The 72,089-nt window shown below is 39.7% G+C and overlaps 2 protein-coding genes, 1 long non-coding RNA gene and 1 other non-coding gene across 8 annotated transcripts in view; 2 read left to right on the top strand and 2 right to left on the bottom strand.

Moving 5' to 3' along the window:
• The window catches only part of Cpd (carboxypeptidase D), a 90,124-nt gene extending 89,226 nt beyond the window's left edge, over window positions 1–898 (bottom strand). The window contains exon 1 of the mRNA XM_005327869.4: window positions 71–898. Within this exon, the coding sequence (XP_005327926.2) occupies window positions 71–807 (737 nt within the window). The 5' untranslated portion in view covers window positions 808–898. The remainder of the gene's footprint in view (window positions 1–70) is intronic.
• A 16,066-nt stretch (window positions 899–16,964) lies between these two features.
• On the top strand, window positions 16,965–17,036 carry Trnat-agu (transfer RNA threonine (anticodon AGU)). Its single transcript has one exon. It is a non-coding gene; the product is annotated as a tRNA-Thr (tRNA).
• An 11,196-nt stretch (window positions 17,037–28,232) lies between these two features.
• Window positions 28,233–42,811, bottom strand: LOC144376131 (uncharacterized). 5 transcript variants are annotated; one of them, XR_013436236.1, is made up of 5 exons: window positions 42,548–42,811; window positions 39,124–39,300; window positions 37,309–37,451; window positions 31,944–32,078; window positions 28,233–30,446 (listed from the first exon to the last, which is right to left on the bottom strand). It is a non-coding gene; the product is annotated as an uncharacterized LOC144376131 (long non-coding RNA). The 5 variants fall into 5 exon arrangements; XR_013436235.1 differs by lacking the exon at window positions 28,233–30,446 and adding an exon at window positions 32,501–32,562 and having other exon boundaries at window positions 31,441–32,078; XR_013436233.1 differs by lacking the exons at window positions 28,233–30,446; window positions 31,944–32,078 and adding exons at window positions 32,872–33,094; window positions 40,986–41,220.
• A 5,274-nt stretch (window positions 42,812–48,085) lies between these two features.
• On the top strand, window positions 48,086–62,314 carry Tmigd1 (transmembrane and immunoglobulin domain containing 1). Its single transcript, XM_005327868.4, has 6 exons — window positions 48,086–48,243; window positions 50,662–50,943; window positions 55,465–55,743; window positions 60,477–60,580; window positions 61,633–61,673; window positions 62,197–62,314. The coding sequence occupies exons 1-6, from the start codon at window positions 48,162–48,164 to the stop codon at window positions 62,198–62,200; spliced, it is 792 nt and encodes a 263-aa protein (XP_005327925.1). The 5' UTR covers window positions 48,086–48,161; the 3' UTR covers window positions 62,201–62,314.
• The last annotated feature ends 9,775 nt before the right edge of the window (window positions 62,315–72,089 follow it).

The following is a 72,089-nucleotide window of genomic DNA, read 5'->3' as shown; positions in this document are numbered from 1 at the left end:
GGGTATCGGAACCAGCCTCTTGCCCTTGAAGGCTCACGTGGATGCGGAAGAGAGGCCGGACAACACTCACTTGTTCCTGCGGATCCAGTCCATGAGGGCGCGGACCTCTGGCACTTCGTCCAGGGCTGGGGGCTCGCCGCTACTGAACTGGTCCGGGAAGCTGCGGTTGAGGTCACGGCCACGGCTGTTGTCGCGGCCGCTGACCCCCCGCGGGCCGCCCTCACTGAGGCCACAGTCACCCTCGCGGGCGCGCTCGAAGCCGTCGGGGTTGAGGCTGGGCAGCACATACACGTCGGTGGTATTGAGCAGGCTGACGATGCGCGGGTCCCCGCGGCTGTAGCCAGATGCCAGCTCGCGGGCCAGGTAGACCAGCACCTGGCGCGACACGGTCTCGTCGCCGTGCATGTTGCCTACGAGCTTCACCTGCGGCCGGCCGCGCAGGAGCGGCCCCTCAGCGTCCGGTCCCGCATCGTCGTCCGCGAGCAGCGGCCCCAGGCCGGCGGTGAGGCGCAGCACCCACAGCTGTCGGCCCTCCACTGAACGACCGATGCTGAAGAGGCGAGCCAGACCTGGGGGACCCGCGGCCGCCGCCTCCTTCAACGCCTTGCCCAGCTCCTCTTCGTGGTAGTAGCGGTCGAACTGGCCCTCGGCCGCCTCGGCGCCCGCACTCGTCGTCGTCGTCGCCTCCGCCTTCTTGATGTGTGCCCCCCGGGCCGGGCTCCTCAACAACAGCAGCAACACCAGGCACAGCGGCAGATGGAGGATCCCCAGCCGCCAGGGTGGCCGCGCTTCCCAGCCGCTCGCCATCTTCCAGCAGCGCCGCTAACCCCGGCTCCGCTCCCGCGGCTCCGCACTCCGGGCGGCCGGGGCCCGCCGGATCCCCTCCGCACCTAGCAACCCCATCCCGCCCTCCGCTCACGGCCAATCGCTGACGGGGATGCTGCTGCGTCACGTCAGAGGGCGGGGTTATCCTTAAAGCGACCGATTCCCTCTGGGCGTGCCTTTCCTCCTCCTGCAGTCCCGAAGGAGTTTGGTCCCTTGCTTCCTTCCCTAAGGTTTTTCTCCCTCTCTTCCCAGCCTCCCTGCTTCCTTTTCCATTCTTGCTCTGCTTCTTCTCTACTCTGTTTCTTCTTTATGGCTTCTCCCCTTAAATTATCACTCCCTTTTCCTCTTGAATACTCTTACTAACTCCCTTTCCATCTTTGTTGCTGCTTTTCTCAGCTGCGCTTTAACATTTTAACATTTAGAGCTGAGAACCAAAGAATCAAAAGATGCCAAAGAACCAAAAGATTTGAGAAAAAACAATATATTAGAAACAATCGACGTTCAAGGAATCAAAGGATGCCTTAGTCCAATTTCCTTTGCACCCTTACCTCTGGATGCGACCTGCCTTAGCTGCCTGCATGCTTTCAAAGCGAATGGGTCACTTGAAGTAGTAGAAGGCCCACCACTTAACCAGACAGTCCATTCTATTTTTGAGTTGCTATGTAGAAAGATGTTTCTTTAATGTTCAGCGAAAATCTGCTAGGTCGTAAGCCCCATTTGTGTTATTTATTTCTTTGGAGTTACCCCAATTGTTTCACTGCAACTTGCTCCCTCCTTAGACAGATTGTATTTCATAGTTCACCAGCCCACCTCTCTCACCTTCTCTGAGCAAATCAAATGTATATTACTGTGGTCTTGGAATGACATGTTTTTAAGCAGTAGGTTTGACATTTCTGGAAACACTTGCTTGAAAAGTGAAATTCCTAGACTCCTCAATGTTTGGCTAAAGCTGGGAAATAGTGTTTCATCAAAACTAGAGAAAGGGTCTTTAAAACTGGTCTTTAAAGTAGGTTTTAATCACATTAGCTTGAAGAAACACAAAACGTTTTATAAAGTGTGAAATTCTACCCCTCTAACAACATAATTGCAAAAACTGTTGTATTTCTTTCTTTCAGAGCCAGATGTTTCAAGATCTAATCCCTGAACTGTAATTGAACCCTAATATGAGTAGTAGAGTTCATTCATTCATTCATTTCTCAAATATTTATTGAGCAAATACTGTATGCCAAAGCTAGACGCTGGGAAGCAATTCTTTCTTCTGCCAAATCAGAGACTCAATGCAGTTTGTGGTGAGTACCACAGGAACAGGTGAGGGTGAGGGAATCCTCATTCAACTTGAGAAGGAGGAAGGGAAGAAAGAAGCTGTCAGGGAAGATGGAGATTCTGGGCAAAATGATAAACAAGAACAGAAAATTGCAAGGTTTGAGGGCAAATACTGCAGATCAGGATTACTGTGTGAAGGGAATCACAGTTGTAGAGATATCAACACACAAGATCTGGGGGGGGAGGGGCACACTTGATTTGGAGAGTCACAGATGGATTTTAAACTAATTTGGAAAAACCCTTCTGACAGTAACATAGAGAATGGAATGGGAGGCCTGAGACACAGGCTGAGAGACCTGTGAGAAAGATATGATCCAAGAAGAAAGAGGATGGTCGGCTGGCTCTCAAGCAACATGCAGGTGCTACTTGAGATCTAGAATAGGAGAAAGCACAGGCTTAGGTGGAGATGATGAGAATATTCTGCATAAGAGCCAGCAAGTCACTCCAGTCCTGGGAACTCTTCTCCATGCCCTATTTGGTCTAGTCTACCTTATTATGCACAGCAGCTGCAACTCATAAGAAACAAAGCCCCAACTCTATGCAGAGACCACTCCCCCTTGGGAGTGCTTAATCATTACACTGTGCACATTTACAATAATCCAAATCAAAGGAGCCCCCGGGGACATGTTAACCTCTAATCAAGCATTTCCTTTTCTACCATTTTCACTCTCCTTTGAATCCTCTTTCTGCCCCCTCAGTCCTGCAGCCTTACCTAGTAAGGCCAGCTGAAATGTAAATAAACAAGCTTAAGGGCAAGAGAATAATGTGTAACTTGAGCCAGCGCCCTCCCAGGAATCCTCAGGCCTCCCACTAGTATTTGGGGCTTTTTTCCAGGGCTGAGAGCATTCTTAGCAGGTAACGCTGAGCCTGTGGTTGCAAGTGAAAACCCAAAGCTCCAAATCGGGTCACTGCTCACTAGAGGGGAACAGCAGGGCAGGTACAGGGCCCGCATTGTATTTGCCCACAGTTGAATACCTTCATCTGTATCCCAGGAGCCTGGAATCTTGTGACAGGTGTCTCTTTCCTACTCCCCGCCCCCTGGAAAGTCTTGGCTCACACATGAGGGAACTTGGGAAAGGCTTGAAGGTAAAAAGCTTTCTATTCACATAAGTGAAGTGACAATGACCTGGATTTTTTAAAAACAAGACAGAAGCTATTGGATGGCCAACCTGATTCAATAACCACTTTCTTCAAAAGATTCAGAGGTAATTGAGTCACACATAGATCATAAAATTGTAAATGTCTCATTGTCTGGCAGAAACACCCACAGATTCACAAATTTAATTTGCCAAGCATTTTTTGAGCTCCCGAGCTAGTGAAAGGTCTGCCATGCTGGGTACAGGAGGATTGGAAGATGAATGAAGGAGACCTTTCCCTCTTAGTCGTCAGAACCTAATAAGGTCACCCAGAACAGAAGCATAACAGAGGGTAAGATGTATCTGAAGACCAGGGATATGTAATATGCACCATGCTGAACTACACTGGTTGACTCATTTAATCCTCAGAGTAGTCTTATCAGATAGGTAATATCATCATTCCCATTTAGAAAATAAAGAGATTGAGGTTCAATTTCACACAGCTAGCAAGCTCCAAAAGGTCTGACTTCAGAATCCATGTGTTTCACTTTATAATAAAACTGCTTCTCAGTCATGAATTTAAAAACAAAAAACCTGATTTTGGCACAAAAAGGAAAAAGCAATTATGGTAAGAAGTCAGAGAAAACTTCCCCAATATTGTTAGAACATGAGCTTTATTTGACATTCAAATCCTGGATCAATAATTTTCCAGCTGTTTTAACTTGAACAGGTTATTTTGTTTTTATGAGAATGAAGTGAAGTGATATATATGTAATATGTAATACCTGATATATAATAAATCATCACTATCAGTGTATATGTGTGTGGGGGGGTGGGGGGGGTGTATGTGTGTGTGTTGCTAAGGATGGAATCCAGGGCCTCATGCATGCTAGGCTTTCTATCAGGCTAGAGCTCATGGCAAATGTTCTACCACTGAGCTGCACCCCCAGCCCAATTTTTGTTTTTAAATAGTAATAAGAATTCTCAAACTGAAAAAAATAATGGATAAAAGAGCATTCCAGGCAGAGGGACCAGCAAGGATAGAGGCACAGAGGAATGCAGTGAATGGTGGCAAGAATAGAAAACGTGTTGGGAGGAGCAGCAGGCACCAAAACTATAAAGGAAAGATGGTGCCAGATGATGAAAGGACTGGAGCACCATGCCAAGAGGGGTTTGCTTTATTCTACAGCAAATTGAAAATTTTGCAGAGCCATTTGTGAGGAGGAAGGGTACAGATCACATCTTTTTTTTTTTTTTTTTTTTTTTAAAGCAAGAGAATTCCATAGGCTGCCTGGGGCAGACTTAAGAATGGTTACCATGCAGACAAGAACTGATTCTGGCAAATTTAGGATGATTGAAAGATGTTTAGGGGTATGCAACACACACTGTATTTGAGAGATGTTTAGTTTTTTTGGATTAATAAGATTGAGCAATTGCTTGAGTAAGAAGGAAGGAAGAAGTAAAAGATGACTTCACAGGCTTGTAAAGAGGACCAGGAAAGTGACTTTGTCATTATTCAAAACAAGGCCAGCCAGGGAAAAGAAACTAAACAGAAGGGGTTGGGGATATGTGGAGGAAAAAATAGTCATTTTTTTCCCTAAAAGGTTTGGGACCTTTTAGGTTGGAGATGCCTGAATGAAACCCAGAGGTGGAAATATCTAGAAGGCATTTGGAAGTTTATGAAGCCTGTCTCAGGTGAGTTGAACAGGCAAAGAAATATGTAACCATCACAGGTAAAGGCAGGAAGAGAAGCAGAAAGATCCAGCTGACCCCAAATAGTTTCTCTCACAGATGAGAAATTGGAGCACTGGGGAGTCTTCCTTCAGATTTAGGCTTTGCATCTCTTAAGTCAGTTTAAATGTGAGCACATTTATTCATTTATTCAGCACATATGAATTATATTATATTTAGTCAGGCAAAATTCACAGCAGTGAACAAGACAGAAGAAAATTCCTGGGGCTGGGGATAAAGTGGTATGCATGAGGCACTGGGTTCAATTCCCAGCACCACAAAAAGAGAGAGAGAAAAAAAGATTGGGGGGGATTCCTTCCTACAGAGAGTTATGATAGAAGGAAAGTGAATGTTTGAAATAAATTGGGTTTTAAGCAGTGATAAGTACTATAGAGAAAAATAAAGCAGAGAAGGGGATTGGGAGAGTATGATGCAATTTTCAATAGGATAATGGTGAGGGAAGGACTCACAAAGGACAGGACATTCAAGACCTAGGAGATGAGGAACTGAACCCCATGGATAACTAAGAGAAGAAGAAAACCAAGTGGGAAAGCCTTGAGGGAAGAGTGTGCCTGAAGTGTTGAAGGTTGGGAGGAAATGTACTCTCTGTGTCCAGGGAGGCCAGTGGGAATGGGGTACAGGGGGAAAGATGGGAAGTGGTAGAAGATAGATCACAGAGTAAAGGACTGGGGGTAAGAGTTGTTGCAGATCATTTAGGTCTGTAGACCACAGAAATGGACATTGACTTTTGCAGAGATGTGGCCTGATCTTACTAAGTTTTAAAAGTATCACTTTGGCCTCAGTGATGAATGTAGTCTGTGTTCAGAGACCAAGGAACCACATAGGAGGTTGTGCAAAAGTTGAACCAAGAAACAAAACGGCTTGGACCAGAATGATAGTAGAGGTGAAGCTGGTGAGAAGTAGCTGGATTCGAGGCACATTTTGAAAGTAGAACTGACAGAATTTACTGGTGGTTTGAAGGTGAGAGAAATGGAAAAATCAAGGCTAAATTCTGGATTTGACCTAATCAACTAATGGTAAGGAGAAAGGTGCCATCTACTAGATGAGGAAGATTTGGAGAAGAGTAGGTCGTACAAAAATATCAACAGCTCAGTTTTTAGAGAAGTGTATTAGACATCCAAATAGATAGGCAGTTAGACATATAAGTTTGTAGTTCTAGGAGAGATCTGGTTTGAGGATATCAGCTCAAGGGTCCAGGGTGTAATGATTATTAGACCATGAGATGGGATCACCAACAGAGTAAGAAAGTAGGGAAAGTGACAGAAACACATCAGGAAACCAAATCCTGAATCCTTGGGGGGCATTCCATGTATACAGATGGGGAAAAGGAGGAGGAATGAGCAAAAACAACTGAACAGTGGTCAATAAGTGAAGAAAAGAGAGTGTGAGCTTTCAGGAGCCACACCAAGAATGTGTTTCAAGGAGGGAGGGATCAATTGTGTTAAATGCCTCTCAAAGGGAAGTAAGATGAGGACTGAATTGGAGCAACTGTTGGGTTTAATAATGCAGAGATTGCTGATGGACTTTCTGAGAGTAGTTTTGGGGAAATGGTGCAGAGAAAACCTGAATGAAATGGGTTCAGAAGAGAATAGAAGGTGAAGTGGAATTGGTGAAATAATTCTTTTTAGGAGTCTATAAAGAAGAATAGAAAAAATAGAACAAAGTTGGAAAGGGATATAAGGACAAGAGAGAGGTTTTTGTTTTGGTTTGGTTTGGGTTTTGGTTTTTGGTTTTAAGATGGAAGAAATTACAGGTTGTCCATTATTTCCCATAATTAAAATGGGAATGATTAAGTACAGAGAGAAAATTTAGACTCGGAATGTAGTTCAGAGCACTTGCCTAGCATTCATGAGGCCCTAGGTTCCATACCCAGCACCCAAAGGAGTAAATAACTAAAAATGAGAGAAAATTTGATGATGCATCAGAGAGAAGAGGGAATTGCTAGAAACTTGTCTTTGAGAATGATTAATTGAGAAGGGATGAGCCCTTACAGATCAGTGGAGCGATTAATTTTAGGTAGAAGCACAAACATTCAATTGTGGTCACAAATGGAAAGGTAGAACCTATGGGTACAATCAAGTGGGTATGTAATTCTGGAGCAGAAGGCCACACCTGTAATCCCAGCTATTCTGAAGTCTGATGCAGGAGGATGGCAAGTTAGAAGCCAACCTCAGCAACTTGGTGAGACCCTGTCTCAATAGAAAAAATAAAAATTGTAGGGATATAGTTCAGTGGGAGAACACCTCTGAGTTCAGTCCCCAATACTGGAAAAAAAATGGCTGGGGAGGTATTGAGAGCTGATGGATGTTCTCCACTGAGTGCTTTTATTAATCAATTTGGAAACAAGGCCATTGGCAAAGAGTAAGGATGCTGGAATAGGTGTTGGAGGTTTGAGGAAAGAGAAAGTTATGAAATAATCATCTCAAAGAGTGAGAGAAAGAATGAAGAGGAATAAATGTTTTCAGCCATTGATACTTAATAGGACCCAACAGTTTCCTAACATGTCATCCATACCTGAAAGCTAATGGGACATAGAACAGAGGTTTCGTTTTGTTTTGTTTGTTGAAGAGACTGTCTGATATCATGAAAAATATGGTTGTGGTTACGGTCCAATGAATTGGGTTCTTCTAAAGGGATGGGAAGCCTCTGAGATGATGAACATAGAGAAGGGAAAGACTATATCATAATTAAAACCTCCATTTCAATTTTTGGTTGGATCTAACTTAGCATTAAAGCCACAAGTGGCCACTCCCTTGGATCACCTGATCAAGAGGAAATCAAATCCCCAAAAACTTGCAGTCCATGAAACTAGTGATGATGAAGTCATCTCAGAACCCAAAAAGCAACCATCTGGAAGCAAATATGTCAATCACAGTCTAAGTGATACCACCACTGTATTAATGTGTGTTTCTGTGATGTTATCTTACTCAATGCTCACAACAACTCAGAGCTGACAGGGCAGCCTGGAAAAGTTCTAGTTTTAAGCTGCCAGTAACCAGCTCAGGCAAGGATCACAACAAGACACAGAGCAAAGCTGTGATCTTCAGTTCTATTTGCAAAAGCTCTCCAGAGTTCCTGCCATCATACCTTCTATTTTGTTTTTTTTTAAAAAAATTGTTTTTCTGGTGCTAGGGATTAAACTTAGGACCTTGCATATGCTAGATAGTGCTCCACCACTGAACCATACCTCCAGCCCTATTTCACATTTTTGTTAGACCTAGTTTCTAGGGCATAGATATGCTGCTGCCCAATCATGAGGCCAGGGTAGTGATTTAAATCTGTATCTCCAAAAGATTCATTATTAGCCAACACCAAATGGACAACAATTCTAGTCTCATAAGGCAAAGAGTGAGGGAAGCAGGTATCAGATACTTTCAGTATAAGAAAACCTGACTCATTCTAGATTAAATAATACATGGAATTTATTGGCTTATATAACTGAGAAGTCCAAAGGAGAAATCTGGATTCAAGTGTAGCTTTATCCTGTGACTAAACGGTCACCAAGCACATGGTTTCTTTTTGTCCTTGCCTTGCCTTCCACAATGTTCACTTTATTCTGATTCCCCTTGTGATTCCAAGAGGGCTGACAGGAGCTCCCAAAGCCATATGCTTTCTCATTCACATTCAGCAAGAAAACAGAGGATGTCCTTGTCCTAACAAAATTGCCTAGTTTCTCACAGATTGGAGAAGCTTAGGTCATGTGCCTACTCCTGAACCAATAACTATGGCCAGGGAGACAGAATATGCTGATTGGCTAGTCCTAGGACATAAACTCCATTGCTGGGTCCAGGGAGGGAGTCTAATTTCCATAAATTACCTGGATCCACAAATAGAAATCAGAACTGGGTTTGGTGGCTCATAAGCAGGTATCAGATACTTTCAGTGTCAGAAAAGTATCTTTTTTTTTTAGCACTTTGTTTATGCTGTAATCTGTAATCCCAGATTATAGCTACCAGATTTTAGCACTTTGTTTATCTATAATCCCAGTGGCTCTGGAGGCTGAAGCAGGCAGATCGCAGGTTCAAATCCAGCCTCAGCAACTTAGTGAGGCTAGAAGCAACCTAGTGAGAACTTGTCTCAAAATAAAAAATAAAAAGGGCTGGGGATGTGTCTCAGTGGTTAAGCACCCTTGAGTTCAATTCCTGGCATGCACGCGCACACACACACACACACACACACACACACACACACACACAGAGACACGCAAATGGAAGTCAGAGCCTTTGGCAAGGGGGTAGTAGAGAATAGAACCACCAATTGATACCAATCTACCTATCATACAAGCAAAAACAGCAGAATGTTGAGCATGACTTGTCCTGGACTCAGGTTGGTATTAATGTATATGGGACAGAAGGAAGAAGAGGAAATCCCCTAATGCAGTGAATTAAGTGAGAACATGAACAAAGTGTTAATAGCCAACACCTGCATGACACTTTAGAGTTTACAGTATTCTTCTCATGCAGTTTAGCTGACTAAAGGAAAATTTGTCCTTATTCTGGGTTGTTCTGTACCCCCCCTTGTTTTGGGAACACTCCACCTTAGAATCTTGGCAGAAGGCAGAGCCTTCTACCCATTTTACAGGCTGACATAACCAGGGCCTTAACCTGCCAGCACAGGGGCACATGACCTAGGTTTAGCCAAATAGATGAACCCCTAACAGTTGTATTGGGAGCCAGTGATACAAAGAAGCAGAGTTATGGATAATTCTTTCTGACTGGTGGAGTAAAGATGGAAGCAACATATAGTTTCTGGAGCAACAGAGAAAACAGGACACTCAGCTCCCACTGCCAATGCTGTTGGCAGGACAAGCTGCAGCAGCTGGTACTTTGTGACACAGAGTAGTTTCTTAAATTCTGCCACTTGCTTTAGGGCATTGTTCTTATCTGTGTATAATCTCTTATTTTCCAAACTGTCTTGCAAATCTGTGCATTAACCAATGTCCTTTTGAATTCCATTCATTTTATGCTGAATTGATTCCCATGTTATCATAGTTTGGATCTTATAGGTCCCCCTAGGCGTTAAAAGCTTGACCACTAGCCTATGGCACTATTGGGAGTTGATGGAACCTTTAAGAAGTGGGACCTAATGGAAAGAAGTTATGTCATTAGGGACATGCCTTTAGCAGGAATATTAGGATAGTGGTCTTTTCCTCTCTCTCTGCTTCTCAATCACCATGAGCTGAACAGACCTCCTCTGCCACCTGCCCCAGCCATGAAATACTGTGCTGTCATAGGCCCAAAGCAATGAGATCAAGACACTATAGATTGAAAATTCCAAAACCATGAGCCAAAATAATTCTTTCCTCCTTTTAAGTTGATTTACCTCAGGTATTTGTCACAGAGACAAAAAGCTGACTAACACACATGCCAAAGTTTTGTTTCTTCAGTTTCTTCTGCACCCTTAAGCTTTCTTCTGTGAACCTTCCTCTTCTAGCTCAGGTATAATTTGTTCCTCTTTGGTGAGGATCATCTCAGTATGGCAAGAGGAGCTCATGCACATGTTAATCCAACCATGAGCTCTAATCATGGCTATGCATCTTGGGTGCTTTATCCACCTGGATATGTTAAAAAAACCAGAGAATCTACCTCTAAATTCTGAAGTTCAGGGACTTAGAATGTGGCTCAGCAGTAGAGTGCACGCCTAGCACACGTGAGGACCTGGATTCAATCCTCCAGGGCCTCACGTGTGCTAGGTATTTATTCAATAAAATAAATACCTTTATTTTATTTATTTTATGTGGTGCTGAGGTACAACTAAAAAAATAAATATTTAAAAAAATCAATTCTTAAGTTCAGTCTTATTCTTTTTTAAAGCTTATTCTTTTTATGCTTTTTAAAATTATGCAGTATGGGGCCGGGCTTGTGGCTCAGTGGTAGAGCGCTTGCCTAGCATGTGCAAGGTCCTGGGTGCAATCCTTAGCACCACATAAAAATAAATAAATAAAACAAAGGTATTGTGTCCACCTACAACTAAAAAATAAATATTTTTTAAAAATATGCAGTAAAGAGCTGGGGATGTGACTCAGCGGTGGAGCGCTCACCTAGCACGTGTGAGACCCTGGATTCCATCTTCAGCACCATATAAAAATAAATAAGTGAAATAAAGTATTGTGTCCAACTACAACTAAAAAATAAATATTAAAAAAATATGCAGTAAAAATTTAGAACTTTTTTAGGCCACCAACCTTGTGTCCAACACTCACTGTTTGGCAAGGAGACACCTACCAACTCCATCATTGTAACAAAGGAATGGTACCCATTGTGTCTTTAAAGTGACATCACTCAGATGCTTGGTGATTTGTTGGCTAGGCCTACCCTTGGTGGCTTGGGTAATTCTACAGGCGTTTTTTGTTTTGTGTAAGTGGTGCTGGAGATTGAACCCAGGTCTCTGTGCATGCTAGCAAGCACTCTACCCCTGAGCTACCTCCCCTGTCCTCACCAGTATTCTTACCATGAACATCAATATTTGAACTTCTTGATTTGCACAATTTTGTGGGGGTATTCTGGGTCAAGTATATACTGAGCCATTTTCACAGATCAACTAGGTCCGTTTACAAGAAAAGCCAATACCTTTTTTTTGCGAGGTGGCAGTGCTAGGGATTGACCCCCAAGGCCTGCCTGGCAAGTCTCTACTAAGAGTTGCATCCTCAAACATTAACCTTTTAGTAAATATATTTTCAACTAGAATCAGTTTCTATGCCTGCAACTTATTGACATAAAACCCTTTGAGTTCAATATTACCATCCTTATTTTACAAGTGAGAATACAGGCTCAGGGAGATTAAGAAACTAGTGCCTAGAACCACTCTATTTTCTAACTTCAAACTGCATACTTTTTCAGTATGTGCGTTACTTACAGATAAAGAGCAACTGGGACAGGCTCCTTCGTTTCCAAAAACAGTCCTTTCCTCTCCCTTTCTGCCTATTGCCTAAAATGCACTATTAGAGAGGTATTCTTTGGGTCTTCAGGTTTTTTTGTTTTGTTTTTTCAATTAAAAGGCAAACACTCCAGGGATCTTGAGCATGTATCTGCTGAAACCTAGGGAGTAGGTGGGAAAGGAGGAAAGCCTCACCTACCAGAGGACTTGTTTAGCAGGCTGCTTGGGTGCAAAGGCCCAGGAGAATGGAATGAAGCTAGAGTGGACATAGAAAAGGGAGAAATATTGAAAAGGAGGAATCAGGTTGCCAAAGTCAATGGTACCTGTGTGAAGGGCAGAAAGCAGAACTTACCCACTATTTCTAAAGAGGATCTTTGGCTCAGCTTTGCATTCAGAAAAAGAGTGGAACTCTAAGTAGGGGAAACCCCAAGGAAAAATAGATAGCTGGATACTGATGGTTCTCAGCCCTGACTATCATTTATCATAACCCAGGGAGTTTTAAAAATACTAGTGTAGTGGGGAATGTGGAATGGCTGCTTATTGGGTACAGTAGCCCCACCCCCTTGTCCTCAAGGGATGCATTCCAAACCCCCAATATATGCCTGAGACTAGTGTCAGGCTGTATATATACTATATATTTTCCTAGGCATACATATCTATAATAAAGTTTAATACACCTATAATAGAGTTTGATTTCCAAATTAGGCCCAGTAAGAGATTACCATAATAACATAATAATATAGAACAATTATAATAATATGCTATAATAAAGTTATGTGAATGTGGCCTCCCTCTTCCTCTCTCTCTCAAAATATTGGTAAGTTTTCTTCATGAGCAATGATCATAGTTCTCTGCATTTTGAGGTGCAACAGCAAAAAGAACACAATTTTCTTTTTCCTTCCTCACAATGTTATAGATGGAAGCTTAGGGTTTTGTTGTTGTTGTTTTTCATGGGACTAGGGATCAAACCCAGGCCTCACACATACTAGGTAAGTGCTCTACCCTGAGTTAGCCATGATTTCCTAGCTCCCAGAAGATTTTTTTTCTATGCATCAAGCAGCATCAATTTTTGTTTACTTTCCTTGCTAACGGGAGAGCTTATACCTTTTCATTAAAAGGAAGCACTTTAAGGCTTCTTTTTAGCTTATTCAAATTGCCAGAATTCTTACTCTTGTGCTTTGGGAGCCATTATTTTTGTTTTAAATATTTATTTTTTATTTATTTTTTTTTCAGGTGGATGCTATATCTTTATTTTTATGTGGTGCTGAGGATCAAACCTAGTACCTCATGCATGGTAGGCAAGCACTCTACCACTGAGCCACAACCCCAGCCCCATTTGGGGCCTTTATTAAATAAAATAAGGGTCATTTTATCCTAAATATTGAAACTGCAACTATGATTTTGAAAAACTCAGAGAAATACTAAGTGAGGAACGGGAAGGTAGTATATACAGTGTGAATACACTGGACAAAGGGATGATTCAGTGTCAAAGGGATGTGAGATTCCATCACACTACTCTGAATAGTGTACCATTTAAAACCTGTGAATTATTTATTTCTAGAATTTTCCATTTAATATTTTGATATCTTGGTTGACCATGGTAACTGACACCACAGAATGTGAAACCACAGATAAGAGGAGATTACTATACAGTTTCCTTTTACGGTGATAAAACTGTTGTGGAACTAGATAAGCCTCCCACAGGATAAGCACAATACTCTACCACGGAACTATACCCCAACCCTTAAGATGGTTAGTATTATATCGTGTAAATTTTGCCTTGAATCGAAAAACAAAGAAACAAACAAAAATACTTGCTGCCCACAGTATGGACAAAAGAGAGAAAGAGTAATAAAGAGCATAGATGAGGGTAGACATTTTTAGAAATGAAAGGGGATTGGAGGCAGCTCTTGAGAAGCGTGACACTTATGATCTGTAATGGGATCCGTAACTTCCTTCTAGATTGCTCAAGATAACTTCGTGAAGATCTACTGTACTTGACTTTTTAAGACTTCCAGAAATTAGATTTGAGTTTCTTTTGGATGTGTCTCTGTGCTGAGATAAGACTAAATATAGCTTACTTTTGCTTGGACTATATTAATATTTATTTTATAAGTTTGCTAAAGGTTAGACCTAGATTAGAGCAACAGATTCGAATGGGACCAAGTGCTTGCTCTATCACCCAGACAGAGTAAGTAGGCCCAGATCTGAAGACATCTTCCAGTTAAAACTGTAAGAAGTTAGGACTGTGTACTGTTTCCTAAAGGATCTGAAGCACAACCTACACCCTGTAACCGGAGAAGTATTTAGTTACCAGAGATGCAGTGGTAGCCAGTAATTTCAGCCTCCAATTTTGATGAAAATACTTGCCGAGACTGAACTGGCATAAACAAAGCACATTCACACCCAGCCAGCTGGACTCCATCTCAAGAATACAAGCTGAAGTACCAGAAGGTGAGGAGATTGATGCTATTTATGGGAACACTCTGCAGCCATCTCTCTATTACAGGTCTGGATGGAAAATGATGCAAAGGGATTTATAGCCCTAGAGAAAGAAGCTACCAAAATACTGCAAGCCCATGCAAATGTGGACGTTCCCTAGGAGAACCTGAAAGCCAGGGACACAAAATAGGGCAGTGGGTTTGCAAAATGAAAGAAGCAATTGGGAGAAGCAATCACCAACTCATAGACTCAGTAGGAAAGGGAAGCACTCAAAGAAATGAAAGAACAGACAGTGAAGCCAGAGAAAATAGGATGAACAGACAGAACTGGTAGAAATTATAGCAAATGTCTACAGGCATCAGAGCTGATGCTTCAGTCAAGTTCTGGATTGCTTCTTCCCAGCCCTGACCCTCACCCCTTATTTTTGTCTCCTTCCCAGCATTTGGTTTTGCTCTGTGAGGTCTTCCATCCATGTATTAGTTCATCCAACAGATTTTGATTAAGCACAATCTTTATGCCTGACCCAGGACAAACCTCTGGCCATATAGAAGTGAAGAGAACACAACTAAGGCCAGACTAAGAGCCTCAGAGGCTTTAAGCACTAAAAGACTAGGGTGTTGTCTTTTCCAAAGAAAATTCAAAATAATATGTTGTTTTTCCAAGTGATACAAACCCTTACCTATATGCTGAAATTGCTTCTTTCTAAAATTAGGAATTACAAAACTCAGATTTCATTAAAGATGAAATCTTTTCACTCTTGCTGTCTCCCTTCAGGGGTGACTAAGCTATGGACACTGCTTGCCTTTAAAAAGCTCACTGGCAGTGGGGGAGCGGGGGCGGGGACTGGAGGTGTGGCTCAGTGGTAGAGCCCTTGCCTAGTATGCATGAGGCCCTGGGTTCCATTCCCAACACAGGAAAATAATGACTTTGTGGACTTATTCACCATATACTTATACACTTGAATTAGAGGTTACTGAACTGAGTTCAAATACCAATGGAATCCAAAGGGTGAACTTTGAGGATAAGGTACCAACTTGGGGAGAGACTTGGTGGATGGAAGGTCCAGAGAAGAGCTGTATTGGAATGGGCGAAGGCCAAGTTTCTGAGATGGCTTCCACTAGCCAAAAGAATTAAATTTGAAAACAAAGAAATTGAGAGAGTTTGAAAGCTAAAAGCTGAACAATGAAAGAGTTGTTAGAATCAATGATTTTACCGAGTAGAGCTGGATTCCAAAAGTGAGGGTTAAGTAGTCGAACGAGAATACAGAAAGAGGGAAGGTAGAATTTTGGCCCTTGGGCCCAGCAACATGCTGCTTAATGATAGTATTCCCTTCAAAGTTCCTCAGCGAACCTGAGAGGTTCCTCAGCTAACCTAAATAGAATGGGTTCATGGATGGTTTAGGTAAATTTACAGCTGAGAGATGTAAAAGTTAAGTGAGGTTAGATGTGTCTAAGCTATGTCCCCGGCTTGTGGTTGTCAGTGGATTGAAGAATAAGGATTTCAAGACTTTGGGATTTTTGTACAAGTATAAACATTTCTTCAAAATCAGGGAGAGTACATAGACATTGTTTCACCTGCCTCAAAGAGTACTCTACTTCTTTGGGAACTCCCCTTCCCCATTCCAAACATAGTTATGGTAGGGTTGCCCAATCATGGCTTCTTCATTCTTCCACTACAGGGTGAACCTAACCCAGCTGGTCTCCACCCTTAATGCTCTGATTGATTCAGAGATATTCAATTTATGATAATCAGAGTTCCCTAGCTGGAAATGCTGCTCAGGTGGACTGTGGATAGATGTCTTAACTTGCAGGAAAACAGGGCTCTAGTTTAGGGGGAACAACTGAATTGTGAGGACAAAGTCCTTGTGCAGAAAGAAGCAGAGGGGAGAGCTGCAGTGCACAGGAGAGAGATCTGAAGGTGGTTCCAGTCACTCCCTTAGGGCAGCACCACATCTACCCTCCATGGTTTGGTTGCAGGAGGCAACATTCTGCTTTCTACTTTATTTATTTTGTGTTACTTCAATTTCTGTTCAAAGAGTCCTGTCCTAGGAAAGCCATCAAGCAATATTCCCTGAAGAAAATTGACTGGGAGAATTTATAAAAAGTTGTATAGGGGACTGGGGACATAGCTCAGTGGTAGAGCCCTTGCCTTGAATGTGTAAGGCCCTAGGTTCAATCCTCAGCACCCCCCCCCTCAAAATAAAAAGTTGTAAAGTTAAGATCACATACCCAATAGAATGGTTAAAATTCTAAAGACTTTCAGTACTAAATGGTGTGCTGGGCATAGTGGCATCATGGCACATCTGGGATTACCCCAGATGCTTGGGAGGCTGAGGCAGGAAGATGGCAAGTTCAAAGCCAGCAGGCGCTAAGCAACTCAGTGAGACCCTGTATCTAAATAAAATACAAAATAGGGCTGGGAATGTGGCTCAGTGGTTGAGTGCCCCTGAGTTCAATCCCTGGTAATTTGATTAAGTACAATCTTTATGCCTGAGCCAGGACAAATCTCTGTGCATACAAAAGTAAAGAGAACACAACTAAGACCAGACTAAGAGCCTCAGACTATGCTTGTGGTTATCAGTGGACTGAAGAAAAAGAATTTCAAGACATTGGGATTTTTGTACAAGTATAACAATTTCTTCAAAATTTCTGCAAGAATGTTCAGGGGGTTGGGGATGTGGCTCAGTGGTAAAGCATATGTCTAGTATGCAAAAGGCCCTAGGTTCAATCCCCAGCATCCCCAGCCTTTAATGTGGCATCAGCTTCCCCAGCAAGAGCTCTTTATTCCCAAACTGAAAGGAAACCAAATGAGATTGGCGTTTTTAAAATCGTGTATATCATGCCATGGCATAATACTCAGCAATAAAAAAGAAATGACACTGTGGTAGATCCCCAAAACATTATGTTGAATCAAAGAAGCCAGACACAAAGCAGTATGTACACTCTGTTTAATTTCACTCATATGAAGTAGAACAGGCAAAACTAACCCGTGGTGATAAAAATTAGACCAGTGGTTACTTAGGAGAGATGAAAAGGAGACACAAGGAAACTTTCTGGGGTAATACAAATGTTCTGTATTTTAATTAGGGTAGCTGCTACATTGATTAACATATTTGCCAAAACTCATCAAATTACTCACTCAAAATCTGCGCATTTTAGTGAGACCCTGTCTCAAAAAAAGGACTGAGGCTGTTGGTCAGTGATAAAGCGCCCCTGGATTCAATCCCCAATACTGCATTAAAAAAAATAAGAATATTTATATACCTATGTTTACAGCAGCATAATTCACAGTGGTCAAAATGTAGTAGCAGAATAACCAATATGATTCTGCAACATGTACACTCAGAAAAATGAGAAATTATATCCCATCTATGTATGATATATCAAAGTGCATAAATGCATTCTACTGTTATGTATGATTAATTGAAATAAAAAATTTTAAAAGGTGAAAGCCATAAAAGTGTCTATTAACAGATGAATGATTAAACAAAATGTAGTAGATACATATACTGGAATACTATACACCCCTAACTATTTAGCCCTAAAAAGAAAGAACATTCTAAAGTATGCTACAACAGGAATAAACCTTAAAGGACATTAGGGTAAATAAAAGAATCAGGTCACAAACACACACACACACACACACACAAATTATATGTTTCCACTTTTAGGAGCTCCCTGGAATAGTTAAATTCATAGATAGAGTGTAGAATGGAGGAGACCAAGGACTGGGGGGCTGGAAATAGGAAGTTATTTCAAGGGTGCTGCATTTCAAAAAGACAAGAGTTCTAGAGATGGACCGTGGGAAAGGTTGCAAAACAATGTGAATGTACTCAATATCACTGAACTATAAACAAAAGTGTTTGAAGACAATAAATTTTAAGTTATGTATATCCTACCACCATTGAGGTAAAAAAAAAGAATATTGAAAAGAAGTTGCCTATTTCCTGTTTTGCCAAGGAGGGACATGGCAAAACAACAAACCAGCCTCCACCTACTACCACCAGCATTTCATAAATGGAGAGATAATTTTGAAACAAACAAACAAACAATGTAAGAAGGACATACTCTCAGGATAAAACAACAAATAATGACATTTGGACATGTTCTCCCACATCATTCTTACTGTTTTTTATTTTACCACAGTTTAATAATAATTTTTTAAAAAACTTTTTCAATAATCACCAGTTTGGAGATCAGAGTTTGGAATGTCTACAGTACAAAGTAGGTTGATGATACCATCAGGGATAAAAACCCTGAGCCCATTAAAACATTGTTCTGATCCAATATGACATTTCCTGGACCCCAAAAGCATGCTTTCATACAGGTATAGAAGAAAATCATGTAAACATGTCTCACAAACAGCTATTGGGAGACAGAAGCCCAGAGAGGCCTCCCCACCAGAGCAAGAGCAACGTCTGGGAAATACAACATTCTCATCCTGATACATTCAAATAGGGCACTTGTGGCTCATTTGCCCCTATGTTCTCATGTGCGTGCCTTTAATGTGGCATCAGCTTCCCCAGCAAGAGCTCTTGCAACTTCAAGTTCCCAGAAGGCAGGAAGTGAAGCAACCCAAGCTAGATGCAGCCCCAAAGTTGAGTCTGTGTGGTAATGGCAAGGAAACCAGAAAAGGTAACAAGGAGCGTGAGGCTCAGTGCTACAAAGCTTGCTTAGCATGCACAAGAGCCTGGATTCAACTCCCAGCTGGGTAGGGGGAAGAGAGTAAAAAGTAACAAGTATGAAACCATAAGGAAATTCAAAGTTGATTGCAAGCTTCAATCTTTGCTATGGAGTTCCAGAAAATTCCAAGAGTCTGAACTTGCTTTATTATGACTAAGCTTTGTGAGGAACAAGGAGAATGGGCATTGAAATTGGAAATGGTCTAGGAGTTCTCAGGTTCACTTCAAATTCTTTAAGTGGTATTAAAATGCTTTATTAAATTAGCATGACAGGGCTGGGGTTGTGGCTCAGTGGTAGAGTGCTTGCCTGGCATGTGTGAGATACTGGATTCAATTCTCAGCACCACATATTAATAGATAAAATAAAGGTATATTGCCAACCAAAAAAAATTTTTAAAAAGTGACACATTTATAGCATTAGAATGCATATATTTAAAAGAAAAAAGACTGAATACTAATAAATAATACAATTTTTTAAAAATTAACATGACAATGTTCCTTAATGTATATCCAAAATGATGTATTAAAAAGAAGCTACAACTGGGGTTGTAGCTCCGTGGCAAAGCGCTTGTCTATAAGGCATGAGGCACTGGGTTTGATCCTCAGCACCATATAAAAAAAAAATTTTTTTAAAGTATTATGTCCATCCACAACTAAAAAAAAGAGGAAGAATAAGAAGGAGGAGGAAGAGCTGGGCACAGTGGCTTGGGAGACTGAGGCAGTAGGATCACAAGTTCAAAGCCAGCCTCAGCAACTTAGTGGGGCCCTAAGCAAGTTAGCAAGACCTTGTCTCAGATTAAGAGATAAAAGGAACTGGGGTTGTGGCTCAGTGGTTAAGTGGCCCTGGGTTCAATCCCCAATACCGAAAAAAAAAAATGCAGGAGGGCAAGGAATCTGATATGTTTAGACATATTTGAAAGACAGTCAACATGCTTTCAGAAAAATGGCAAATAAGTACAAAATCCTTTTTTCCCCCCAATGTTGAAGATGGAACACAAGGCATTGCACATGTTAGACAATAACTTTACAATTGAGCTATAGTTTCCAACCCACACAAAACTTTTTTATACCTCTCCATGGGGATTCCCCTTTCAATGTGCTCAAGCTTTTTTATCCTATGCCATACTATGTTCCCACAGGGATGCTCTTTTTACCCTTCCTGGGCTCTGACACTGTCCCTTGGTCATCTTCATGCCCGGACACCTTCTTCATCTGGCTCAGACACTGCACTGAGCCACCACCTCACATGAACATCGTCCTTACCCTGAGCCTCCAACTCTTTGTACTGAAGCAATCTTCAACACAGGTACTCTACTCCGATTTTGGTATATGCCCTCTTTGTTCTCCCTAGGTTCTGATACCCTTGCTAGACCTGATAACCATTTGGATGTTCTTCTCAGTTTGCTTGATGACTTTTCTTCCTTGTTCATATATGTGGGTCCTAATTTGTAATATCTCTAATTGTTTTGCCTTAGTCCTAGTTTTTCATGGATTCAAGATAAAATATATTTAATATTAAATAACTTAATATTAAATGATTAAATATATTTCTCCCAATTCCCAGTTTTTTATTCTGGAATAACTTAATTGACTAGACTTCATCATCAGATAACTTTTCAAAAAAGTTACATGTACCTGACATGAGATAAATCTTTGCATGTTTGATAGTGTTCTTTGATTGCCTTTATACATGAGTGGAAATTTAGTTGGGTATAAAATTGTTGACTCACGCTCATTTCTTCTTTGAACTCTGTAAATAATTCTCTATAATCTCTGGCATGGATCATGGCTGTGAATTAAGTTTGAACCCAGTTTTACCTCTTCCTATTACAAGTGACTTGTGGTTTTTGCCTAGAATTCTGTAAGATTATTCACTTAGTTTGTGAAGTTTAATTACTTCATGTAGCTATATCATGTTTTCATGTCTCTGTGTTAATTTTTCCTATAACACAGTGAATCCCTGAAATTTGTAGATTCTACATTTTAGCAAAGAACATCTTTTTCTTTGAATGTGTTTATTCTCTATTTGTTCTGCTTTCTACCTCAGGGATACAATATACATATATTTTAATAAGTATTTTTATATAAAATTATGGTATATTCTTGTTGTGTTTTATTCAGGTGTCATTTCTGTACCTGCAAAATTCTGTAGAGATAAGGGTAATAATTATTATTATAAGTGTGATCCAACTATAAGAATTTTTATGTTCTATCTCAGTTCAGTTCTCAGATACTAAAAACTTTGTAAATGATTTTTATTTGTGTGTATGCATGCGTGTGCTTGAAAATGTGTAGACTGATATAGGAGGCTGAGGAAAACAACATAGTAGCCAATTCCTTTTCAGAGTGCCCATACAATAATCAGAACTTTTTTTTTCTTACAGTGCTAGAGATTGCACCCATGGCCCTGTACATGCTAAGCAAGCACTCGACCAATTAAGCCACATCTTCAGCCCTATGACTAATTTTTAGTGTTTTTTGTTTGCTTGCTTTGACAGTACTGGGAATCAAACCCAGAGCTCCCACATGCCAAGCAAGGAACTTATCACTGAGCTATATCCCCTAGAACTAATATTTATTTATTTATTTACTTATTATTATTATGCTATGGATTTAACTCTGTGGTGCTTTACCACTGAGCTATACCCCCAATCCTTTTTATTTTTTATTTTGAGACAGGGTCTTTACAAGATTCTTAAGGCTTCATAAGTTTTTTCGGAGGTAGGTGGGTACCAGGGATTGAACCCAGGGGTGCTTAACCACTGAGCCACATCCCAGCTCTTTTTATTTATTTTTTTATTTTGAGACAGGGTCTCCCTAAGTTGCTTAGGACCTTACTAAGTTGCTGAAGCTGGCTTTGAACTTTTGATCCTCCTGCCTCAGTCTCTCAAGTCACTGGGATTACAGGAGTGTACCATCATGCCCAGTCCAGGCTTGTTGAGACTAGCCTTGAACTTGCAATCTTCCTGCCTCAGCCTCTGGGGTCACTGGGATTACAGGTGTGTGCCACCACACCCAGCTTTAATGTTTAACTATACAAGGCAAAGATGTAAGTACTTTACAATTGCTGGCTCATTTAATTATCATGATAACTATATAATAAGTGTTATTATACTATTAATAATGAGAAAGGTTAAACTTTAGAAAGGCTCTAAGTTGTATTATTACTAAATGGTAGAGTAGCTTTGGAATCTGAGTTTTTCAAGCCATGTCCACACAACACTGTACTTTCTCTTTCTCATGATGGGGAGTTCTAAGGGTGAAAAAGATGTGTATGCCTCCAAGGGATATTCAAAAGACAAATCTGTTGGTTCCCATGATAACATATTATTATTATTATTTTGTGGTGCTGGGGATTGAACCCAGGGCCTTGTGCATGTGAGGCAAGCACTCTACCAACTGAGCTATATCCCCAGCCCCCTCATATTATCTTTTAAAATATTTTTTAGTTGTAGATAGACACGATACCTTTATTTTATTTTTTGTTTATTTATTTTGTTTTTCTCATTTTTATGTAATATTTTAAATTTATATATGACAGCAGAATGTATTACAATCTTATTACATACATACAGCACAATTTTTCATATCTTTGGTAGTATACATAGTATAGTCACACCAATTTGTGTCTTCATACATGTACTTTGGATAGTAATGATCATCACATTCCACCATCATTAATTACCCCATGCCTGCTTCCTTCCCCTCCAACCTCTCTGCCCTATCTAGAGTTCAGGATGTGGGGGAAAAGGTACATGCATACACTGCTGGTGAGACTGCAAGTTGGTGCAGCTAATATGGAAAGCAGTATGGAGATTTCTTGGAAAATTGGGGATGGAACCACCATTTGACCCATCTGTCCCTCTCTCAATCTATACCCAAAGGATTTAAAAACAGCATACTACAGAAACATAGCCACATCAATGTTTATAGTAGCACAATTCACAATAGCTAAACTGTGGAACCAACCTAGATGCCCTTCAACAGATGAATGGATAAAAAAATGTGACATATATACACAATGGAATATTACTCAGAAATAAAAGAGAATAAAATCATGGCATTTGCAGGTAAATGGATGGAGTTAGAGAAGATAATGCTAAATGAAGTTAGCCAATTCCAAAAAAGCAAATGCCAAATGTTTTCTTTGCTTTTATTTTTATGTGGTGCCAGGGATCGAACCCAGTGCCTCACATATGCTAGGAAAGCACTTTACCACTGAGCCACAACCCCAGCCCAATATTATATTATCTTTACAGTAATATATGTTAGAATTACAAACCATATAGCCTATAAAACTTTATTTTTAAAAAAAAATATTCATTTTTTAGTTGTAGTTGGACACAATGTCTTTATTTAATTTATTTATTTATATGTAGTGCTGAGGAACCCAGGGCCTCTCACGTGCTAGGCGAGCGCTCTACCACTGAGCCACAACCCCCAACACCCAGCTTATAAAACTTTAAAAAGTAATTTTTAGCCACTGATCACCAATTTCTTTTTTCAACCTTAGATCTTTTCACTGAATGTCCCAAAAGGTACTTAAGTACCATATATTTTATTAATGAATAAATTTACTTGTGGTGCTGGGATTGAGCTCAGGAACACTCTATCACTGAGCTGCATTCCTAGCCCTGTTTCAATTTTTTAAATTTTGAGACAGGATCTTGCTAAATTGCCAAGACTAACCTTGAACTTGTGGTCCTCTTGCCTCAGCCTCACAGTGTGCCTGACTTCAAGACATATTTATGTACATTTTACAACATACACATAGGATAAATCATAGGTGCCCATAATGTAGAAATAAATCAATATACTAGGGATTCATGTTCAAGCATTTTTATTAATAAAGTGAGCTTTCAAAAGGGTTTGGAGACCAGTATTTTAGAAAGACAAATCTGAGCCCATGTAGGAATTTTAAAAAAAGAGAGGGCAGAAAGGTGAGAACCTAGGAAGGGTAGTCAGTTACTTCTGCAACACAACCTTCCAGGCCAGTGGTCAAAAGAGGCTGAATTAGGATAGAGAAATCAATTTTGAATGGAAAGGAACAAATTCAAGAGAAAGAATCAACGAGAAGACAAAAGTAGCAAGCCTTGACAACTAATGGTGAATAGAATGCAAGGAGGTATGTGTGTGTATGTATGTTGTGTATGTATATAAACCAACATATATATGCATATACGTATATCTTAACATGAAATTTAAAAGCAATAGAAATAAATTTGTAATTTAAATTTTTATTTGATTTCACAGAGGTCAAAACATTTTTGTTCCCCATATATTTGAATAAATTCCACTGTGTTAAAAAATACACGTATATTTTGGTTTAACAAGCTGTGATGCGGTGATACACAAGTGAGTTTCTAATTTTGGTTTATTTTGAAAATAGGTTTTAGTTGCCATCATAGCTGACAAAGATATTCTTGAAGTTACAAGAACTGAATGTACCAAAAATGCATTACTAAATCCTAATATTCATTTCCGTCTAATAATTATGCAAAGTTTTATTGAAACGCAGCCAATGAATTGAGTGATATTAAAGAATTATTCTTGCAGGCTAACTGAAAAGTATTGTATATGAACATCTGGGATATTAATAGGTTAAATTTTTTTTTACTTGTAGATGAACACAATATGTTTATTTAATTGTTTTTATGTGGTGTTGAGGATGAAACCCAGTGCCTCACACATGCTAGGCAAGCGCTCTACCACTGAGCTACAGCCCCAGCCCAGGTTAAAATATTTTTTCCTAGTTTTTTTAAGCTTTCAGATAAAAGTTCTTCATAAGTAATGATACCGTTATCTCATTTTCTGGAATAAGACCGTTATGGAAACATTTCTAGGGATGCATTTTCAAAATGCTTTCTCAATAAATAGAATTTCTTTGAAAAGCAGTTACTTTTCATTCATTATTGAACTCTGCTATTTCCATAAAGGTACTGACTATATATATTTATTATTTTAAAATCATCAATTTTGTGTTGTTTTGTTTTTGGTGCGTGTGTGTGGTGCTGGGGATTAAATCCAGTGCCTCTGGAATAATAGGTAAGCTCTCTAGCACAGAGCCACATCCCTGGACCAGTAGCATAGTTTCTGAAGTCATTTGTCATAACAGAAAAGGTCAGAAATCTTTAGACACTGGTATTTTTACAAGCCAAAAAATGTGTAGTTCATCTTTTCAGTTGACAGTTCTCTTAAGTCCTTTACCCCCAAATGATCTATGAGGCTGTTGGATACAATTAATTTTTATGGTAGCTTCTCATCTCCTAGCACAGTATATTCTTCTTTCTTTTTTATCTTTTTTGGTGTGGGGTCTTGCATATGCTAAGGATATATTTTCAACCACTGAATTACAAACTCAGCCCCTGATTCTGTTATTTAAAGGTCATTTGTGTGTGTGTGTGTGTGTGTGTGTGTTTTCTTTTTGTTAGTTTGTTTTTATAAAAATATTCTTAATGACAACCTGCAGCACATTTCTGCAATTCCTCTCAGGAGACTTCTCTTACCCTTGATGACAAGTGACTCATGGACAGACAAGGTGACTGCCAGTATCACTCCATAGATGAGAAATCAGTAAAGTTCAATAATTTAAATGTGTGTGTGTGTGTGTGTGTGTGTGTGTGTGTGTGTGTGTGTGTATAAGTTCTAATATATCTTCTGTCGCCCAGGGCTGCATCTTCTGCATATTCAGGGACAAGCACACATTCCACCTTTAGAAATCATTGTCCTAAGCACCTCTATGAACCTCTATGATCCTTTCATTCTCCTGCCAGCAAACCTTTGTTATCTTTATGGCCCATGTCTCCATTGATAAAACCCAAATTCTTTTTATTTTTTATTTTTTTTGATACTAGGAATTGAACCCAAGGAGCACTTAACCACTGAGTTACATTACCAGACTTTTTTATTTTTTATTTTGAGACAGCATCTCTCTGCATTGCCCAGGCTGATTTTCAAACTTGTGATCAATCCTCCTGCCTCAGCCCTCGAAATGGCTGGGATTACAGGAATGCATCACTGCACCAGGCCAAACTCTGTCTTTCTTGATAACACCCCTCTCTCAATTCTCTCCCAAGCACCTCTATGATCCTTTCACTGCCCTGCCAACAAACCTTTGTTATCACCAGGTATGGTGGTGCATGTCTATAATCCCAGCAACCGGGGAGGCTAAGGCAGGAGGATTGCAAGTTTGAGGTCAGCCTCAGCAATTTAGTGAGACTCCGTCTCAAAATAAAAAAATTAAAAAGGGCTGAGGATGTGGCTCAGTAGTTAAGGAGCCCTGGGTTCAATCTCTGGCACCAAATAAATAAATAAACCTTGTTATCTATCCATTTTCCATTTATCCTTTGAAAAAGCCAAACTCTCTTTTTTTTTTTTTTTTTTTAAAGAGAGAGTGAGAGAGGAGAGGAGAGAGAATTTTTTTTTAATATTTATTTTTTAGTTCTCGGCGGACACAACATCTTTGTTGGTATGTGGTATTGAGGATCGAACCCGGGTCGCACGCATGGCAGGCGAGCGCGCTACCGCTTGAGCCACATCCCCAGCCCCCCAAACTCTCTTTTTTGATAACATTCCTTCCCCAGTTCTTTCTGCCTCCTCCCTAGCACTGCCCATCCTTCAGACTTGGGGACTGGCTCTGCTTCTGAGCAGAGGGATCAATCTGTGTGTGTGTGTGTGTGTGTGTGTGTGTGTGTGTGTGTGTGTGTGTGTGTGTGTAAGTTCTAATATATCTTCTGTAGCCCAGGGCTGCATCTTCTGCATATTCAGGGACAAGCACACATTCCAATCTCAGCAATTCACTCTTTGACTTAATTAAGCCAGCCTTTCTGCTGGTTATAGGCTGATCCTAGAATCTTTGCTCCCTGGACAGATTTTCCTGCCTTGTGCCCTCAGTTTCTCAGTGTTTGGGGTTGAGTCCCAGGCTAAATAATAATAAAAGCAAACACATCAACCCTTACTCCTTGCCTAACATTGTTCTGAGTGCTTTATATATATGTTCACTTCTTTGATTCCCATAACTCTGTGAGATAATACTATTTAAATTTTATAGAAGATGAAACTGAAACAGGGGTTAGGTACATAAGTTTCCCAGAGTTACTAACTATAAGTTATGAAGGAAAATAGGTAAATGGGTTTGACTTTTGGTGCTCCAAGTGCAGAGCCTCTCACTCTGGGCTGTACTAGCCTGCTTCATGCCAGCTGGCCATGCCCATTATGGTAGGGGCAGAAAAGCACTTCTAAGCCAAGCAGCTTTCAGCCAACAGCATAGCCAAGTTCAATATGACACAGTGCTGCTCTGGGGGTGGATCAGATACTCAAGTTCAAAGACCCTGGCACTGACTGGGAGCTGAAATATGAAAAAAGACTGGGAGCCATAGGTGGTTTGAAAGCTAGAGGGGAAAACAGAGATTGGTTGATTCCAAAGAAAAAAGACCTGGCAGCCAAGAAATAGGCTGACAGAAAAGATAAATAATAGCTTTTGTGTGTGTGTGTATGTGTGTGGTACTGGGTATTGACCCAAGGAGCCCTCTACCACTGAGCTACATCTCCAACCCTTTTTATTTTTCATTTTGAGACAGGGTCTCGCTAAGTTGCTTAGGTTCTTGTTATGTTGCTGAGGCTGGCTTTGAACCTGAGATCCTCCTACCTCAGCCTCTCAAGTGGCTAGGATTACAGGTTCGTATCACCCTACCCTGCAACATGGATGAATCTTACATATATCATGCTAAGTGGTGAAAGAGGTCAGATACAAAAGACCACATATCATGTGATTTTATTTATTTATGTACCAGAGATTGAACCCAGGTGTGCTTAACCATGGAGACACATCCCTAGCCCTTTTTACTTTTTTATTTTGAGACAGGGTCTCGATGAATTACTTAGGGCCTTGCTAAATTGCTGAGGCTGGCTTTGAACTTTTGATCCTCCTGCCTCAGCCTCCCAAGTCAATGTGATTACATTTTGAATATGATGTTTGGAATAAGCAAATCCAGAAAGGAGATTAGTGATTTCCAGAGGTGAGAAGTCTGGGAGAAAACAGGGAGTGACAGCTAAGGGTTTCTTTTGAGGTAATAAAATGTCTGAAATTAGATAACAGTTGCATAATTCTGTGAATATATTTAAAAACATGGAATTGTACACTTTAACAGGGTAAATTTTATAATAACTACATCTCAATAAACCTGTCTTTAGATTTTTTTAAATCATGAATAATGTAAATATCACAGATCAGAATTGAAAGGAAAGTGACCACAACACTCAGAGCAACCAAGAGATCTTTATTGCAGCAGTGCAACAGAGGTGAAAAGAGAGAAAGAGAAGAGAGAGAGAAAGCGCGCAAGAGAGAAAGCAAGAGAGAGAGTAAGAGAGAGAGTGAGAGAGAAAGAGAGAGAGAGAGAGAGAGAGCAAGAGAGCGAGCAAGAGAGAGGGGCCGGCAGGAGGGAGTTTTATAGCCCAAATCTAATGAGGTCTCTGGGTCTGCAAGCTGCCTTGTTGGCACAAGGGGGGTTAAGTGTTTGGCCTTGAGGTGGGGCGGGGGTTGAGTGTTCGGCCTTGAGTGGGGGCTTGGGTGTTTGGGCTTGAAGCAAATAGGTGATAAAGAACCAGACAGAGGGTAATAGTGGCCAGGTCATCCCGCAGCTAACTTTGTTTGGCATGCCCTGCAGACAGCTTACTCAGCCTGTCCTGCACCTAACAAGAATTAGCATTATAAGGTGAATAGCATACTAATTAAAATAGACTCTATATGTTGTAGGATAAGCATCTGAAAATATTTTTTAACACAAGCACCCAAGGAGTAACAGCACAAATAGTAAAAGGAATAAATGACTGTGCTACATTTGCATCTTACTGAGTGTGAGGGTTAGTTTTTTTGTCACATCCTAACTGAGCTAACAGATGCCCAGATATATGGTAAAACATTATTTGAGAGAATGCTTATGAGGTGCACCTGGAAGACATTAGCACTTGAATCAGGAAACTAAATAAAGAGGACTAGTCCTCACCAGTTCTTACTAATTGGGCATCATCCAATCCTATGAAGGATCAAGTAGAACAAAAAGGTGGAAGAAGGGCAAATTTTCTTTTCTTTTCTCTCTCTCTGCTTGAGCTGAGACATTTATCTTCTCTTGTCCTGAGCACCAGCTGTCCTAGTTCTCAGGTCTTCGACTTAGACAGAATTGTACTAACAGTTTTCCTGCATCTCCAGTTTGCAAATGGCAGATGGTAGCACATCTCAGCCTTCATAACAATGAATTAGTCCCTATAATAAGTTAATAGACAGACAGATAGGGCTGGGACTGTGGCTCAGTGGTAGAGCGCTTGCCTAGAATGTGTGAGGCACTGGGTTCCATCCTCAGCACCACATAAAGATAAATAAAATAAAGGCATTCTGTCCATCTACAACTACAAAAAAAAATTTAAAAAAAGAAGAAAGAAAGACAGGCAGATAGATAGACAGATCCTGTTGGTTCTATTCTCTGGAGAACTCCAGCTGATTTACTGGGCTAGCAATTTGTTCATCCCTATTCCTCAGTATATTAATTTATTACAAGCTTGTTCATATGTTAACATAAAGTCATCCAAGATTTTTAATTTTTTTTTAGTTGTTGGTGAACACAATACCTTTATTTTGTTTATTTTTATTTGGTGCTGAGGATCCCACACAGTGCCTCATGTGTGCTAGGCGAGTACTCTACCACTGAGCTACAACCCCAGCCCCTCATCCAAGATTTTATAGCATTATTTTCAAACAAAACATAGGAACCTCTATAGTGTACAAAAAATATTTTTTTCTAGAAGAAGAGCAAAATTATACTTTCCAAACTGATGAATTTTATTTCTAACAGTAGAGAAAATATGAATACCATAGCAATATCCTTGATATCTCTATTTTTTTTAGCAAAACAAAGCTATAAATCACTCTATTGCTAAATCTATTTGCCAAAGCTGACACAATTTACGCTTGAGGAGAAAGCAAACAAAAGTTCTTTATCTAATAGTCTAGACTCTTGCAAAAATTCAATGGCATACAATGTTAAAAAAAAAACTGGTTTCTTCTATATTCTCACTCAACAATCACAGATTTCTGTGACCAAATTTTGACCCAGTTTTGTTGCAGACACCAGCTGGATGTCTAATTCAATTCCATTCTGATAACTGTCTATCTGGAAAAAGGTCAGATCCCACAGGTTAAGGGCTCAGCTCCCAACTGCCACTCCTCTCCCACTTCAGATGCTAATCACAAGTCCTAGGTTGTTTCACCTGAATTTCTGACCTAGAAGCCATAAATCAGGATTCTCACAGTCCTCTCCTTAGGCTGGATTAGAGAGACTCGCAGAATTTAGGAAAACACTTAGGTTTACTGGTTAATTATAGAGGATATTAGAAAGGATACAAATAAAGCTGGGGGTTTAGGTTGGTGGTAGATCACTTAACTAGTATGCACAAAGCCTTGGGCTCTATCTCCAGCACTGTAAGAAACAAAACAAAATATGATGAGCATCACATTAAGATGTGAGTAGAACAAGGTTTGAGGAACGGATAAAGAGCTTCCATCCTCTCTCCAAGAACCTCCATGTGTTCTGCTACCTGGAAACTCTCCAAACCCTGTCCTTTTAGATTTTTATGTAGTTGTCTTAATCTATTTTTTCCCCTCCTACTAAACCCAGGAGCCCTTTACCATGGAGCTACATCACCAGTCTTTTTAAATGTTTCATTATGAGGCAGGGTGTCTCTAAGAAATGGCACAGACTGGCCTTGAACTTGTGGTCCTCCTGCCTCAGCCTCCCAAGTAACTGGGATTATAAGCATGAGTGACCATGCCTGGTTTATGCAGGATTCTTTACATAATCATGATTGATTACATCATTGGCCATCAATGATCAACTTAACCTTCAGTCTCTCTCCCCTACCTACTTCCTGGATGTCGGGGACCTGGACTAAAAATTCCCAATGCTTTAATTTTGCCTTAGTCCTTTCTGTGACCAATCTTCATCCTCAAGTTATCTCAGGACTGCTAGTCACTAGTCATTCATTAGCATACAAAAGTCACTAAAATTGCTTTGAAGATTCCAAGGATTATAGGAGTTGTGTGCCAGGAAACAGGAAGACCAAATATACATTCCATAATATCACAGAAAGGAAATACTATTAAGTATGCATCCTTGAAGATAGGTCCCTTTACATAGGAAGGAAATGGTTGATATGCTGAACATAAATCTGCCTTTGGTACTGGGCATTGAACCCAGGGAGGCTTAACCACTGAGCCACATCCTCAGCCACATCCTCAGACAAGGTCTCTAAATTATGTATAATTATGAGTTGCTTAGGGCCTCAGTAAGTTGCTGAGGCTGGCTTAGAACTCACAATCCTCCTGCCTCAGCCTCGGGAGCCACTGGGATTACAGGGTGCCCCACTGCATCAGGCTGAATCTGCCTTTGGAATGCGCTCACATATACAAGAGGAAAGGATGCAATGATATTTTATTGTATTCATCATTTTGCAAGCCTGTGCTATAGGAAAAGAGATATTTCATTTACAACAATTATTTTGTGAGTAAAATGCACATTAGAGACAATACTGATGGAATCCTAGCCATATGTTTTTTCATTGTGATGCTGGAGATTGACCCCAGGGTCTTAGCAATGAGACAGAAAAGCAATATCCCATAAAATTAAAAAGTCGGAGGGGAGAATGAGGGCAGATGCACTTCAGGGACCTTAACTCATAGTTTGTTGGCTAGTAAGAGCTTGGTTTGTGTTTTTCCCTACTCACTCACTCACTTAGTCACTCTCAAATTGTCCTCTCAGCTTCAGAAACCAGGACCATCATTAAAGCCAGGAGGTTGCCACGACTCTACTAGGACCAACAACATAAAGGATAAAACTATTGAGTAGTCACCCAAAAAGCAAATTCTCCAGACCCTTAACCTGTTACTCGCACGATCTGTGTTTTCTTCCATTCCCCACCTCTGTGTTCTCTTAACAGCTGCAGCAACTCATCCTCATCCCATGGCAAAGGTGATTGATTACCCAGGGAGAGATGTGATATTTGGCTCGAGACTGGCCACCCTTCCTTCAAGGGTTGAGGTGCTTGCACTGGGCCTGCAAAGAAAATACCTTAGAAGATGTACCCAAAGCCAATTACAATTCCCAGATCCTGGCCCACTCCTGCAATCCTTACAAAGAAATAAACACTAGCAAGTGTCTTTCTTCGGAGACTCAGCCTGATACTCTCAGTTAATGCTGTGTATTCCTTCTGCTCAAGCAAGAGGTCCCAATAAAGAATGGTATTCCCGTTACATCCTGCCTTTATCCGATTCCTCCGATAGAGAACGTAAAGAAGCCACCAAGCCAGTAAGTAATAGCATACCCTAAGCAAGCACTCTACCATTGAGCTACACTACCAGCCCAGGTCCTAGTTTAGCAAAGAAGGGGTTGCTCCAAGAATAAAAGGTTGCACCTGAATGCCAGTCCACACACTGCTTCCTTTACAGAAAGCAATTAGCAAACAACTGTGCCCTGACCTTGAATTGGGGTTGACAGTTGCAAATGTGATCCGAGTACCACCACTGAATGTCTTTTCATCCTGCCATGAGAATAAACAGGCAATGAGAACAAGATTGCTTTCTACAGGGACACCTGTTAGCCATCATGATACTCCCACAATTTTTTTTAAATAAAGAAAGTCATTTATAGTATTTCTTCAATAACACTCTTCATGCCTGTAGAGATAGTTCTCTGTTCTTAAATGGATTATCTCAGCTCTGTGTTTACATTCTGGTATTGCCTGAAACTATTACTTCAGGACTGATGGAGTAACAATTTTATAAACTGAGAATGAGAATAAACTAGTAGCATTTGTGTACTCATTGTTGTATAACAGGCAACGTCCAACTTATTGGCTTAAAACAACAAATCTTTATTGTTTCATGGTTTCTGTGGGCAGGAATGTGAATGCAGGTTAGCTGGGGGACTATGGCTCAGGATGCCTGATGAGGCATCACCCATCAGCTAGGGCTGCATTCATCTCAGGACTTGATGGGATATGGTTTGAAGATGGATTGGTTTCCAAGTCACTCAGGATGCTGTCAGAAGGCCTCGGTCATCTTAGCTGTTGGCTGGAGACATGAGTTCCTTACCATATGGGCCAGGCATCACAAAACACAGCAGCTGGCTTCCCCCAGAGCAAGTGAGTGTGGAGAAAGAGGGTGAGCAAGTTGAGCAGGTCACAGTCTTTTTGTAACCTGATCTCAGAGGTGACATCCTCTGCCCTACTTAATTTGTTAGAAATGAGTCATGAGGTCCAGCCCCCATGCAAGGGAGATTACACAAGGGCATTGTGGGAAATTAAAATATTTCACCCTAAATAGATTTCTTGAGCATATTTCTAATTGGTTATTTAGAGAAACTGTATACACTAGTCCGTATCTGAAGCTGTTCTTTTGTAAAAAGAAATTTACATAAGTGAGCAGCAAGTAGAGGCAAAGGTTTTTCCCTTTGATACTCCCCTCTTCTGCAGAGGAAAGGTATTTTCATAGGAAGGAGAGATTGGGGGTCTGGCACCTGACCCAGACAGAGGTGACCCCAGGTGGCTGTGACCTGGGACTTCCTCCACATCACAAGACAGCCCTTGCTGGCCTGCACTTTCTCCCACCGACCATCAGCTCCCTTCCCCCCAAAGCCTAAGGCCCTATACCTTTGTTAAGTTCTGCATCAGTTCAGCCAACTTGTCTCTCTTTGAGTTTCACATTCTATGTATGGCTCTTGTGTTTAGGCACATAATAAAATTTGTTCTGTTTTGTTGTCTATTGTCAGTTTATTTGATGGAGTAAAATTATCAAATCTTCAGAGAGAAAATAATAAATGTAAAACTTCCTTACAGCATGAATAGCAGGAAGAGGGGATCCCTTGGGGCTATGTCAGAGGCTATCTGCTACAGATTCTACAGATTTCCTTGGTTGTAACTTTGCCTGGAGCAAGATGCCCTGCAATCCACTGGGTCTTGGTCAGTGAAACTTTCTAAGGGTCCTCCATCTGACAGGGCCTGCATTCTAGATGTTCTGAGATTTAAGTGGGCAAAACTTGGCTGGGAGTGTAGCTCAGTGGGGGAGCACATGTTTAATTATGCATGAGGCCCCGGGTTCAAAATAAAAAACAAACAAACAAAATAAAAAACAAGCAATAACAACAAAAAAAAACCCAGTAGGTAGAACTTAACTGGCAATGCAGGGTGTTAAAGATTGGTACAAGGTCTAAGTCAGCTGGATCCTGACTGTAAACTCTGGTGTCCTCAGGTACACACCCATATGGAGTTGGTGGCTTTTCCTCTGCCTCCTTCAAGCCTGTTGTTTTTCCTTCCAAAGGGAGGAACAAAGGTTGCCATACCAGCCCTGGGCTATCTTTGGACTTCATAAGTTTGAGACAGAAAATGAATTTGCTTTTTGTTTTTTTTTTCAATTTTTTTTTGAATTTGCATTTTAAAAAGACATTTGTAGGGTTTTTTGTTTTGTTTTGTTTTTTGGTTACTCCTGAATCAAATCTGAACTAATGATGTGACTTTCTTAGTTCAACTTCAAATCCTAAATTTATGCAATTTAAATCTAGCTGAGCAGCCCCACTCTTGCTACAATGTTTTTCTTGTGGAATGTATTTTTTAAAAATATTTTTTTGGTTATGATGTACCTTTATTTATTCACTTATTTATATGTAGTGCTGAGAATTGAACCCAGTGCCTCACACATAGGAGGCAAACCCTCTACCACTGAGCCACAACCCCAGCCCATTGTGAAAGGTTTGACTCAAAGTGTAGAGCGAAAGTTAAATGTTACCAGGTTCCCACTGGTATGGGTAAGGACCCAGGATATGCACATGGATAACTGTGTCCAGAATATGGGCAATCTGCAAAGAGCTAGATTCCTATTCTGAACCACAGGGATGGACCAGGGCTAGGTCAGAGCAGGAGCTAATCCTTGGGGTTTTAGCACATGGCAGGATTAACAGGAGGCAGTAGATCCCCACTAAGTTCTCCTGCCATCTCCTTGGGTGCTGCCTAAATCCAAAAGCCTGATAGGTTTAAGGCCTATAGGTCAAATGCCTAACTCAGATCCACAGAGCAGTCAGGTACCTTTAAGAACAAAGTAGGAGTGGTCGGGGATGAGGAAGTTCAGATAAAAGACAAACAAAGCTTGTCTACTTCTGGAAGAGAAAGGACAGGAACAAAAAATCTGTATAGGGCACCAACGTGGACAGTGTTTGCGTTGTGTGTGCAATGCCAGCCGGAGGCTCTTGGAAAACAAAGGCCCTGCCTGTTTTCCTTTGGAGGCCTCTGATCCATGGTGTCAGTGACTTTCTTTAGTGTCACCCACACCCAGGCTTATGTCAGGGCTATGCTGCCCCCACTTTCCTTTTCACTGCATGCAGGAGCATTTGGGATCTTTGGAGTCAACCAACAACAGCAATGAAGAACCAGGGTATCTACCAGTTTCTTAGGCTCAAAGTATTTCTGTTGCAAAATGCAAGTCCAGGGTTGTGGAAAGGACTGGAATTCACCTTTAGGAACAGGAGTTTGTCAGAAAAAAAAATGTGAACTATGGATATTGTTTCAAGAGATTCTGACCTATACCTAATGAGGTCTGAGAATTAAACCTAACTAGAGCCTCAATCATGCTAAGCAAACATTCTATCACTGAACCACATCTCCAGCCCTGACATTTAAATAAACTATCGAGGGCTCACTCCATTATCTTTAGTCTGTTCTTCCTTAGGTACATGCTGGCTCAAGAATATCTCTAGTTCAAAAACTCATTTCACCATGCCTACTATTTTTTAAATATAGTTCCTCAAATTAGGTAAAGGGACCCTAGTCCAGAAGTGGTCAGTGTGGGGTGGAGGGTCATGGGTCCTCAAGTCAGGCAAGACCTGCCCTGAAACCAATATTTTCACACTGGAGTCTAAAGATTTACCAGTAGTTATGGAATGAGGAGGGGGAAAAAATGTTGTAATATGCATTACAAAAGGCAGTTGAGAAACTAAAAATATTGAGGACATCTTAATGGAAAGCAGTTGGGGAGATAGGAAATGTGGTTAACATACTAGATCTTCCTAACAGGAGGTTGATTAATAATCAGAAATGAAGGGGGTTGAGGGCATAGCTCAGAGGCCCTAAGTTCAACCTCCAGCACAGGGAGAGAAAAAAAAAAAAAAGAGTTTTCTTTTGTTTCGTTTCAACAAATATTTACCATGTACCAATTACTGTTCTAAGCTTTGGGGATATAGTCACAAAATAAACAAAAGGAAATTACTGCACTTATTATTCTAATAATAAACCTATTGGTTAAAGATAGAGACATCAAAGTGACTACCAGAAGAAACAGTTTAACAGTCTTGAAAGAGTTGCCTGGGGAACAGGTTTAGGAAAGGGGAGACATGGAGAGAAACAACAAGGGGTTGCATCTCCTGGTAAGTTCCACTATGTTATTTGATTTAAATTTTATTTAAGTAATTAACAAAATATTTCACCTTTTACTTGCTATATGGCCTTAAAACAGAGTTCTTAAATTCCCTGGACCTCAGTTCTTTAATCTGGAAATAAAAAATAATAATTTCTGTCCTAGAGGTGTTTTTGTTTGTTTTTGCAATGCTGGGATCAAATGCAGGGCCTTGCATATGCAAGGCAAGCATTATGTCACCAACCTACCCACCCCAGTCTCCTCCAAGACCATTTGTTATAGGACTACTGGGCATGAAGGAGGCACACAAATGTCAGTCCCTTCCCTTGTATCTCTCACATAATTTTTACAGATCAGGGTTTTATTTTGTTTTGTTTTTGTACTGGTGATTGAACTCAGAGGCACTCGGTCACATCCTCGCCCCTATTTTGTATTTTATTTATAAACAGGGTCTCACTGAGTTGCATAGTGCCTCCCTTTTGCTGAGGCTGCTTTGAATTTGCGATCCTCCTGCCTCTGCCTCCAGAGACTCTGTGTGTGTGCCACCACACCCAGCCCTGCTGAGGGTCTTAATGCCGAGACGTGAATGACATCAATTATTGGTCCTGACCTGAGCAAATCACATGATTTTGCCAGTTTCTATCCATCTGATAAAAAAGATGCTCATTTCAAATTTCTCTGTGCAAGAAGAACAGGATGTGCATTGGTTAGAACTCTGGAAAAGCTTTGATCTCTTGAAAGAACACTGGCCAGGGCTAGGGATATAGCTCAGTGGTAGAGTACTTGCCTATCAAGCAAGAAGCCCTGAGTTTGGTCTCTACCACTGTGAAGAAAACAAATCAACCCCTGGCCAGATCTTAACATGGTTTGCATTTGGAAAATACCGTATGGTTGTTGATATGTGCTTCTCCCTTGTGGAAAAATAGGGTCATCTGCTGTCCTGATTGTCTTCTTGCCTCAGAAGTTTTCTCTGTCAGGTATTAATCCCTGCAGCACAGGGGGCCTCGTGATGTAAGGGTGAGAACAACTGTGAATTCAAGAGAGAAATCACTGTCTGGAATCAGGTTGTAATTAGTAGAAAAACACTACAGATGTCAACATGATAGAACAAGGGGGATCCTGAGATCTAAGTTGGCTGGAAAAAGCCAAGTGTGTATGTATGTGTGTATATATATATATATATATATATATATATATATATATATATATGCTCCTGTGTGTGTTCATACAGATACAAATACACAGGAGGAGTGCTCATGGGTTCTGTGGTGTGTGTGGGGGGGGCAGTGTGGTGCAAGTAATGATATAAATATCTTTTTTTTAATATTTATTTTTTAGTTGTAGTTGGACACAATACCTTTATTCTATTCATTTATTTTTATGTGGTGCTGAGGATCGAACCCAGAGTGCGAGGGGAGCACTCTACCGCTAAGCCACAACCCCAGCCCTGATGTAAATATCTTAACAAACAATTCTAAAGGGGACCAACCCTGGCTGTTAGTAGTTGCCAATTTCAATGATGCAAATATTGTCATTCTGGCCAATTTCAAGCTATCAAGAGAAGTCACTGATTGTGGAGCTGGGGAAAGACACACAAAATTAGTTCTCATTTGTGGGTATAAGGCAGTTCCAGCACATGGTTTGTTACAGATTTCCAGAATCACTTTCTATCAAAATGGAAAACCTCCCAGCTGTTTACTGTTGTGTGCTTCTAAACATGTGGATATTGCTTTAGATTTTTATTCTGGAAACCATTCATATCTCCCAAACAGTTTGTTCATCGTGGTAATGAATCAATCCCCTTTTTGCCCACTGCAGTCTGCTAATCTCTAAAATGAAAGTTTTGCAAAAGAGAGAAAGTTTTTTCATGAGGAGGCCAAGCAGGCAGAGACAGGAGAATGGATCTCAAATCTGCCTCCCTGATTTGGGGGTATTTTTTGAGCTGAGGCACGGGAAAGGGTGATTGGGGGTTCACTAAGAGTAGATGAAGCAGGTTAAATTTAGTGGGGTTATTTAGGAACTATGAGCAGGAGCTTTATTGAGGTTTGTATTCGGTTTCAATTCCACCCTGATCAGGTGGATTTATTCCTTTGTAAAGTTCATAGCTCGTCACAACTCAGAGGAACTCTGGAACTGTAATCTTGGTGGTGTGTGTTTGTGTGTTTTTCCAAAATCCACACAATGGTTGGCAAGACCATTTGTTTATTCAGAAAGAAGCCAACAGGATGCTACAGACCTGTCGGTGAACCACCCCTCCCATAAAGATTTGGCAGACTCCTGCTGGCCACAGAAAACTTGGCACTCAAGAGGAGGGAGCTCCCTCATTTCTGGTGCCCCCACAATTCTGGTATTTTGAAGGTTAAGCAGGTGCCAGGTTTTTAGGCACAAATATGAATCTCTTCCTCATTTCACAGGAAACCCTCTCCTGGTCTCCAGGGGGGCTTCCCTTTGAAACTAGTCATCCACTTTTCCTCTCCCCTGAAATCCTGTATCCCAAGGTCAGTCAGGACCTATGGACCTATATAATGTGTGTATACTTTGTGTATGGGTTGGGGTAGGGGAGTTCTTCTAGCAAAAAAATATAAAATAACATTCAATGACTAGGTTCAGGATCTTTAGAAGGGGCCTGTGCTAATGAAGGTCCCTGATGCTTCATTAACTTCCAGTCAGTACACCCACCAAAGCCAGATGATACTTACGAGGAAATTGGAGGTTTTCCTGGTGATCGTAAGTGATGGAATATCCTGTGTTTTTTTTCCTTTCAGATGAGGAAGAAGCATTAAGAATCCTATTCCCACTTGCAAACTCTTGTCTTCAAGACTGATGCTGAAGCCAGGCATGGTGGCACATGCCTGTAATCCCAGTGACTCAGGAGGCTGAGGCAGGAGGATCACAAGTTCAAAACCAGCCTCAGCAACTTAGCAAGGCTCTAAGCAACTCAGTGAGACCCTGTCTCTAAATAAAATACAAAATAGGGCTGGGGATGTGGCTCAGTGGTTGAGTGCCCCTGAGTTCAACCCCCAATACCCTCCCCCTGCCCGCCCCCCCAAAAAAAGACTGATACTGGAGGGCATCATCCACCTTGTTCCGGGGAAGCCATTTTATTCTGTATTGCTCCTGAAATATCCTGACTCCTCCTCACTGCTTGGAATAGAAAAGGCCAGTCAGGCCTAGAACAAGCAGAGACCTGCTTCAAGGAAGTATTTTCTCTAACCCCTAGTTCCAGAAGCTCTGTGGGCGAGAAGGGACCTCTAGTGGTCAGTCCCAAAGCTCACATCACTGTCAACTTCTACCTATTCTATTCTCTTCAAGGTGTCCTAGCCCTTGGACTCTGGGCTGCAGTTCCAAGAAGTGGAGGAAACTGGAGAAATAAAAACCCAACACAGTTTGTAGCTTGCTTGCAATCTAGAGGCAGGGGGCTTTGGGGAAAAGGACACAGGTTTAATACTTGGTTTGCTGTCTTAGATTTTTTTGTCAGTGTGTGTGTGTGTGTGTGTGTGTGTGTGTGTGTGTGTGTCTGTTGCCGGGGATTGAACCCAGGGCCTGGCACATGATAGGCAAGTGCTGTACCAGTGAGATACATTCCCAGCCCCTGTCTTAGTTTTATCATCTTTAGCCAAAGACCTGCTAAGCCTTGGTGTCTTCACCTGTACCGTGGTGATAATCATGGGCACCTTCTAGGTGGATGTGAGGATTAGATTAGAAAGAGCATGTAATAGATACTCAGTAAAATTAGTTCTCTCTTGCAGGGCATGTTCACACATCCCTGTAATCCCAGTGGCTCCAGAGGCTGAGACAGGAGGATCACAAATTCAAAGCCAAACTAGCAAGATCCTGTCTCAAAAAAAAAAAAAAAATTAAAAGTGGTTAAGCATCCCTGGGCTAAATGTGTGGTACCAATAAAATAAAATGAAATAAATTAGTTCTCTTACTTCTCTCTTCAAGTTAAAATTTCATGGAAGGCAAGGAAGGAGGACGAATATAGGATAGATTAGAGGAACTTTTGTTTTTGATTTAGATAGGTTATGGAGGGAAAGATGATGTCTTAGTCTATTCAGAACAGGATGGGAGACCATCCCCTGTGTACACACACACACACACACACACATTTTTGCTTAAAGTTTTAGCAGTTTCCTTGATGTTCTAAGAAACCAAATTAAGGAACTCTGAAATAAGACATTTGGGAAAAAAATGCAGGAGGGTGGCCAATAATTTTGCATCAATTTTGATCTCTGCTCTGCAACTAAAGAGCTATGTCCCTTGGACAAATCCCTTTACCTCCCTACACTTCATCTCCTCACCTGTTATTTTTTTTAAAAAAACAAGGGTTAGGCTGATGTAGAATTGACAGATACATGACAAAATGCTAAGTTAAAATTTGAATTTCAGAGAAACAATCACTTTTAAAATATAATAATGTGCCAAATATTGGCTTTCTCATGAATTCACATATCAGTAGTTGCACAGGACATATTTGTTCTAAAAAATTATTTATTAATTAATAGAGTGTCCTGTGTTTTTCCTTGTTAAATCTTGCAACCATAGACAGGTGGCAACTCACATTTTATATGTGTGTTCAGGGACTCCAACGCAGGGCCTTGCACATGCTAACACATACTTTATCACCGAGCCATACCGCCATCAGCAATTCATGTCTTAATTTAAGGTCTAAGATTTTTGGTGATGAAAGAATCCTAAGATGAGAACAATGGCACATGCCTGTAATCCCAGCGGCTTGGGAGACTGAGGCAGGAAGATTGCAAGTTCAAAGCCAATCTCAGCAACTTAGCGAGGCCCTAAGCAAAATAAAAATTAGCACATCTTAGCAAGCACCAAAAAAAAAAAAACAAGAACAAAACAAAACAAAAACCCTAAAATATTTTTTAAACAATATTTACATAAAGGAAACCATAAAATCCAATGCTTTTGTGTACTGATGCTATGATACAGTGCTTTACTACACAGTTGGGTTGCAGGATTTCTGTGCATTGTAAACATAAACAGCATGGAAAAGGTTAAATAGCTGTATTCAGATTGTAAGATCTAGTCCAGACTTGCTGTGTATATCGCAATGTTAAATGAAAAGAACTCCCCTTTGTATTATAGTCATGCGGTCTTATGTATGATAAATAGCTGAGTAATTTGTAAAATAATAATAATAATAATATATTTTTAAAAGGCTGGGGATGTGATTCAGTGGTTGGTTAAGCATCCTGGGTTCAATTCCTTGTTCACCCCACCCCACCTCCAAAAAAAGAATCCTGATATGTGGTGGTTAGTGGTGGATGACAATGTGGATAGAGGATCATTGATCACTGTTTAGCTGAACTCCTGCGACTATCTTTAAGAAGTTTAGTGGACATTATGTTGGATTCTGGGTCAAAAAAGACAACACACTGGGGGCCCTACATTGGTCCAAAAACCTATCTACGACCTCCAAGTTTCTAGCTTTTCTGTCACTCTAAAACCTTCAATGGCATTGCCAGCAATCTGATCAGACAGCTCTGCTGGACTGCAACCCTTTCGCCATTCACTGAGTTGTTGTCTTTTTTACATCAAAGTTAGTCACAGTGATGTGAAGACCAGGCTGGAAGACCCATGGATGGCCTTGCCCAGTACTCGGCTGCACCACCTGTCAGGCCTCTCCTACATTTTGGCTGCTTGTATCTCTCTTCTACTTTTCACTCCCATGTATTTAGAGGGAAGTGCACCCATGGAGTCTCTATAGGGTGGGCCTGGGCATACATTCCCTTCCTGCAGAAGGGCACCCAGCTTGTACCTCTACTTTTTTTTTTTGCACCTCTACTTTATCCTGCCCAACTTCCTGTTCCTTTCTTCCTTCCTGCCTGCCTCTTAAGTACCTATCATGCATTAGGCACTGTGCTACATACATCCCCTTTTTCACCTTTATCACACCAATCAAACGCCTAGTCCCGTAGCCAGGTGGCTTGTTAAAGGTATGATTCCCAAAACTCATCAAAATGAATCAAGGAAAGGTATCTAGAGACTTCCTCAGGTGATTCTCGTTTTGGAGCTGGGTCCTGAACCCAGAGCCTTGCAAATGCTAAGATCCCACTCTAGCACTAAAATATACCCTCAGCCCCCTGTGATTCTTATACTTACCTGAGTCAGAAAATCATGGCTGCCAGTTCCTAGTCTTCTTTTTCTATTACCTTTCCAAAAATGCCTGGGCCTGTAGAATACGGAGTAGATGAGTCTCTATTTCTGGAATTTTCAAATTTAATGCTGTCCTTCCTTCCCCACCCTCCAGGGCCTAAGCTACTTATGGAAGCTGAGGGGTGTTGAACTCTGTTTTGTTTATTTTTGCGGTGCTAAGGATTAAAACTAGAGCCTTGTGAATACTAGGGAAGCACTCTGCCACTGAGTTACACCCCAGCCCTGAACTTTATTAATATTCAAACCAGCCAAATTACTTGGGCTTAATGGTTAACTACTAGGGTTAGCTAATTATGGAAAAAATAATTTCTCCCTTCTGTCAGCTATAGGAAAGAGGAATGTTCCAGGAATGTATATGACCTTGGACAGTAATATCATTTCTTTGGTTCTCCAAAAGGGGCACCATGCTACCATTTTTCTTATTGGAAATCCTTCCTCAGCATCTGAGGGTACTACTCTATAAGGTACTCCAGGATCATTTTAGTGACTTTCCATTCTAGAATATAAGACCATTGAAGTTCCAGAGTTTCGCTTTCCTCATCTATTTCTCATAGTATTTACTTAATGTTGTGGATAGCAGTGAATACCATTTATCATAGCTTGGTAGGGTTTTTATAATTTTCCACAGATGGCAATAGAGTGACTTAAGAAACCCGTTTCCTAATCTAAAACAAAGCCACCATATTGGTTTTAATGAGACTGGTATCCCCAATACTTAGAATAGTTGGCACATAGTAGATACTCATTAAATATCTGCTAAATACATTTCCCCAACATTTTAATTATAAATAATATCAAACATTCAGAAGAGTTGAAAGACTAGTACAACAAAGATCTAGATACTCCTATCTGGATTCAGTAAATGTTAGTTAACATTTGTTATACTTATTTTGTGTATGCATATGCATTAATTAATTAATTAATTTATTTATTTATAGATGCTAGAGATAGAACCTAGGGCCTTGTGTATGCACAAGGTCTACCACTGAGCTAGATCCCCACTCCCAGTTTTGCTAGGTCATTTCAAAGTCAATTGTACTCATCATGACACTTAACCCCTAAATATTTTAGCAGCCATCTCCTGAGAATTAGGACATTCTCCTAAATAACTTCAATAACATTATTACACCTACAAATACTTAACCATTATATCATCTAATATCCGGTTGTAGAAGTTGTTGTTGATAACCTACCCACACCCCCTTGGCCTACACAGAGGTTACCTGCAAACGATTCTCATATAATAAGTAATTTCCTGTGTCTTTTTCTAGCATTCTTGGTTCTGGCTTGAGAGAGTACACTGTCCCTCAGAGGGCAAGCTGAAGGTGCTGGGGAGTCAACACTCCAAGGCAAGAAAGAAGTTGTTGGATAAATACCCAAGCTCCCTTCCATCGTGAGATGTGTTCTACAGAACGCGTCAAAGGCTCCATATTGAGAATTGCTGACAGCACTAATTTGTTCATTAACACATCCTTTATTAGTTTTCCTCCCTTCTCTATCTTCTTACTTACTTATGCTTCCTGAGATCACTTTAAAATATATTATCTGCACCCAAAGCTTTGTCTCAGGTTCTGCTTTGGAGGAACCAAGAACAAAGACATCTGTCCATGGCCAAATTCATTTTTTTAAAAATATTTTTTAAGTTGTTGATAGTCCTTTATTTATTTATTCATACGTGGTGCAGAGAAAGGAACCCAGTGCCTCACACATGCCAGACAAGTGTGCTACCACTGAGCCCCAGACCCTAGCTTGCCAAATTCATTTTTAAATGACAATAATAAAACACACTGCTCTTGGATCTATAGAGAAGCAAACTCAATACCTGCTTTAATGGGAGCTTGGCCCCAGCCAACAGGAGTTGCTCTCAGTGATAATCCTTACTTGAGCAATGTCATAGTGAGGCTGTGCTTATTTATTATGCCCTACCCGCCTATCATAATAATATTAATAATAATAATAAATAGTTACTACTTAATAAGAGCTTATTGTGAAGCGGTTTTACATGTTCCATTTCATTTACTCCTCACAGTGACTCTGTAGGGAGGGAACTATTATTATCACCATTGTATTGATGAAGCTGAAGCTCATAGAGAAGCTCATAACTTTTTGAAGTCTTACAGCTAGTAAGAATCAGGTCTCTGGTGCGCTTATCTAATGTATTAAAATGTGTGAATAAACATAAATATTCTTCTATTTTTTAATAAATGGAAACAATTGTATTTGGCAGATTATATTTGCATTGGTAATAATATCACAAACATATGTATTTTTATCAGCAAAATAAGTTATCCCCAATTACTAATTCTTAAAAATATAATGTAAGGATTCCCCAATCAGGTGAAAGCCTCAGGAGCTAAAACTATCCTTGGCTTGGCACAGCTTATACATTGTGCCCAGGTTACCCAGGCAAGTAATACTTTTCCAACATTATTTAAGTTCTGTGGAATTTTCCAGTATGTTGTCTGTTGCAAAAGTCAAACCTCTCCTAGGACTTGTCCCATCACAACCCCCAGGCTATCAGATTGTCAAAGCATAGTCATCCCACTTGATTATGAGTTCGGCAAGATGTGCTACAAACTTTTGCACAAGTTCAGGCTTCCTTGAAACAATACACCCGTGTTAGCAATATCCTGCCCCACCTAGAAACCTAGGTACACAGGAGAACTTAGATCTTAAGAAGATGTCTTTTCCAATTACTGTCTTCGCTAAGCATCCATAAAGAGATACAGACTTTGAACTCAACTTATCTAATTTATTTGACCCTACTGTCATAAAATGTTTAAATTCAAGGATTATAAAGGATAGTAACAGGGAAAGAATTCAGGGTTCCGGGGCAGAGGATCAGTCAGGCAAGATAATCAACTTTTCAGTGCTCAGCCGGTAAGTGGTAAGCCTGTCTTGAAGAACAGATAGAGAGACAAGTGAGGGAAATTCATTTTGAAAAACTGGTGTCTTAGTGGAGTTTAAGGAAAGCTATGGTATCAATTCTCCACTTCCGTGGGGGGTGGAGAAGATCTGCCAAGAAGCCCACACTTCCAGGTTTTATTGAGTATTTATAGTGGAGAGTGTTTGAGAAAGCTCTACTAATGACCAAATTCTGAAATCATCACTATTATAACTGTGTGATAGAAATATATTTGACAAAATTTTTAAATTACAAAAGAATCAATATTAGTAATAATCATATATTATTTTAAAAGATTAATACAGACCTGCCAGTCAGAAAGAGATTGCCGGGCAGGGATAAAACTTGTTCCTGTCAGGACAAGCCTGGGACTGGGGAAGATCTATGATACCCAAAGTAGTCCTGGGTACTTTCCAGTTTTTGACAGCTAATGGTCAGGTCAAGGGGGAAAAAGTCTAAATTGCTTAAGTTAATGAAGTAGCCAGGGATTGAAAAGGATTAACAGCAACTTTTAAAGGAAGAGAATATTAATCTAGGCATAAGGGTACTTCAGAATATGGTCTTGGGAGTCCTGGTTTGAATCTTTTTTTTTTTTAAGAGAGAGAGAGAGAGAGAATTTTTTAATATTTATTTTTTAGTTTTTGGCAGACACAACATCTTTGTTGGTATGTGGTGCTGAGGATCGAACCTGGGCCGCACGCATGCCAGGCAAGCACGCTACCGCTTAAGCCACATCCCCAGCCCTGGGCTTGAATCTTCACTTTGACATTTATTATTTTGGGGAATCTTGAAAAAAAATGCATCTTTTCTCTAAACCTTTAGAAACTACCACAAGATGGTGGTGGTTGTGTACTTGATTGTGATTAAGGAATGTATGTGAAATGTTTAGCACAGTGTCCATTGCATGGATGACCTTCCATATGTGTTTTTACTAATAGCAGTACTCTTTCTTTCTTCTTTCCTTCCTTCCTTTCTTTACTTTCTTTCTCTTTCTTTCTTTTTGTGGTGCTGGGGGTTGAACCCTGGGCCTTGCATTTGCTAGTGCTTTACCATTGAGCTACATTCCTAGTATTGTTAGGGCTGTAGCTAAATGGTAAAGTGTAGTAGTACTATTTTTTTTTAAAAAAAAATATTTATTTTTTAGTTGTAGTTGGACATAATACCTTTATTTATTTATTATGTGGTACTGAGGATCAAATCCAGGGCCTCGCATGTGCTAGGCGAGTGCTCTACTGCTGAGCCACAACCCCAGCCCTGTAGTAGTACTATTGAAGTAATGGATACATATATTTTTCCAAGACAGAAAAAGAGAACATTTTAGGGAGAAGAATGCAAGAGCAAATGCACAGAAAAAGGGAAAAAAGGAGACCTTGATTATTTATTAATTTTAGTCCATACTGGGTTAAGAGGGAAAAGTATTTAGAGGGGAGCTGCAAAGACATTAACATCATTTAAAACTATAGGCGCCATTTTTCAATTGAATCCTTTCTGACCATGCACATTCAAGTCCTTAGGATTTGGAATGGTTTTAAGAACTCTCTAGGAAGCTGGGCATGGTTGTGCATGCCTTAAATCCCAGCAGTTCAGGAGGCTGAGGCAGAAGGATGTCAAGTTCAAAGCCAGCCTCAGCAATCTAGTGAGGCCCTGAGCAATTTAAAGAGACCTTGTCTCAAACTTTTTTTTTTAAAGAGAGAGAAAATTTTTAATATTTATTTTTTAGTTCTTGGCGGACACAACATCTTTGTTGGTATGTGGTGCTGAGGCTCGAACCCGGGTTGCACGCATGCCAGGTGAGCGCGCTATCGCTTTTAAAATTTTATTTTAAAAGTTTGTTTTAAAAAGACTTGGGTTGGGGCTGGGGATGTGGCTCAAGCGATAGCGCGCTCGCCTGGCATGCGTGCAGCCCGGGTTCGAGCCTCAGCACCACATACCAACAAAGATGTTGTGTCCGCCGAGAACTAAAAAATAAAAATATTAAAAATTCTCTCTCTCTCTCTCTCTCTCTCCTCTCTCCTCTCTCCTCTCTCACTCTTTCTTTAAAAAAAAAAAAAAGACTTGGGATGTGGCTCAATGGTTAAGCACCCCTGGATTCAATCCCCAGTACTAAATAAATAAATAAATAAAAATACAAAATACAAAGGGCTGGGGATGTGGCTCAATGGTTAAGTGCTCTAGGTTCAATCCTCAGTACCGAAGAAACAGAACAAAACTCCTTTTGTCCAGAGAACAAAATGATCAAAGATAATCAAGAAAGTCTTTCAAAACAAGTTACTTTGTTTAGTAAGGCCCATCTGAGAATGAAGGAAATTTCATTTCTCTTTCTGTTAAAATGTTGTTCTGTCAATTTCTCTAGGGAAGATTGGTTTTTATTTTCCCCCAGGGCTGCCCCATATCTTATGGCCTATTTCCTTGTGGTTTTCCTTTTGTTGCCTGAAAAAAATTTTTTCTTAATACTAAAAGTACTTTGAACTTAATCAGAACAGAGTTGTTTAATTAAAAACTAAAAGTAGTACCGTTATAGCTGGGATGACTCATCTGGGACTCTATTTTAAATGCCTCGTAGACAGGAAGAAGGTTCATAAACTCATTGTAGACCAAAGTACAGAACCAACTGCATTCTTTTCCCATAGCAGATCCGACCTGAGTTCATTAAGGATGGCACAGAAAAGCAGCAGTCTAATGCAAGTGTACATATTACTCCTCACAACAATTTTATTTTTGCCACGAGAGATAACAAGTAAGTTAATATTCTCTTTGGCTTCTTTTTCGATAAAGAAAAAATTTCAGATTAAAAACCTGATGGATGGATATTGAGTACATCCTTGAATTCCAATTTGGAATGTACACAGTTGGTATGACTCAGTACAAATGACAGACAACATAATAAAAAATTAAGTGGAAAAATATTGGTTTTGTGGTTTTGATAGTACAAGACAAGGCGAAGTACCTTATTCTCTCCAGAGTCAGGGCTGAACTGTCCCTACATTTTAATGCATTTCAGTAATCTCATTTGAACATACAGGAGAGTCTTTTCTGCAATTTTCTCCCACCCCCAACTGGAAATAGCTTCTTCCATCTCTGTATTTTAAAAGAAGTACATAATCATGGTACTAGAAATGAGGCAAAGGGCTCAATGGTAGAGTACTTAGTATGTGTATGGCCCTGGCTTCAATTCCAAATGCCAAAAAATTAAAAATAAATTAGGTACTCTATAAAAGAATAAAGAAGGGCTTCAAATGTAACTTAGTGGGAGAGTGCTTGCCTAGCATGTCCAAAGTCATGAATTCAATCCCTAGCATTGCCAAAAAAAAAAAAAAAAAAAAAGTAAAAATTCCCTGAAATCCCATTATCCAGAGGTAACCATTCAACATTTTGATAGTAAGCCACAATCCCATTATTTTTACCAAAGGCTTATGCTTTTTAAAAGACAAATTAGGGTTGGGGCTTTAGCTCAGTGTTAGAATGCTTGCCCTGGATTCAATCCAAAATAAAAAGGACAATATTTGCAGAATATATTAACATATATTATGAGGGGGGGCAGGATTATGGCAGTTAAAATTCTAACTTTTGTTATTTTCTTCTGAACCAGGAAAATCAAAGCTGAAATTCACAATTATTGCCACATAATGAAGGGATTTCTAAAAATTAGAGCTGGAGGGGAAAAACAAGTGCTATATATCCTGATCACTCACCCCAGAAAAAAACTTGTCTATACCTCAAATAATTACTATTTAAACATCTTTTTATTTTACTCACTGCCAAAACAGTGTCAAAACATCAGAAATGCAAGAACAAATTTGTCTATAATCTCATTATGTGATCAGAAAAGCAGTTTCAAGCCATTTTCTGCTACTATGCATATTCAATTTTGATACACTTGTGGTAATTATCAGAGATTTAATGCATATTCTGCCTTTTCACCTAATGTTATGCCTTAAATAATTTTCCACTTTGCTATAGTGCTTTTTCCTTTTTATTTCCCTATTTCCACTCCCTTACTTTCCTACTGCTAGCCCCTGAATTAAACGAATTAAGTCTGATAAGTACTTCTCTGATTTTTTTTTCTCTACTTTAAAAATCCTGGTCAATATATGTAAGATTTCTTCTCAAGCTTTTCCCCATAAATATATAGATTACATATATGTATCTATATACACACACAATGGGTATATATTTATTTATATATACATATATATGTATATAGGATCATTTGGGGATTATTCTGTATATTCTGGTTTTTAATTCAGTAGTTCTTAAATGTCACTGCACATTAGAATTACCTGGAGTGAAGGGCTTTAAAAAAGCCCAATGCCTGGGGAATAAAATTGAACAAATTAATATTGTTATATTGTGTGCATTTTTAAAATATGTAACAGTGAATCCTACTATTAGGTATAATTAGTATGCACAAATTTAAAAATCTGGAAAAATATTTATTTTTAAAAAGTAAAAAATTAAGTAAAAAATAAAAATTAAAAGTCCATTGCCCAGCCTGTACTCATGTCAATCGGTTGGCTGTCTGGTGATGAAAGTCTGGCATCAAGACTTTATAAAAAATCTCCAGGTGAGCTAGGCATGGTGATGCATGCCTGTAATCGCAAGAGGATCACAAGTTCAAGGCCAGTTTGGGCAACTTAGCAAGACCTTGTCTCAAAGTAAAAAAAAAAAAAAAAAAATTAAAGGGGCTGGGAATATAGCTCAGTGGTAGGGTGCTTTGCTTAGCATGTTGAGGCCCTGGATTCCAAGTAACACACACACACACACACACACACACACACACACACACACACACACACACATATAGAGCTGAAGGTGATTTCAAAGTGCAGCAAAGTTTGATGACCACCATTTTTTGTTGTTGTTTTTTGTGATGCTGGGGATTGAACCCAGGGCCTTATGCATGCAAGGCAAGCACTCTACCAACTGAGCTATACCCCCAGCCCAATCACCATTTTTAATCATTTTCTTTTTAATGAATAATACATTATGAATCTATTCCTTGTAAAGTCACATAGATCAATAGGACTATTTTTAATGGTTGAGAGGACATTTTGTTGCACTGATGTAACTTAATTTATTTAACCAATCCCCTATTGATGAATATTCTAGGTTGTTCACTCGGCATACCTTAATATGTATCTTCCTATACTCCCAGGTAGTTCCGTTTTAACTGTGAATGGTAAAACGGAAAACTATGTTCTGGATACTCAACGTGGCTTCCAAGCATCTCTGGAGTGTGTTGTTCAAAACCACACAAGAGACGAAGAACTTCTCTGGTATAGAGAAGATGGGAGAGTGGACTTGAAACCTGGAAACAATATCAACTCCAGTTCTGTCTGTGTCTCCTCCATCAGTGAAAATGACCATGGAGTCAATTTTACCTGCAAGCTGCAGAGGGATCAGACGGTGTCTGTCTCAGTGGTACTGAATGTTACTTGTGAGTGAAGGGAAAAGAATCAATCATGTGACTGCACTACATTAAATGGTAGTTGAAATCGAGGTCTTGATTTTGCCAAATGGTCCAATTTATGCCCCCACAACAAGGCACGAGAGTGCCTACTTCCCCACACCTTCACCAGCACCGAGTCTCTGCTGGTCTCCTTTGAAATATTCTTTTAATTTTTTCAGTTAAGAATGTATTAGTTATTAGTGTTTCTTTTCTGTGAAATGCCTGCTGATATCCTTTAACCATTTTTCTATTGGAATATTTGCATTCTTTCTCTTTCATTCTTTTTTTTTTTAGTTGTAAATGAACACAATACCTTTATTTTATTTATTTAGTTAATTTTCTATGTGGTGCTGAGGATCAAACCCAGTGCCCCACACATGCTAGGCACTGAGCTACAACCACAGCCCCATCATTAATTTTTTTGTTATTAATTTTTATAACATAAAACTTTTGCCAATTAGGATGGTAAGTATTGCTCCTATTTATTTATTTGATACTGGGGATTGAAGCCAAGGGTGCTCTATCAGTGATATATATCGCCAGTCATTTTTTTTTTTTTAATATTTATTTTTTAGTTCTCGACGGACACAACATCTTTGTTGGTATGTGGTGCTGAGGATCGAACCCGGGCCGCACGCATGCCAGGCGAGTGTGCTACCGCTTGAGCCACATCCCCAGCCATCACCAGTCATTTTGTTATTTTTTATTTTAGACAGGGTCTTACTAAGTTGCTGAGGTTGGCCTCAAAACTTGAGATTCTCCTGACCCAGCCTCCCAAATCACTAGGATTACGGGCATGTAATACTATGTTTGGCTGCTACCTATTTTTAATATATTTCATAGCTTTTTTTTTGTCATATTGAACATTTTCACATTTATATATTTAAAATTACCAATCCTTTTTTGTTGTTTTTTTAATATTTATTTTTAGTTGGACACAATATGTTTATTTATTTATTTTTGTGTGGTGCTGAGGATTGAACCCAGGGCCTCGAATGTGCTAGGCAAGCACTCTACCGCTGAGCCACAACCCCAGCTCCCTCTTTGTCGGTATTTAGCTTTTGTGTTGTGTTTAGAAATACCTTTCCTGGGGATCATTTAATATCTCTTTAAAATCCAAAAAGTACTGGGTTGGGGATGCAGCTCAGTGGCAGTGTTCCATCCCCAGCACTGCAAAACAAAACCAGAAAATATGAAGCTCTTCAAAGACTTAATATCCCATTGTTGGAACTAAATACAAAGTTTAGGGGAACAATCCAATGATACTAAATAGGCACTTGTATGGTTTGTATCAGTGGAAAGCTGGTTCTACCAGGGGAGGTGTGGTTGAGATTGTGAAGCACCATGTAGAGTAGGACAATGGTGTGAGGTGGGGTGTGGTAAGGTTTGGTAGAAGGAGCTCTCAATTTGCAACATAGTAATAAAAGTCAAACTTACTTGATCCAATGAGCTCAACCAACTTTTCTGTAATCCCAAATACATGAGTGGAGAAAATGCTGAGTAATTTAGCTCTAGAAAATTCTGACATCCTGCACTTTGAGTTTCCTGAGTGAATCATTTGTGGGTTCCCAAGCTTTGTTTTTTATTTGCAAAGAATTGATAAGATGTATTTTTTTTTCTTTTCTTTTCTTTTTTTTTTTTTTTTTTTTTTTGGTGGTGGTGGTTCAGGGGATCAAATTCATGGCCTTACTCACACTAGTAAAATGTAACTTTTAGCAAGCTATGTCTTGGCTACTTTGATAAAGAAGCCAAGGCTATCAGAGGATATTGGTGGTTTTGTAATTCAGCTTTATGAAATGACAGATGAGAAAATTGAAGCCCAGATTGGGGCCCCAAATCACAGTGGGCGCTGAGAACAGAATATGAATCCCCAACCTCCTAATTTACTGCTTTCCGCATGGTATCTTCTTAAGGGAGACATGGCAACAATGTCAATAATACGATTTGGTGGCTTCAAGAAATTGTTTTCCTTTTCCAGCCTCAAATTGCTTTTAAAATCATCTTTATAACAACCTTTAAATATCATTGTTGCTACATATATATGTAACCAACTGGTCAATGATTCATAGTGATAATAATTGACACAGACTCATCAACCAATAAACCAAAATGAGTTTATAAATGTGACAAGAATATTATGTACTCTCTAAAGGAAGTATTATTAGTGTTGTAAATAGCCGAGCAAGAACTAAGTAGGGGCTGGAGTGTAGCACAGTGGTACAGCACGTGCTCAGCATGTTTGAGGTCCTGGGTTCAATCTCCAGCACCAAAAGTAAAACAAACAAACAAACAACAGCAACAACAACAACAACAAAAAAAACAAACAATTGATTGGAGCCTGGATAATATGCTATTTGGAGAAGAGTATAGAAAAACAGTTTCTTTAATTTGCTGTTGCACAAAGTATAAATTGATAATCTCTCTTTTGCAATATCTATCAAAATTTAAAGTATGCCTACCCTGTGATATGACATTTCTCCTTTTAGACATTAACTGTGGATAAAAGCATGTACTTGTGCATACAAAGACATGTGTAAGGATACTTTTATTGTAGTATTATTTACCATTTTTAAATTAAACCATCTAATGCCCGTCACAGTAAAATAAAATAGTCATGTTTTATACTACAGCACTCTAAAAGCAGTGAGCTAGGTTTTTTTTTGTGTGTGTGATTCATTGTGAGTATATCTCAAAAACATGCAAGTTAATAAGAGAATTAAGTCTTTTATGTAAATGTTTCCCATGCTCCTAAAAATACATTTTTTTCTCCTATGTGGACATTATATGTGTAGAAAATTACTTTTTAAAAAAAGATCTGGAAAGATTTATCCCAAATTCATAGCAGTGGATATCTCTGGGGAGTCAGAAAGGGACCAGACCAGAGTCAAAGAGGATTTTAGATTTATTTGAAATGCACTGATTTTTTTTAAAGGGAGCATTTCTGCATAGATGATATGCTTAAACATTGGGCTTAAATAGCTAAATTAAAAGAAATAACTAATGGGATCTGTCCACAAATGAAACTGTCCTATTTGGTAGTTGTGTTCACTATTCCAGCAGCTTCCTACATATCTGAATACCATATAACATTCTTGTTGGATATGGATATAGAACTCAAGCTCATTCCAAAGAGCAACAAAATGTCATTCTTCTGAGAAAGTTATTAATAGTGCAGCCTACTCAGGGTCTAATTATTCAGTGTGCAGATTATACAAGCTCCTTTTTTCTTCTCCATGTCTACCTCCTTCCTACTGCCCACTCTTTAACCATTTTATTAATCTTTTGCACCTTTGCCAGAAAATGCAAGGGACTGTTCTAGTTATTTATTTTTTAGTTGTAGTTGGGGAAAGTTAAAGAAAAGAGGGGAATGTTAGCTCAGCTGTTTCTCCCCCTGGATGTTGGAAAACTTTGGTGGAGGGTGAGGATTGGAATTATTTGTTAAAGATATAGTAAATGTGTTGGACTATCTATGGGTCTACAACTGTTCTTATGGAAGGAGTAAGGAGTAACCTACACAGAGGGATGAGAGGGACTCACTAACCTTCCATTGATGCCAGAACTGCTGGGACCAGAATATCTTCTGGGTGGAGGGCATTATTTCTAGAGGATCATTGAAGAAATGCAAATATGCATTGGAAAATATGTGGCCGTAGCCAGGTGCAGTGGTGCATGCTTATAATCCCAGCAGCTCTGGAGGCTGAGGCAGGAGGATTGCAAGTTCAAAGGCAGTCTCAGCAATATAGTGAGGCCCCAAACAGCTTAGCAAGTCCCTGTCTCAAAATAAAAAATAAAAAGGGCTGAGTTAAATGGTTAAGTGTCCTTGAGTTCAATCCCTGGTACAATAACTATCTATTTGGCCAGGAAAAATGTAGCTAGATAAAATGCAAAAATAAGAGGGTGTGAATACTGCCTTCAGAAATACCATCACCACAATAATAATAATAGCTAGCACTACAGTAAATTCTTCACAGGGATTATCTCGTTCAACCTTCACAGCAACTTATGAGCTAGGTATTATCATCCCATTTTTTTTAGATGAGGAAACTGAGACCTTAATAGTTGAATAACTATCTCAAAGTCACAAGTAAGTGGTGTAGATGGAATTAGGACTAACAAACACTAATGCCTGTCTTCTTAGTATCACACTGTTTCATCCAATACTAGCACAGCCTAGTTTATTATATTTACCCTCAGAAAGCACAGACCCAAGGCTTATAGTCTTAAGTTATTACAAATTGTCCAGTCAGGACAGACTCATTAGCATATACACTATGTTTATAATTGCATACTGTTTCATCATTTGTCTTCTCCACACTAAATGTTCTAGGAGGTTTAGAACTTAAGTGTGTTGTTTATCACTGTATCTTTATTTCCTAGCCCATGCTGAGCACAAAGTAGGAACTCAATACATTTCTGAATGACTACAAGAGAAAGGCTGAAGGAAGACCTTGAACATGGGTAAACTACGGCTTATGTTTCTAATTAAACTTAAATGCTTGAATCTTCCAGTTCCTCCTCTCCTAAGTGGAAATGACTTCCAAACAGTTGAAGAAGACAGCAATGTGAACTTGGTTTGCAATGTGAAATCCAACCCCCAGGCTCAAATGATGTGGTACAAAAACAATAACATCCTGACTTTAGAGAAAAACCACCACCAAATCCAACAGACAAGCGAGTCTCTTCAGCTGTCCATCAGCAAAGTCAAGAAATCTGACAATGGAACCTACAGCTGTATTGCAAATTCACCTCTGAAAATGGAGACCTTGGACTTTCACCTGATTGTTAAAGGTAACTCTCTTTTTAAGCAATATCCAGCATGGAGAAAAACTCATAATAGAGTCTCAGTACATAACTTTGGGGGGGCTGGTGTTGTGGCTCAGCGATAGAGCGCTCACCTAGCACAGGAGAGGCCCTGGGTTCAATCCTCAGCACCACATAAAAATTAATTAATTAATTAATGATGTTGTATTCAACTACAACTAAAAAATAAATATCTTTTAAAAATATTTTTGATGACAACAAATGATGAATCTATTCTTTGGAGAAATAGCCCCATCTAAGGAATTGCCCATTAAGAATTCCAGTCAGTCCTTTTAGGGGAATTATGCTCTTCCATACCAGAAGGTCCTTGCTAGAACCAAATGTAGAAAGCAATTTTGATTGGCTTTTTTATTTTTTAGGGCATGGGGAGTACCAGGATTGGATTCAGGGGCACTCGGCCACTGAGTCACATCCCCAGCCCTATTTTGTATTTTATTTAGAGACAGGGTCTCATTGAGTTGCTTAGTGCCTTGCTTTTGCTGAGGCTGGCTTTGAACTCATGATCCTTCTGCCTCAACCTCCCAAACTGCTGGAATTACAGGCATGTGTCACCATGCTGGCTGATGGACTTTAAGGGAAGAGAATTTCCACAAATTGTCTTGGGCAGCAAGGTGAGACACACTGATCTTTGAGTTACCAGCCTAATGACAAACAGAAGAGAAGTCAGAAACACTCAGAAGAAAGATGCTGATTATCTAGTTATTTTTTTAAAAATGGATCTCTAAAACCACTCCTCACTCTTAAATCCAAACCTATAAGTTTGTCAGCAGAGGGAATGGGAAAAATTGAAGGCAAAAAAAAAAAAATCTTTCTCTTGGATTTTTGTTTCATTTACCCATATTTTTGTTATTAATGTTGTTGCCAAGGATTGAACCCAGGGGTGCTTAATCAGTGAGCCACATCCCCAACTCTTTTTAAAATTTTTTTTTATTTAGAGACAGGGTCTCACTCAGTTGCGTAGGGCCTCTGTAAGTTTCTGGGTCTGGCTTTGAACTTTTGATCCTCCTGCCTCAGCCTCCTGAGCTGCTGGGATTATAGGCATGTGCCACTGCATCCAGTTATAGCTACTCAGGTTTATCACCCCTGCAATAACAGAGAACAAATGAAGCTCCAAATATTTTTCCCTCCTCATATTTCAGACCAAAAGAGAAACACGAGATACCTAATGTAGCAGATGAAGAAAATGCTCATGCACACATTCTCTGGTCTCAGGCCAGTATGCAAGAAGCAGCCAGACAAGCTAAGGCTCCTAAATCTTGTTAGAACATTATTCACTTTGTCATTTGCTTCCTTGTACCTACTCATTGCTACTGTTGCCAGTTCCCAGGAAGCCAACTTGAACCCCTGCCAGAAATGATGGACTGATGTACCCAGTACTGATGTATTCTTATTTCCTCTTGCGGCCCAGCAGGGGTGGTCAGGACATGAAGGGAGCGGCCGATGGGAAGAGTTGCTGTTGGTTGACTGCCCATCATTGTGACTGTTCAGCAATTTGTCCTGCAGAGCAGTGATAGTATGCCTAGGGACTATTTGCTTTAAAAACCAGACTCACAAATAATCTAGGTACCCATAGGAGAGAAACCTTGAAAGGGTTTTTTTTTAAATTTTTTTTTATTAAGGCACATAGGGTTTGGCTTAAAACTTGTGGCTTTTTACCTCCCCAGGGCCACATAAGCAGTGTAGTATGGGTCTCATGCCTTGTCATCCTATCTGGCTGTAAGACCACACTTGAAAGCTAGGGAATGATATCATTCCTTTTGGTTAAAAAGAAATTGTAATTGCTCTATGCCACAGGGGGAAAAATATATATATATATCCCATACAACTTGTGTGGCAATCAGCAAATTGCCTTTCGGGTGGGCAGAGACTTGTTTTGGGTGGAGCTCTTCCAAACCAACTTGTTTTTCTTATTTCTTCTTGCTTTGTTACTTCCCTGGCTGTTGGCTGCCTTCATAACACAAGCCCTCTGCTGCTGGTGCCGAGGCTCAGTGCCAAGTTTTCCACGAGGCTCTCCCAGCTTCATTGCTCAGTGGGGTAGTTTCTAAATGAAGCCATGCAAAGCCAGAAATGACATCATAGAGTTGTGTTGTGTGTGTGTGTGTGTGTGTGTGTGTATGTATGTGTGTGTGTGTGTGTTTGTGTGGTGCTGGCGATCAAATCCAGGGCCTTGCACATGCTAGGCAGGCACTCTACTACTAAACTACATCCTTACCCCCACCCTTTTTTTTTTTTTTTTTAATTTTTAGTTTTTGAGTCAGGGTCTCATACATTGCTCAAATTGACCTGGAACTTGGGATCCTCCTGCCTCCAGCTCCCAAGTAGCTGGGATTACAGGCATGTGCCACCATGCTCAGCATCAGGAAGTCTTTCTTAAGCCCATGTGCTGAAATTATTTTACCACAATGGATGCGAGAGGTAGAGATACCAAGTCTGGTTACAAAGGAGAGCATAAAAGCAGAACAAGAGGAGAGGTGCAGTTATGTTTGTCAAAATCATTTCCAACAGAAACTTAGAATCCAGGGGCTCAGATGGTTTTCAGCTTGTTTGTGGAATGGAAGCTGTTACATGTGGCTTCATTTTATTCATCCTGGTAGAAAAATTATTCCAACCTGTGACTGAATTCTGATTTCCTAATCATATCATCTTTGCTTCCTCTTCGTTTTGACATCTTTCCTTGCCACCAAAGTGGAGGGGTCCTTGAGTAAGGTAAAGCCCCTTAGTGTGTCCCAGAGCTGGCTCTAACAGAGCCAGAGATTTCTAGAAGAAGACCCACTGAACACAGTTTCTCCAGAGGCTGGAAAGACCCACACCTTCATAAGAATAATTTTTTAGGAATGAAAAATTTTAGAAACAGTTAAGAGACAGCAGAAATGAAGGATACTTAATCCATTTGCTCCCCCAAAATTATTCTGCATAGGAGCTGGGCAAATAATAGGAAGAAAATGAATTAAAAGGCAGTTGATTAATGCATTATATAGGTATGGGGGAATAAACTCTATTTAATAATATTAAGGCACATAGGGTTTGGCTTTGAGATTAGATGTATCTTAAAGTTGCCTGTTCCCCTCCTCCCAACTTTCTCCCTTTGTATGCTCTCACGACCCTATTCCTTTTATAATGCTTATCTCAGTCTGTTTCCCCTCTTTAGAATATGAGCACCATGAAGGCAGGAACTTCCATCTCTGCTCCATTCTATCTCAGCACCTCACATACATTAGCCACTCAGTAAATATTTGCTGATTACACCTCAATCCACAAACTCAGTTGTACAATCAATGGCATAGTCTATTTTTTTTCTTAATTCCTAAAATTTTATCTAAGCCATGATCAGAGCCCATTCCCTTCCTTGGATGGCATTGGAATTTGGGGACTTAGACAAAGTCACTTAAAAACTTTTGTGGCCAGGCATGGTGGTAGGGCACATGCCTGTAATCCCAGCTGCTCAGGAGGCTGAGGCAGGATGATCACAAGTTCAAGACCAACTTCAGCAATTTAATGAAGCTCTGAGCAACTTAGCAAAACCCTATCTCAAAATGAAAAATGAAATGGGCTAGGGATGTGAGTCAGTGGTTAAGTGCTCCTAGTTCAATCTGTGACTCATGGTACCAAAAAGGCAAAAAAAAAAAAAAAAAAAAAGAAACCTTTGTTTTGACCCTAAACACTTCTACTTTGAAGCACTTCATTCCCCTCTCATATCACATATATTAAAGCACATTAAGAGTATTTTTTTTGCCATAAACATTTTGAAAGGAGCTTTATAACTTGAATACATTTTGAAGTTTGTTATAAATAAGTTATTAATTTCATTCTTGAAATTGAAACATTGATATTTAACAGTTGTGTTATAGTTAGCACAGGGTTACTAATTTACTAATTTCCATATTTTCTTTTCATGCTTTGGAGACAATGCTTTATCCCCCATCTCACCTCCAGATTGTGAATATTTTCAAAGGCTTTTGGAAAGCTTTCAAACACAGGCATCATGCCTGTCTGATGAGAGAAATAACTCTGTTATTACCTGGAGCTCAGATAATAAGGGAATGGAATGAGGGGGGCGAGGGGGAGGGAGAGAGAAAATCTTTGCTCAAGTTGGAAAGGCTTAGAGTTCTATTTCCCTAGAGGCACCATGCAGTCATTTTGTATAATGTCTTGGCACTTCTTTAGGCTACTCTCACAGTAAGATATAATTGTCCCTAGTACTCCCAGGGACCATAGACTTCTCTCTCTTTCCTTCTCCAGAAAGTTCTGCACCCTTTATCTTCTTACTCACAAAACCTTCTTCCCCTTCTTTCCTGCTCTGAGATACCACCTAAAATTTTTTTTTGGTTTTTCAAAAGCCAGAAAAAATTATTGACTTCCGCCTACTTCTTTCTTTAGGGCAGAAATTGTGGATGAAGAAAGCACAAAGTGGCCTGACTGCTTGCTTTGGGGAAGCTAGTCATATTATAATAAATTATTCTTTTATAAAGGAATGAATTCATAAACCTGCCTCTGCCATTTATTATTTTGTGACTTTGGAACTGATCTCTCAAAGCCCTTGCTTCCTTGTCTGTAAAATGGTACTTATCTACCTTTTGGCATTGTTGGGAAGATTTAATTAAGAAGATGATATATAAAAATGCAAGAGACAATGACTGGGACTTACATATTAGAAGCATTCAATTGTTCATTTTTCTTCTCTGTGTTTGCCTTTCTGACAGATAAAGCTGTGGTGGTACCAATAGAACCCATTATTGCTGCATGTGTTGTCATCTTTCTGACACTGTGCTTTGGACTGCTTGCTAGACGACAAAGAATAATGAAGGTATCTAAGAATTCTGAGCTATTGGGGCAACAAGTCATCTAAAGGGCTGGGGTGTGACTCAGTGGCAGAGTGGGTGCTCTGTATGCATGAGACACTGGGTTCGATCCCCAGCACTACACACCCACACAAAAAAGTCACCTAAATAATGCCAGAAAACTGGCTATATAAATGACTTGAGTTATAACAAATTTTGTCTGTTCCTCTTATGGTAAGATCTAAAATGAAGTTGCTCAAAGGAATAAATATTGTAAATATATATATATATATATATATATATATATATATATACATATGTGTGTGTGTTTACAATGAATATTGCTTCACAAGGAATAGAAGTACATATGGACAAGGCCTGAATGAAAATAGCTGTGGTGTTAGGGGTAAAGAATTGGTAGGCGATTTTGAGTTGATTTTTCTTCCTTTTAAATTTCCCTTTATTGTTGCTATGGTGTCTGAGGTACAGCAAGTAAACACAAGGAGGAACATCTGCTCTGGGTTCAGAGATCTACGTGCTTACCTCTTAAGTACAGTCACATGCTTCAGCTGGAGTGGGCTGGGATTGGAATTGTCAAATGGTTAACCTCATTGCTTAGCATGATTCAGAGTATGTGCATGCATAAGTTAATGCATGCATTTGATTCTGCCAGTTAATTCAGTGCCAAAGAAGGGCTGATATGGCGGAAAGCCCTCTGCTGAACTTACCAGTCAGCAAGGGACATTCTCTTTGCAACACATAACTAAGTGTTATTCAGGACAATAATGTCTCCCAAGAAGAAATTCACCCCACCCTTTGTACCAATCCAAAGCAATTTGATATCTATATATGAAATACCTGACTGATTAGGGGTCCTGAAAACATCCTGATGAAAAGTTGCATCTTTTTGAAATTCAATAAAAACTATTTAAGTGACCAAAGAAATGAGACCTCAGCCAGTGCAGAGGTGGCTGTATTTCCACAGCACCTGTCCCTAAGCTTTCTTGATGTATTAAAAATACTTATCCATGGACCTCAGAAAAGTAGGAAAACTCATTACTCTTGTGTTTGCTTTCAGCTTTGCATAAAAGAGAAAGACCCTCACACAGAAACAGCTTTGTAAGTACTCTGGACTGGGGTCCTTTCCCGAAGCAGTGGGCAGCAGCGGTATAGTATTAAGTCATTCCGGGCAAAATCTTCCAGAGATGGGTGATATACGAAGGTGAAGGGGTTGGGGGGGGGGCGGCGAATAGAACGTGCAGGAAAATCTGCCTCCACTTTACAGTAAGACAGATTGGAAGGTTGCCTAGAACCAAGAACACATCTTACACCTACTCTCTAAGCAAGTTTGGCCAATAGTTTTGCAACTGTATTGCCAAACAAAGCAAATGACTGAGAGGACCTGCCCTGGGGGGAGCCACGGACTGCTGTAGTACTGCTTCACAACCAGGTCAGGAGCTACATTCTTCACCCTAATTATTACCTTTCTTTGGAGCTCCTTTAGTCTCTTGGCTCCACGCATGTGAAGCGGGTAGTGGGGTAACAAGAATAAAAGCCTCCGTCAGAAAGGATGGATTTTGTTTTGAATTTTTTTGTGTGTTGCTAAGATCATCATTATAATTAATTTCTTGGTTCATTTCAGATGAGAACACTGAGATGCCATCGAATAGAGGAAGAGTTGTGCATCAGGACCTCCTCAATTTATGTAGTCCCATCTGTATTTATTGCTCTTATTAAATTCAAATCCTGTCAAATTGTCAGAGGTTATGATGAAGTGTTTCATTAATCACTTAACAGTCGTTGTTATGACTAATTTGATATACTTATGGGACAATTTTATGGAGAAAGCTGTTCAGAATGAAAAGTAAGATTTCGTTAAGTTTTCTCCTTAAAGTGTATGTGAATTAATTATTTGTTCCGATTAGATTGACAACCATCTACTATTTGATTTGTATTTTTTCAGGTAGGATATTAACAGGCATTTGGAGTTCCCAAATCAGTCCAATTACCAAAAAAATTAAAATAAATATGAAGGAACAACATAGAGTGATCTTTTTTTAATTACCAAGAAAATACATAAAAAATGCAAATTATCACTTACTTTCACTGTCATTTTATAAAAGAAATGTCTTAGGACTAAAGAAAGATTATAATCTCAGTACACGACAGTCCTCCAAGTGGAATAAGTTTAATATTATGAAAAATTCAGCATATGTTCTTATTTTTCTCTTTTCACCATGGTTGACATGGTCACAAAATTGATGAGCTCTATGAGGAAATGAACGTGTGAAGAGCAAGGGAGGGAGCTGGCCAGTGTGTTCCAAGCATCTTTTGATTCTTTTTCCATGGTCCTTTGCATAGATCTAGGTGTATTAATTATGAATCAGCCTGTACTTTTCTCATACATATCAACTTCAAGTTGCAGCTTGCTTAAAATTTATCAGTCTCCCCCACCCCCACCCCCATCCTTTTTTTCATAAGAATCTAGGCTTCTCTTTCCCACACAACTGGCTTGAACTGATGAAGAGGCAATGCTGGCCAGAGTCACCTTTGTTATCTTTGCCAAAGATAGTTCTTTTTCTTTCTTTTCTTTTTTTAAGTGTTAGGGATCAAACCCAAAGCCTCGCATATGCACATATTCTAGGCAAGTGCTCTACCACTGAGCTACACCCCCAGCCTGAAAAAAAAAAAAATTTGTTTTCATCTAATGTTGCAGTAGCTAAATGTGCCACAGTGAGAGAGAAAAGAGGGGTGCAGGGAGATCTGCTGTCAGACAAGTGGTAGAAACGCTCTTACTGACATAGAATCAAAAAGAAGAAATGAGCAGAATATATGAAATCTCAACAGACTTGTTTCTAAAAAGAACAGACACAAATCTTGTGAAGCTCTCTTTGCTTCCTTGGAAACATCAGCATGGATTAGACAGAGATTCTGTGGCTTACAGATTGCTATTTCTTTCTGGAGCCCTGAGCAGGGTTTTGTGGGGAAGCCTCAAGATCACATCCCTCTTTGGGATTTCTTAAAATAAAATTTGGAAGCCCCATGAAAATGCAGTAAAGATAAAGTGGGAGGATTGTGAAAAATCTGAAAGCTTAGATGACGTAGTAGAAGAAGCCTGGAGACTGTAAAGAAGAAGAAGAAGAAGTAGAGGGAGAGGAAAAATAAAGAAAGATCTAAGGCAATAACAGGTTGGGATAGTTTTAAAAGAAAAGGAAATAGAAAAATTTACATATCAAAATGGACCTGGAAGCAGGAAACCAGAGTTGTAGTCTTTGCTGTCTTGTGCAAGCCCTTTTCCCAACTTTGGACCTTTAGAAAATGAGGAGGTTGAATTAGGAGAGACTTTGACACATCAGCTTGACAATTCTAAGATTCTCCAAAGATGCCTACATAGTGTAGTTAAATGCAGGCAAGAGTTGGCAAGAAAGACTGAAAATGTAATACCTTTGCCCCACCTAGCAGAATTATGAATCAGCTTTGTTCTAGATCATGTAACAATCCTTGAGAATTACAGGTCATCAGTAAAGAGTTTCTTCACCTGTATAAAATCCAATGGCCTTGTACATTGGCACTGACAGGGAACATTAACTAGTTTTAACAGAGCAGAGCAATATCATAAATGACCATTACATTTCCTTTCGCCTTTCAGTTTATTAAAAAACAGAGCTTGTATTAAAAATTACGTCTATTGTTAAAAATCAAAAATGAACCTGCCTTAGAAGGACATGAAATTCCAGAACTCAAAAGAGGACCCCATAGCCTTTCCCCAGTGTTTTCTCTACCCTCTTTAAAGTACCTGAAATTCCAATATTTATGCCCTGGTTTTGATCATTGGACAAGTCCAGGGGAAAAGTGACAAGATCAGTGGCCCCTCTCTCAATCTTTCCACTAATAAGGACACATTATTATTTTTTCTCCTTTTTGGGCCCCAGATTTTTTTCTTTTATTTTGGTGCTGAGGATCAAACCCAAGGCCTCAAGCAAGTTCTCTGCCAATGAACTACCACTCTCAGGTCTTACTAAGTTGTTTAGGGCCTTTACTTAGTTGCTGAATCTAGCCCCAAACTTGGATCCTCCTGCCTCAGCCTCCGGGGTTGCTAGTGTTACAGGCATGTGCCACTGTGCCTGGCAGCACATATGATTTTTTAAGAGAAGTCAGCAATCTGAATTTAATGCATAGTTCTCCTAATTTAAAATTTGTTGGTGTTATCTGTTTGCTTTAGTCCTGAATATCAAGGAGTAGAGGAATCCTAGACATATATGACCTTTTCAGCCAGGTAGATTATAACCCAGTGTCCACTGGATTTTCATTCTCTCATGGAGATTTTTGTGAAACTGCTGTTATAATTTTCACTCATTGCCTCCTGTTCCCCACAGCTCAGGCATGATCCTGAAAAACTAAGTTAGAGGACAGTTAGTATAGTGTGCCCAGGATTTTATCTACATCATTGCATCCCATAAACAACCCTATGAAGAAGTCAGGATTGTCTCTCAACTTTGAAGATGAGGACACTTTAGGCTCAGAATGCTTAACTAACATAAAGACAGTGACTAAGCTGGGGTTCACACCCAAGCTGATTTAAAGCCTGGGGGCTGAAGCAGGGGGGGGATATCACAGAAGGGGCAAAGGTTGTGCAATAAAGAGAAACCTCACCTCTTTCCTAATATGCCAAGAGTGAGGTCATATCAATTCTACTTCTAATGACCCATAGAGAATTTATTTAAGTAAGTAAAGGGAATTTAAAATAACCTTGGTCGGAGAGCCTTTGGGAAATGTTTCGACATTCCTTGAGATAGTTTGCAGTATCTAAGGGTGTTGCAGAACTGAAGTTAGGAATTGCTGCCTTAAATAGAGGCTTCTCCTCCTGATGATGATAATCATCACGTATCACTCTTTGTCACAGGGTTTGTAGAGATCATTTCTCATCCTTGCAACAACGCTGAAAGGTGGGTGTTGAAATTTCCATTTTACAGGTGAGCATATTGAGGATTAGAGAAGCAGGATGACTTATTCAAAGTCACACAATGAGCATAAGATGGAGCTGGGAGTCAAACTTGGGGCAGCCTGACTTCACAGTCCATGTTCTTCCTTCTATACGGCATGATCTTGGGCAAAGGAGTGTGGACAAAAGTACTCAAGTCACAGAGAGGATATTACCCCTTTAGGGCCTGGAGATGGTGGCTGAGACATTTATATCAGTTACTGGAGATCTTTGTGCTCTTCATATATTCCGGTCCCCTTGTCATTAGGTAATGCATGGTACTCATTATCATCAAGGGCTATGGATAGAATTAATGGTGCCACTTACAAATAGAGCAAAGCAGAACGGGTGCATGCTCTTTTAAGTTCTTTCTCCCCCTAACATGGGAACTGTGGAGGATGTCAAAGCATCTGTCCCAGTGTGGGGTTCTAAACATCCACGTGGAACAGAGCTTCCTGCTCACATGTAAACGAGAAACAGAACTGTAAGGAAAGAACTGAATGAAGAAAATAGAGAGGAGAGGTGGTTCAACAATAACATAGGTTTACTTAGGATAAACCTTTGGTGGGTTTGGGGGTTCCAGCAAAGGCTGGAATTGGTCTTCTGTTACAGCCTAGGGAAGTGGGGAGGAGTTTCCTAGGGCAATGAGGGAGTGGGGGAATTTTTGCAATTAGGCTATAGCTAGAGGCTTGTCAGGGAAGGGCCTTTGTGGTTGTCACCTTTATTCTCTGTGGTGGTCACTGTTCCATGTCAAACAAGGTGTTTCTCAAGATTCCAGTTTCAGATAACAATTTCCTTTCTTGTGAAATGATGGAGTATTGTCTGTGGTTTAGGTCAGGCTGAGTCAGAGTTATTGTGGGGTGACTTGTTCTAAGACGAAGGACAGGTTTCAAAATGGTATTGCCTGTGTCAATTTTTCACTAACAAGAACCTCACATTAAATCACTGGATTTTTAGAGATAATTTGTTACTGTAGCATAACTTAGCTTATTTTGACTAATGCAAGTATTATTACAGTAAGAATTCAACGGGAGCTGGGGGTATAGCTTAGTGGTGGAACACTTGCTTAGCATGCTCAGAATCCTGGGTTCAATTCCCAACACCAAATAAAAACAAAAGAAAACTAGAATTCAGGAGAAACATTCATTTAGTTTGATAAAATAATGTTTAATTTCAGAAGCAAGTTTCTTAATAACCTCCATTCCTCTCGCCATGGACTCTGTCATATAAAATGCTGAATAACCTGTAACCAAAGCTTGTTTTTCCCTTTAAAAAGATTTACATCTGTTGACAACACATCTTAGAAGAGATAGGGCAGCAATATGCAAGCCTGAATAAAATTAAGTAATTTGTCTCACTTTATCAAAAAAACCCAAATAATACTCAATCTCATGCCATTGACTATAGAAAACAAAATATATACATTAATCACAAATGTCTTTGCGCTCAGGTATTTTTTTTTTCCTCAAGTTTATCCCTGCAACAACATCATGGCTCATTTTCATTTACTTAATACTGGAAAGCATGGAGAACTCTATTATGAATTCACCAAAAATTGAGTTCTCAGAGAATTACATATATTTTTGTATATATATATATAAAGTACATATTATGTAATCATATATGCATTTATTAAATTATATATATATTAAATATACAAAACATAAATATTATGCAAGATATATATTATGTGTATATATACACATATATGCATTTTTATTATATATAAACACATATAAAAAACATTGGAGATCTGGAAATACTGGAAAGCATGGAGAACTCTATTATGAATTCACCAAAAATTGAGTTCTCAGAGAATTATATATATTTATGTATATATATATATAAAGTACATATTATGTAATCATATATGCATTTATTAAATTATATATATATTAAATATACAAAACATAAATATTATGCAAGATATATATTATGTGTATATATACACATATATGCATTTTTATTATATATAAACACATATAAAAAACATTGGAGATCTAGAGCTCCTGCCAACAGATTCTTGGAGTACTGCTGTGGAAAATCATGATTTATTTATTCTTATTTCTTCTGGCACTCTTTTTTTTGGGGGGGGTGGGTAACCAGAGATAGAACTTAACCACTGATCCACAACCCAGCCATATCTTATTTAGAGACAGGTTCTCACTGAATTGCTAAGTGCCTCCCCGTTGCTAAAACTGGCTTTGAACACGTTATCCTCCTGCTTTAGCCTCCTGAGCCACTGGGATTACAGGTGGGTGCAGCTATGGCCGGCAGGAGGATGACATGTTCAAAGCCAGCTTCTGTCACTTTTGATAGCAACTGTAGTGTTAGCCCCTGTTTGAATAAATTAATACTAATAACCTCTTACATTGTCATGTTACCTTATAGTTTATAAAGCATTTTTATACTTATCTTTTTTATTCATAAAGCCACTCTGTGAGATACTTAGTGCTGTCATTTCTTATGATTTGTGACTGAAGATACTAAAGTTCAGAAAATTTAAGTGATTAAGCTATCCCACATAACCACTACTTGTTTCTACTGGATACTGTTAGGAATCATCAAAACTGAGTTCCCTGAGTTACCAGAGGTATTGTGGCATCACATGAGAATAGTTACATTCACATAAGCACTTGCTTTAAGTTGTCCTAAGCACTTTAAATAAAAATCACTAAATCCTTGTAACAATCACAGAACAAGGGTCCTACTTTTATGACGCCCCTTTTAAAGGGAAGAAAACTAAGGCACCAGGGATTTAAGTCACGCGTCCCAGGTCGTGTAGCTTATTAGTGGTTGAAGTAAGATCTGGACTCTTGGGTCCTTAATCATTAGACTGTCTCTTACATTAAGAATGAAGCTGCAGGGGCTGGGGATGTGGCTCAAGCGGTAGCGTGCCCGCCTGGCAAGCGTGCGGCCCAGGTTCGATCCTCAGCACCACATACCAACAAAGATGTTGTGTCTGCCAAATACTAAAAAATAAATATTAAAATTCTCTCTCTCTCTCACTCTTAAAAAAAAAGAATGAAGCTGCAAAAAAAAATTTTTTTTTAATTAAAAAAAAAAGAATGAAGCTGCAGGGCTGGGGTTGTGGCTCAGTGGTAGAGCGCTTGCCTAGCATGTGTGAAGCACTGGTTTCAATCCTCAGCACCACATATAAATAAGTAAATAAATGTCCATCAACAACTTAAAAATACACACACACACACACACACACACACACACACACATACACAAAGATGGGCACAGTGGCACATGCCTGGAATCCCAGAGGCTTAGAAGGCTGAGGCAGAAGGACGGTGAGTTCAAAGCCAGCCTCAGCAATGGCAAGGCATTAAGCAACTCAGTGAGACCCTGTCTCTAAATAAAATATAAAGTAGGGCTGGGGATGTGGCTCAGTGGTTGAGTGCCCCTGAATTCAATCTACATTCAAAAAAAAAATGAACATTATAAGGTACTTCCTACATACCAGAACATATGCAGAGAATAAGCGAACACCCACTGTTGACACATTTAACATTTGGATTCAAATAGAAAGCAGATATAGAAATACAGAGAGGGAGAGGAGAATAAGGTGGAGGCAGAGAGAGATTAACCTGAAGTGCCCATGGTGAGGCCTGACATTCTACTTAAAGAACGCCAGCCCTGAAGTGAACATGAAGAGGGAGGGTGCCAGATCAGCTACCCTGGCCAATTCTAATTCCCTCCGGCTTTCTAAGTATGAGCATCTTGTGAACTGAGGATGAATCTAGTGTTCAAGATTTTGTATTTCTGGGGGGAGGTGGGGATATGGCTTAGTGGTAGACTACTTGCTAGCACGCATGAGGCCCTAGGTTTGATGCCTAGCACTGCAGGAAGGAAAGAAAGGAGAAGGAGAGAGGAAGGAAGGAAGGATTTACAACTCCTTCATTTTTGTTCTCAGCCAAAGAAACAAGCAAGAACCAGCTAAAGCAAGAGCCAGCTCTACTGTACTTTCGAAGAGAAGGTTCTTAGGTCTCTGAGGATACCTTCTGCTATAGTTTTGATCATAAATGTCTCCCCCTCACCAAAGTCATGTATTAAAAGGTGTGGTCCCCAGCCTGCTATGCTATTGGAAGGTGGGGGGAAACTTTGAGAGGTGGGGCCCAGTGGAAGGTCTTCGGTCACTGGGGTTGTGCTTTCAAAGGGGACTATAGGACACCAGTTTCCTCCTCTTGCTCTTTTGCTTCTTGACCACCATCAGATGAGCAGTTCCTCCCCCCACCCCCCACATGCTTCCCCATGGTCTCCTGTGCTGCCTCAGACCCATAGCAACAGCATCAAACCACCATGGACTGAAAAACTCTGAACCTGGGAGCTGAAATAAACCTTTTCCCTTATTAGGTTGATTATATCCGGTAGTTGGTCATGATGATGGGAAAGCTGATTAACACACCTTCCTGGGACATTTCCAAGGAAATTTTAATTGCAATCAATTTTTGCTTGGAACCTAGTGCTTGAGTAAGCCACAGTTCAAATTTGTCTTGGAACGCAGTGTTGAAGTGGGTAGCCAGATTCCTGTAATTTGTCATACTACTCTGCTGTGTATATTCAACACTGCTCCTGGAAAAGTCGTATATAACCAGACATACATGGAGCTGCCTGATATATACACGGTTACTTTGAAAAACTTGTTTCGCATCCTGGCTGAGTCACTAAATTAACTGCTCAGCTCTAGGAAATCATATCATCTTTCATAGACTCAAAACTCTGGTATCAGAGCAGAGGATAATCTGTAAGATCCTGGGAGCCTTCCTAGTATATGATTGACATTAAAAAATAAATTTACATGCCAGGTGCAATGTTGCATGCTTATAATCCTAGCAATTCAGGAGGCTGAGGCAGGAGGATCTCAAGTTCAAGGTCAGCCTCAGCAACTTTAGTCTCAAAATAAAAATTAGAAAAAGGACTTTGGATGTAGCTCAGTGGTAGAGTGCCCCTGGGTTGAGTCCCCAGTGCTGCTGAAACAACAGCAACAACAACAACACACACACACACACACACACATTTAGAATAATGAAATCATTCTTAGGAGATTTAACTACTTCCTTGAGTGTCATTGTACAAACAATATGTATCTTTTGAAACAAATTCTCAGTCCAAAACAGATAATTTTTTACTTCAGCTGTTCTTTGTAGATTTTACAAGCAGTTCAAGGGCATGATTAAACAATTCCACCAAAGATGATATAAACTTTGTTGCTGCTAAAGAATCATAGCCTTGAATTCCTGAAATGATTTTATAGTTATGGTACTTCATAAAAGTGTTTAATAACACACTCAGCTCACTTGGAAATCACCAGTCTAAAGGACTTTGCTCCAATTTGAGATGTGGGTCATGTTTGCTTTGAAGAAAATATTTAATGATTTATTAACAGGTTAAATTTCTGCTACCAATTCATGATCTCTTTTGATCACTCTAAATGTAAGGATAAAGCTTTTTTAAATTCCATTAGTGCTATTAATCATCTAATTGATGCTTCTGACATTGAGTCCTTGATGAGTGACCATCATTATTTTCTACCTTCATTATACAAATTAAAATGGGCCAATGTGAAAACAGCTGGAAGTATACATACCTAACAAAAATCTCATGAGAATGTTCCATTTGTCAAAGACTATAATAAAAGCCTCAAGAAACCTAAACCATCCACAAATGGTTGCTTTGTGATAAATAAGAAAATGACAAATAAAAGCATTCAGCAATTCATAAATCTGTAGGCTCATTATTAAAACCAGAATGTCTAGAATATTCGAGTTTCAAGGTGCCTTCAATCATGTTATATTTTTTGATCCTCAGGCTTAGAAAACTTAAGTGTTTAAGTCTCTGAACTCAGATTACCTGGGTTTATGTCTTTCATAATATGCACTCAATATACTTTAGCTATTATAGCTAATATTATTATCCACTCCACTTTTAGAAGAAGAAACGGAGAGTCAGAGATCAAATGACTGTACCCACCTACAAATAGTAGAGTTAGGACTTAAAGCCAGGTCCAGTGGACTTCAAACTCTGGTCTCTTTTCCTAACTCTGTGCTGCCTTTCTCATTTAATGTAAGAAATCAGGATTTCTTCTCCACTACCACCACCCCTCTTTCTCTCTCTGTTTCTTCCTTTCATTGTGCTGGGGATTAAATCCAGGGCCTCCTATGCTAGTGAGCATTCTGCTTCTGAGATGCGCTCCTAGATGCAATCAGATTTTCTAAATGAGGGCTTTTAGGGAACGAAAAAAATTTCAATCCTAAAAAAAGAGAGATCCATGTTTTCATCCACTTTCAGGGTGAGATGCATGTTATCTCTTTTTCAGTTTTCATTTGGGCTATAAATATGTTCTGTTTTACTTCTGTCCAATGAATCATTCTTTGAATAAGGAAGAAAGAAAATTAAGTGAAAGAAAAATAAAGTGAGAATCAAAAATAGAAACTGGATAAGAAAATAGAACAAAAGGAATGCACTGGAAAAGGTGGGATGCAGTCACCAACTTCTGTGTACTAACTTTATTTTTGAAACATTTTTATGCTCAAGAAAAAGACAAA

Source organism: Ictidomys tridecemlineatus, chromosome 3 (genome assembly GCF_052094955.1).
Source record: "Ictidomys tridecemlineatus isolate mIctTri1 chromosome 3, mIctTri1.hap1, whole genome shotgun sequence".
In the NCBI taxonomy this organism is placed as follows: Eukaryota; Metazoa; Chordata; class Mammalia; order Rodentia; family Sciuridae; genus Ictidomys; species Ictidomys tridecemlineatus.
Note: the sequence above shows the minus strand (reverse complement) of the source record. Positions and strands in the feature narration are given on the sequence as shown.

What these genes read in the sequence shown, in the direction of transcription:
- Tmigd1 (XM_005327868.4), top strand. Translation starts at nt 48,162, where the DNA reads ATGGCACAGAAAAGCAGCAGTCTAATGCAAGTGTACATATTACTCCTC. An exon ending in TTTGCCACGAGAGATAACAA is followed by an intron (nt 48,244 to 50,661) that starts GTAAGTTAATAT and finishes CTATACTCCCAG; the next exon opens with GTAGTTCCGTTTTAACTGTG. An exon ending in CTTTCACCTGATTGTTAAAG is followed by an intron (nt 55,744 to 60,476) that starts GTAACTCTCTTT and finishes CCTTTCTGACAG; the next exon opens with ATAAAGCTGTGGTGGTACCA.